The 72089-nt window shown below is 42.1% G+C and overlaps 2 protein-coding genes across 10 annotated transcripts in view; one reads left to right on the top strand and one right to left on the bottom strand.

The window, feature by feature from the left end:
* Positions 1-48603: 48603 nt before the first annotated feature.
* LOC110535246 (transmembrane protein 14C) lies at positions 48604-52283 on the bottom strand. Of its 3 annotated transcripts, none has more exons than XM_021620129.2 (5): positions 52138-52283; positions 49579-49652; positions 49328-49429; positions 49021-49108; positions 48604-48911 (listed from the first exon to the last, which is right to left on the bottom strand). In XM_021620129.2, exons 1-5 carry the CDS (start codon positions 52236-52238, stop codon positions 48851-48853), a joined length of 426 nt encoding a protein of 141 aa, XP_021475804.1. In that variant the 5' UTR covers positions 52239-52283; the 3' UTR covers positions 48604-48850. The 3 variants fall into 3 exon arrangements, with proteins under 3 accessions (XP_021475804.1, XP_021475806.1, XP_021475805.1); XM_021620131.2 differs by lacking the exon at positions 52138-52283 and adding an exon at positions 51996-52117; XM_021620130.2 differs by lacking the exon at positions 52138-52283 and adding an exon at positions 51298-51344.
* An 8082-nt stretch (positions 52284-60365) lies between these two features.
* Positions 60366-72089, top strand: part of LOC110535245 (transcription factor AP-2-alpha) — a 12622-nt gene continuing 898 nt past the window's right edge. The window contains exons 1-7 of one of the 7 annotated variants that reach the window (XM_021620122.2): positions 60366-60539; positions 64832-65266; positions 66389-66440; positions 68094-68319; positions 68888-69006; positions 70622-70763; positions 71595-72089. The exon at positions 71595-72089 is cut by the window's right edge and continues 898 nt beyond it. In XM_021620122.2, the coding sequence (XP_021475797.2) occupies positions 60453-60539; positions 64832-65266; positions 66389-66440; positions 68094-68319; positions 68888-69006; positions 70622-70763; positions 71595-71877 (1344 nt within the window). In that variant the 5' untranslated portion in view covers positions 60366-60452 and the 3' untranslated portion in view covers positions 71878-72089. Of the gene's footprint in view, positions 60540-61264; positions 62434-63174; positions 63634-63812; positions 64353-64831; positions 65267-66388; positions 66441-68093; positions 68320-68887; positions 69007-70621; positions 70764-71594 lie in introns of those variants that run through there. The other 6 variants (XM_021620123.2, XM_021620124.2, XM_021620125.2 and 3 more) reach the window with 6 other exon arrangements.

Raw genomic sequence — 72089 nt, 5'->3', positions numbered from 1 at the left:
ATTTGTGAACAGCAGTTTTCAGTTCTTTCCACAGATTCTCGATTGGATTCAGGTCTGGACTTTGACTTGGCCATTCTAACACCTGGATATGTTTATTTTTGAACCATTCCATTGTAGATTTTGCTTTATGTTTTGGATCATTTTTGTGTTGGAAGACAAATCTCCGTCCCAGTCTCAGGTCTTTTGCAGACTCCATCAGGTTTTCTTCCCGAATGGTCCTGTATTTGGCTCCATCCATCTTCCCATCAATTTTAACCATCTTCCCTGTCCCTGCTGAAGAAAAGCAGGCCCAAACCATGATGCTGCCACCACCATGTTTGACAGTGGGGATGGTGTGTTCAGGGTGATGAGCTGTGTTGCTTTTACGCCAAACATAACGTTTTGCATTGTTGCCAAAAAGTTCTTTTTTTTTTCATCTGACCAGAGCACCTTCTTCCACATGTTTGGTGTGTCTCCCAGGTGGCTTGTGGCAAACTTTAAACAACACTTTTTATGGATATCTTTAAGAAATGGCTTTCTTCTTGCCACTCTTCCATAAAGGCCAGATTTGTGCAATATACGACTGATTGTTGTCCTATGGACAGAGTCTCCCACCTCAGCTGTAGATCTCTGCAGTTCATCCAGAGTGATCATGGGCCTCTTGGCTGCATCTCTGATCAGTCTTCTCCTTGTATAAGCTGAAAGTTTAGAGGGACGGCCAGGTCTTGGTAGATTTGCAGTGGTCTGATACTCCTTCCATTTCAATATTATCGCTTGCACAGTGCTCCTTGGGATGTTTAAAGCTTGGGAAATCTTTTTGTATCCAAATCCGGCTTTAAACTTCTTTAAAACAGTATCTCGGACCTGCCTGGTGTGTTCCTTGTTCTTCATGATGCTCTCTGCGCTTTTGACGGACCTCTGAGACTATCACAGTGCAGGTGCATTTATACGGAGACTTGATTACACACAGATGGATTGTATTTATCATCATTAGTCATTTAGGTCAACATTGGATCATTCAGAGATCCTCACTGAACTTCTGGAGAGAGTTTGCTGCACTGAAAGTAAAGGGGCTGAATAATTTTGCACGCCCAATTTTTCAGTTTTTGATTTGTTAAAAAAATTTGAAATATCCAATAAATGTCGTTCCACTTCATGATTGTGTCCCACTTGTTGTTGATTCTTCACAAAAACATACAGTTTAATATCTTTATGTTTGAAGCCTGAAATGTGGCAAAAGGTCGCAAAGTTCAAGGGGGCCGAATACTTTCGCAAGGCACTGTATGTGACAACCATATTCATAAAACTACTTTATGTTTGAAACAGGAACTTGAACTGGACCTGGAACGTAAGGTTTGTGGCACACTTAAAAAACTATTTAACTAAAGGAAATCTTTGGGTAGGCAGAGGGCGTCTGGAAGGGCATCTAGGAAATGGGCTGGTTATCAAGGGGCAAAGTATTGACACTTTTTTTTTTAAATTGAGAGACGAGATTAAAGTTTTCTTTACTGACCCTCATTTTCGCTTGCATGATGAGGACAACACTCAGGTCTTTCCATCATTGCATGATTTTATCAGGAATCAGTGCAGACTGTGTGAAGAAACAATTTTTATTGTAACAGGGGCAGGTAAAATGACATTTCAAGGCAGGCAGGGGTCGATAAACAAGAGCAGAGGTCAAGGTACAGTACGGCAAGCAGGCTTAGGGTTGGGTCAGGCAGAGTTCGGTAATCCAGAGGTGGAGCAAAAGTACAGGACGGCAGGCAGGCTCAGGGTCAGAGACAGGCAGTGGTCAGGGGGGCCGGTACAGGGTCAGGACAGGCAAAGGTCAAAAACCAGGAGGACGAGAAAAAGAGGGACTAGGGAAAACCAGGAGTTGAGACAAAATGCTGGTAGGCTTGAACAAATGAACTAGCAACAGACAGAAAACACAGGTTAAAGACACAGGGGAAAATGGGGAAGATGGGTGACACCTGGAGGGGGGTGGAGACAAGCACATGAACAGGTGGAACAGATCAGGGTGTGGCAGATTTTTGTGTTCAAATGAACCCAAGCTTACGGACAATGCCAAATGTGATATAGCGGAGCACCTGAGTGAGCTGGGTGCGCAATTACGCAGGTACTTTCCCAAAACGGACGACAAAAACCACTAGATTCATTATCCATTTCATGTCCTGCCTCCACTCCACTTACCAATATCTGAACAAGAGAGCCTCATCGAAATTACAACAGGCGGTCCTGTGAAAATATAATGTATTGTATAGTGTGTGTGTGGCAGGCTTACAATGATGGCAAAACAAATATTTGTGTCAGAAGGTGAGTGTAGCTGGTGCATGAAGTCAGGCGCAGGAGAGCAGAATGAGTGAGCAACGTACTTTACTCAACAAGGCACAAGGTAACAATTACATTAAACAAGACGGTAAAGATAACGCACGGGTGAACACAGTACCCGTCAAAAACCCAGCAATCAAAATAAACCTAACTGAACATGGAATAATCCCGCACAACACCATGGGGGAAACAGAGGGTTTAAAAACAGGAAAAATAATTGTGAAATGGAAAACAGATGTGTGAAAACAAGGATAAAATCAAAGGAAAAAGAAAAGTGGATTGGCGATGGCTAGTAGACCGGCGACACCGAGCGCCGAGCGCCACCCGAACAAGGAGATTTCGGCCGAAGTCGTGACAGTACCCCCCCCTTGACGCGCGGCTCCCGCAGCGCGCCGATGCCAGCCTCGGGGACGACCCAGAGGACGAGGAGCAGGACGATCCGGATGGAGACGGTGGAACTTCCTCAGCATCGTAGGGTCCAACACGTCCTCCACCGGCACCCAGCATCTCTCCTCCGGACCGTACCCCTCCCAGTCCACGAGGTACCTCCCTTCAGGCAGGGCAGGCGGAGGGGCAGGTTTCAGGTCGAGAGCCAGACCCGGTGCGGGGCCTTGCTGCGGTGCATATGGACGGTGTCCCAGATCTCCTCCGAGCACTTAAACCATTCGTCCACCGCAGGAGCTTCGATCTGGCTCTGATGCCAAGGTGCCAGAACCGGCTGATGTCCCAGTACACACTGGAAAGGAGAGAGGTTAGTGGAGGAGTGGCGGAGTGAGTATTGGGCCATCTCTGCCCAGGGGATGAACGCCGCCCACTCCCCCGGCCGGTCCTGGAAATATGACCGCAGAAACCAACCCACATCCTGGTTTACTCTCTCCACCTGCCCGTTACTCTCGGGGTGAAAACCTGAGGTGAGGCTGACCGAGGTTCCCCAGACGTTCCATGAACGCTCTCCAGACCCTGGACGTGAACTGGGGACCCTGATCAGGCACCCCATAGTGCCGTGACGTGTGTGAACAGGGCCTCCGCAGTCTGTAGAGCCATAGGGAGACCGGGCAAAGGGAGGAGACGGTAGGACTTAGAAAACCGATCCACCACGACCAGGATGGATCCGTCAGGAAGTCCACCGACAGGTGCGACCACGGCCGCTGTGGAACGGGTAGGGGTTGTAATTTTCCTTTGGGCAGGTGCCTGGGAGCCTTGCACTGGGCGCACACTGAGCAGGAGGAAACATAAACCCTCATGTCCTTGGCCAAGGTGGACCACCAGTACATCCCACTAATGCAACGCACCGTCCAACCTATGCCAGGATGACCAGAGGAGGGTTACAGTGCCTTGCGAAAGTATTCGGCCCCCTTCAACTTTGCGACCTTTTGCCACATTTCAGGCTTCAAACATAAAGATATAAAACTGTATTTTTTTGTGAAGAATCAACAACAAGTGGGACACAATCATGAAGTGGAACAACATTTATTGGATATTTCAAATTTTTTTAACAAATCAAAAACTGAAAAATTGGGCGTGCAAAATTATTCAGCCCCTTTACTTTCAGTGCAGCAAACTCTCTCCAGAAGTTCAGTGAGGATCTCTGAATGATCCAATGTTGACCTAAATGACTAATGATTATAAATACAATCCACCTGTGTGTAATCAAGTCTCCGTATAAATGCACCTGCACTGTGATAGTCTCAGAGGTCCGTCAAAAGCGCAGAGAGCATCATGAAGAACAAGGAACACACCAGGCAGGTCTGAGATACTGTTTTAAAGAAGTTTAAAGCCGGATTTGGATACAAAAAGATTTCCCAAGCTTTAAACATCCCAAGGAGCACTGTGCAAGCGATAATATTGAAATGGAAGGAGTAACAGACCACTGCAAATCTACCAAGACCTGGCCGTCCCTCTAAACTTTCAGCTTATACAAGGAGAAGACTGATCAGAGATGCAGCCAAGAGGCCCATGATCACTCTGGATGAACTGCAGAGATCTACAGCTGAGGTGGGAGACTCTGTCCATAGGACAACAATCAGTCGTATATTGCACAAATCTGGCCTTTATGGAAGAGTGGCAAGAAGAAAGCCATTTCTTAAAGATATCCATAAAAAGTGTTGTTTAAAGTTTGCCACAAGCCACCTGGGAGACACACCAAACATGTGGAAGAAGGTGCTCTGGTCAGATGAAAAAAAAATGGAACTTTTTGGCAACAATGCAAAACGTTATGTTTGGCGTAAAAGCAACACAGCTCATCACCCTGAACACACCATCCCCACTGTCAAACATGGTGGTGGCAGCATCATGGTTTGGGCCTGCTTTTCTTCAGCAGGGACAGGGAAGATGGTTAAAATTGATGGGAAGATGGATGGAGCCAAATACAGGACCATTCTGGAAGAAAACCTGATGGAGTCTGCAAAAGACCTGAGACTGGGACGGAGATTTGTCTTCCAACACGACAATGATCCAAAACATAAAGCAAAATCTACAATGGAATGGTTCAAAAATAAACATATCCAGGTGTTAGAATGGCCAAGTCAAAGTCCAGACCTGAATCCAATCGAGAATCTGTGGAAAGAACTGAAAACTGCTGTTCACAAATGCTCTCCATCCAACCTCACTGAGCTCGAGCTGTTTTGCAAGGAGGAATGGGAAAAAATGTCAGTCTCTCGATGTGCAAAACTGATAGAGACATACCCCAAGCGACTTACAGCTGTAATCACAGCAAAAGGTGGCGCTACAAAGTATTAACTTAAGGGGGCTGAATAATTTTGCACGCCCAATTTTTCAGTTTTTGATTTGTTAAAAAAGTTTGAAATATCCAATAAATGTCGTTCCACTTCATGATTGTGTCCCACTTGTTGTTGATTCTTCACAAAAAAATACAGTTTAATATCTTTATGTTTTAAGCCTGAAATGTTGCAAAAGGTCGCAAAGTTCAAGGGGGCCAAATACTTTCGCAAGGCACTGTATGTGTGGGCCCAATAGATGAAACGGTCGTGGACAGCAGACTGAACGTACAGGCGCCCAGCTGGACACTGGGGGGGAGTGGGCTCTGTGCGTAACGCTCGATGTCCGCGTCCAGCTCCCACACCACCGGTGCCACCAGGCAAGAGGCCGGAAGTATGGTGATCCATGGACCGCTCCTCTGCCTTAGTGCCGACAGTGCCTCTGCCTTAGCGTTCTGGGAACCTGGTCTGTAGGATAGTGTGAAAACAAAAAGGGTAAAGAACATAGCCCACCTTGCCTGGTGAGGGTGCAGTCTCCTCGCCGCCCAGATGTACTCCAGATTGCGGTGGTCAGTCAAGATGAGAAAAGGGTGTTTAGCTCCCTCAAGCCAATGCCTCCACTCCTTCAGAGCCTTGACAACAGCCAACAGCTCCCGGTCCACCACATCATAGTTTCCCTCCTCCGGGCTGAGCTTCTTTGAGAAGAAAGCACAGGGGCGGAGCTTTGGTGGCGTGCCTGAGCGCTGAGAGAGCACGGCTCCTATCCCAGCCTTGGACGCGTCCACCTCCACCATGAACGCCAAAGAGGGATCCGGGGGTAGACAGAGCTTTCAGGTGACCAAAAACCGCTGCACTTCCTTTACCGTGGTGGGAGTCGGACAATTACGCACAGCTGAAATACGGTCACTCTCCATCTCCACCCCTGATGTGGAAATGCGGTACCCTAAGAAGGAGACGGACTGTTGGAAGAACAGACATTTCTCAGCCTTGAGGTACAGGTCATGCTCCAACATTCGACCAAGCACCCTGCGCACCAGGGACACATGCACGGCGTGATTAGCGGAGTATATCAGAATGTTGTCGATATACACCACTACACCATGCCCGTGCCAGTCCCGGAAAATCTCATCAACAAAGGCCTGGAAGACTGATGAAGCATTCATCAACCCGTACGGCATGACAAGGTACTCATAGTGCCCTGAGGTGGTATTAAATGCCGTCTTCCACTCATCCCCCTCCCAGTTAGCACCAGGTTGTAAGCGCTCCTGAGATCCAATTTTATGAAGAAGAGCTCCCCGTGCATTAACTCGATCGCACTGGTGATGAGAGGCAGCGGGTAGCTGTACCTCACAGTGATCTGATTGATCCCTCGATAGTCAATTCACGGGTGCAGATCCCCATCCTTCTTCTTCTTCACAAAAAATAAACTTGAGGAGGCAGGTGAAGAGGGCCGAATGTATCCCTGCCCCAGGGATTCAGACATGTGTTTCCATAGCCATGTCTCCTCCTGTGACAGAGGATACACGTGACTCCTGGGAAGTGCTGCGTCCACCAGGAGATTTATCGCACAATCCCCCTGTCGATGAGGTGGTAATTTAGTCGCCCTTTTCTTACAGAAGGCGAGAGCCAAATCGGCATATTCTGAGGGGATGCGCACGGTGGAGACCTGGTCTGGACTTTCCACCGTAGTCGCACCGATGGAAACCCACACACACCTCACTGAGCACTCTCGTGCCCACCCCTTGAGAGCCCTCTGTTGCCACGAAATAGTGGGGTCATGACTGGCCAACCAGGGTAAGCCCAGCACCATGGGAAATGCAGGAGAATCAATAAGGAAGAGACTGGTGGTGCAGGGAATGGCCCCCCCTCCGGTCGCCCTAAGTTCAGCACCTCCCTACTCCATGGGCATCGGACCTGATGTGCTGGGGGATGGAACTGACAGGTCCCGATCCGGACGTCCGTGGGCAGTCAGCAGGTTGTCCAGCCGGATGGACAGGTCCACCAGCTGGTCCAATGTGAGGGTGGTGTCTCTGCAGGCCAACTCCTGACGGACGTCCTCGCGCAGACTGCACCTGTAGTGATCAATCAGGGCCCTGTCGTTCCATCCTGCGCTGGCGGCCAGGGTCCGTAAGTCCAAGGCGAAATCCTAGGCGCTCCTCTTCCCCTGCCTCAGATGGAACAGGTGTAATGGTCCAATGCCGCGTCTCCCTCACTCCATACGGCGTTGGCCCACTCCAGGGCTTTGCCTGAGAGGCAGGGGACAAGTGCGGACACGCTCTAACGCCCCGAAGGAGCCGGGAGGACGGTCGCCAGGTAGAGCTTCAGCTGGAGTAGGAACCCCTGGCATCCGGCAGCCGTCCCATCATATTCCCTCGGGAGCGCGAGCCAAATCCAGCTGGGACGGGGTGAAGGAGGGGTGAGTAGAGGTGTCCTTGGTGGTACTGTTGGAGGCGCTGGAGGAACTCCTCTCCTCTCCCAGCATTCCAGAATCTGCAGGACGTGATCCATGGTGATGCCGAGATGTTGTATCATATCCGCCTGCTGCTGGACGCCCTCATCGACCCCAAATCCGGGGTTGTCTGCTCCTGCTGACTCCATATCTATAGTGCGGGATTCTGTCAGAAGGTGAGTGTAGCTGGTGTGTGAAGTCAGGTGCAGGAGAGTAGAATGAGTGAGCAACGTACTTTACTCAACAAGGCACAAGGTAAACAATTACCCTTGACCAAAACAAGACGGTAAAGATAACGCACGGGTGAACACAGCACAAAAACTCAGCCATCATAATAAACCTAACTGAACATGTAATAATCCCCACAACACCATGGGGGAAACAGAGGGTTTAAAAACAGAAAACATGTGTGTGAAAACAAAGACAAAACCAAAGGAAAAAGAATGACAGCGTGTGTGTGTGTGACAGGGTGTGTGTGTGTGTGACAGGGTGTGTGTGACAGGGTGTGTGTGTGTGTGTGACAGGGTGTGTGTGTGTGTGACAGGGTGTGTGTGTGTGTGTGACAGGGTGTGTGTGTGTGTGTGTGTGTGTGTGTGTGTGTGTGTGTGTGTGTGTGTGTGTGTGTGTGTGTGTGTGTGTGTGTGTGTGTGTGTGTGTGTGTGTGTGTGTGTGTGTGACAGGGTGTGTGTGACAGCGTGTGTGTGTGTGTTACAGCGTGTGTGTGTGTGTGACAGGGTGTGTGTGTGTGTGACAGGGTGTGTGTGACAGATTGTGTGTGTGTGTGTGTGACAGGGTGTGTGTGTGTGTGACAGCGTGTGTGTGTGTGTGTGTGTGACAGCGTGTGTGTGTGTTTGTGTGATGGTGTGGTGTGTGTGTGACAGCGTGTGTGTGTGTGACAGGGTGTGTGTGTGACAGCGTGTGTGTGTGTGTGACGGTGTGTGTGTGTGTGTGTATGTGACAGTGTGTGTGTGTGTGTGTGTGTGTGTGTGTGTGTGACTGCTCTCCCTGCCAAAAGCCATACTATTTACTGTGTCTACATACATCAGAGGCCCTATGAAGGTTGGCCGTCAGTGTTAGGGATGACATGTTATCACAACCAAACACAAATTAAGTGGCTGCAAGGACACAGATCAAGGATACAAATGTGCCAATTCCTCTGATAAGTAGGCCTATTCCAGTAGTGATTCTGTCTTAGCTGCCACAAGTTAGCCTGGTCCAGTTTGGCAACAACAAGATTGAAGTTGTCTAAACAGCACAAACAGACCTGGGACCAGACCTTGTGAACCCCCTCCACATCCTCAAACCAAACAGACCTGGGACCAGACCTTGTGAACCCCCTCCACATCCTCAAACCAAACAGACCTTGTGAACCCCCTCCACATCCTCAAACCAAACAGACCTGGGACCAGACCTTGTGAACCCCCTCCACATCCTCAAACCAAACATACCTGGGACCAGACCTTGTGAACCCCTCTACATCCTCAAACCAAACAGTGACATGCTGCTACCGGCCCCCTCTCCTCATAACAGCATATAAGCTCCTTGTGAACACTCGGCTGGGTGGGTGGTTGGTTGGGTCCCCCCTCTGGTCCTCCTATTGCCGGACGAAGGGTGTTGATTCCTGCCTGACCCTCTAAGAGAGCTGAACCCCAGCCAAGTCAGCAGGGACATACCTGGTGTATAACGAGAAGACCAGCAGGTGTGTAACGCTTGAGTATGAGTGTGTGTGTGTCATGCTTGTGCTTGGACACTTGTTTTTTTTCTTCACGTTAACTCGCTGGTCCCCCGTCCCCTACGTCGCCCCCATCCCCCGCCCCTAACCCCCTCTCCAAACCTCCGTTCAGACATGTTAACTCGCTGGTCCCCCGTCCCCTACGTCGCCCCCAACCCCCGCCCCTAACCCCCTCTCCAAACCTCCGTTCAGACATGTTAATCATTGCGTCCTGCTTCAGGTAGAGAGAAGAAGATTAGCCGTGTTATGTCTGTGTGTTAAAATGAAGTGCTAAGCGATTTGCGGGGACCATGGAACCCGTAGCTTCTGAGTGGGGACTGTGTCTTGTGAGGATGTTTGATGTGAGGATCTTTTTTGTTCTTTTTGATTCCTTTTATGTATGTCAAACACACCGGTAAATGAGGAGAGAAACAAAAGGGAGAGAGAGAGAGAGAGAGAGAGAGAGAGAGAGAGAGAGAGAGAGAGAGAGAGAGAGAGAGAGAGAGACCAGTTAGTTTGCCCTCTCGACAGCCTTTTGTACAAGGCATTTCGTTCCTCTTTGTTGAAGATAAAAACATCACAACTCGCCAGTGTCATCCGTAGCCACACAACACTGGGAACATTTGTGTACAGGCCACAACGGCTGGGGGAAATGAGTTGTGTGTTTAAAGAAACGAACTGAAACACAAAGCAATAGCCTCATGTCAAGAATTAGGTAACCACCCGGGCACAAAACAATGGCCTATGGTCGACAATGAGAGCTGTTTGCTTCGTGGCTCGCTTACAGTTTGTTATCATATTGCCTAATTTATTCACTGGGTCTCCAAAATCCACTGTAAGTTACGTAAAATGTCCTGTCTTTGTAACTTAATGTAAGAAGGCTTAGACTTTGAATCAAAGCATGAGGCTTATGTCAACAAACCAAAACATAAATGATAAGAAAAGGAAAAGAAAGGCTCTAAGTTGTAAGGGCAAAAGGCCTCTTAATGGCCCCCAGGACATGTACACACAACACATCTAGTTGATCTATATTTGAATCCTGGTGAAGGTGGTGAAAGGGTCTGTGTAACTTGGCGGTGCGGAAGTGTACCGCAAGCAAAGACGATGATGATGATGATGCACTACCAGAGAACAGAAAGAGGTAGAGATCAGGGAGAGACAAAGAGAGAGAAAGCAGGAAGAGAGAGAGAGAGCAGGGGGAGAGAGAGAGAGCAGGGATAGACACAGAGAGAGAGAGAGCAGGGGGAGAGAGAGAGAGAGAGAGAGGGAGAGAGAGACAGAGAGAGAGAAAGCAGCAAGAAAGAGAGAGAGAGAGACAGAGAGAGACAGAGAGAGAGACAGAGAGAGCGAGACAGAGAGAGAGAGCAGGGAGAGAGAGACAGAGAGAGAGCAGGGAGAGAGAGAGAGAGGGAGAGAGAGAGAGAGAGAGAGAGAGAGAGAGTAGGGAGAGTAGGGAGGGATGGAGGAATCAGAGCCACAGCGTAATCACCATATCAGCGGTAGCTCATGAGCAAGCGCCGCAATGCCCTTCCTCTCACCCTTCAGCCCCCTCATGGCTGACACCCAACACCCAACAGGCCAGGCAGGGGTTACACAGGGATGAGTCTGTACGCTAGTTGACATGTGGGTGGTAGGGTGGTGTAGGTTGAACGTTTCAAGCATTTACATTAGAGTCCTGCCTTTGTGTGTATTGATAGGTATGAATGATTGGTACTTTTTTCCACACACAAAGAGGCATGCGATACCAGTCATTAACGTATTGGAGCCAGTTGGATGAAGGAGACAAGTCACACAAAATTAGCACACCTGTCTAAATGATTTCACACTGTGAAGACGGAATCCGCATTAGGGGAAACCGTATCACTCTCTGCCCAAGTACCTTTGTTATTGCTTGTGTTTTTTGGAGGAAATGGAGGTGATGTGCATCGAGCAGCATATATTCTGCTGTTCTATCATGCCTACAATGACGTCAGAGGGAAAAAAAACTGTGTTGATTGTTTGTAGTAACTTTTTTGGTTTTTTTTGTTTCAAAGTTAAGTATTCCAGCTTGAATCTAATAACTGTATAGTGAGAATGGTGTGGGTAATGATACATACAGAGGCAGTGACAAGGACCTCCACTGGCCTGAATGACCTGCCAAGGCTTAATAAGGAGACGTGATGAAGAGGAATGAGGAATGTGAAGGATGGTGCTGTGACTGACCTGCAGAGGTCCACATAGACAGAGAAGGCATTTTTTTGGGGGGGGGGGGAGGGGGAATGAAACTGCTTTGAACACTTGAGTGTCCTGGTCCCTCATCAGATAGTGGATAACAAGATATAATCATCATCATCATGAATCACGTCTTGGCATTACCACTGATAACTGTCTCCAAGTTCTCAATGATGCACAGATACAAATAGTTTACAGCTATATTATCACAACATCAGTACTCTCCACAGGTTTCACAGCACTAGCATATCTCTGAGATCTTCAGCATATAAACATGATATGTAAAGTGACATCTGCAGTTAGCTTCATTGAATCACGTGGTTCAGAGAGTACCCATGTGATTTGAGTGTAGTAGGGTCAGGTGACGGTGCGTTGGGAGTGACACCTCTCTAAATGACCGCAAGAGCCAGGGAACGGATTTCAGGGACGCAAAAGCAAAGGTGGAGCCAATAGTTGAAATCTAACCAGGTGTGAAATACTCTGGCATCCAACCTGACAGCGCCTGTGTAAAACTGTGACCTCCCCATTGAACCGGGTACTCAACTTCACACATTTTCCTTTATCTTTAGATCTGAACTGAATAAGTATGACTTCACCAGTTACTACGGGCTGAACTCATACACATGTTTTCATATGCTAATTAGGGACCGCTGATTAACATTTTTTTTATGAGATTCAAATACAGTGATGAGAATAGGTACACTTATGCCAAATTTGGAGTCTGCATGATTTGGTTACACTGCCTTTGAAATCTTACAGGTTCAATGGTTTTGATATGACTAGTATTTACATGTTATCTAAGCTGTATGAAGAACTTAAGGGAGGGTTTAGGGGAGACTTTATTGAATAAAACAAAATTTACGGCAATCTCCAACTAAATATGTTGCCAGTGTATGTATGAAGTAACACATGACTGAAGAACGTAGGCTACCCTTATGTTTAAACAGATTACCTTCATAGATTTCAATTAGACGTACATCTGTACATCTGACCAATAGCAGCAAATGTTCCCCAAAAGTTGAATACATCAACTTTTCTTACGATAATTAAATACCTTTTGTAAGTTACTCTTTCTGATTGTGGATGCTTAACAAAAAAGTTCTGAATCAGATGGAATCTCTGTCCGTGCACTGGAGAAGCATACATCTCTTAACTGTCTGTTTTTCAAATGGGAGGATATCTTCCCAGATCTAAAGACGGGATAAAACCTAGGCTTGGGGCCTCCTGAGTAGCGCATCGGTCTAAGGCACTGCATCACTGCGCCACCATCAAAAATGTAATAAAAAATAAAAAACTGTCTTGGAATTCGCCAGACATGTGACACAGAGGACAATTCTGCCAAATATCTGAAATGACTAAGTGCTCTGGTGCCAAGTGGAAAAGAGTACCTTGTCTCCCCCTGTGATTGCACAATGCAATTTCTGACATGCTCTGGTAGCAGCAGTAGATGAATCATCCCAGTTAGCACCACTGTCTTGTTTATCATGATCAAACCTGGACACTGCGGCAAAGACTGGCTCCATTGCAGAGGCCCGCCAAGCCAACCTGAAAATAGTGCCAAAAACAACCTCTCCGATCCTTTTGAAATTCAAAACCATGAAGGATATGGTGCATGCAAGTCCGTGCAGGAGCACAATGGCAAATTAAGACACTGTTCCACAAAGAAAATCCAAAATGGCCCCTCCTTATTTGAAACCTTCGCTAGTTTATGTCTTGGAAAAGTTGCATTTTTTACTATCTCCAGACATCGCTGATGCATATGGCACAGATGTTGTTTAGATGATGTAGAGAAATTTATGTTTTATCAAAGCTACCAGCATGAGCTGGAGTTTTTCCCTCTCTTTTGGATCTGGTCCCACCAGTGTGAGAGACGTCTACGTGCAGCTGTTCTTCGTCTGTTGGTGTGTAAACTGGCAGTCATTATGAGGTTGACCAGGAGATCAAATATTTTCAACAGGTCTAACCTATACGGGCATCAGTAGCTCCTGCGTTCAAAATAAACATTTGTCAAACATATTGCTTCACGCACATTCTGCGTGGGATGAGTAACAACCCTCATAGCACGCCACAGATATATAAAGCGGTTCACGAACCCGTTGATGATTTTTCCAGGATGACAGCGAGGTTGACGTCAAACTTGGGAAATATTGGAAAAGTTGTATAAAAACTTTAAGAATCACTGGTACCCTGAAACTGTACCAAAAGTTATGCGTTCCATTCTCAAACAAGATATACAGTAGGTAATGGAAATTCGAACAACAAAATAAGCAAATCATTTGTAGTCTGTAGATAGTCTGCAGATAAATGCATTACTGGAATTGTTTGATTGACGGTGACACACACGGAAGCCGATGCTTTCCCAGAGATGCATGATTCAAACAACGATTTAGGTATTTACAAAAAGGCAAAGCAAACATGACATTGAATGACAGCATGACAGCCACTTGTTTCCACTGAAAGCCTGACACACAGCAAATACATTTGTACTCCTGGAACTACTGGGTCATGTTTTGGTTGGGAAATCTCCAGTGGTGCATCTCAACTGGAAAAAAATGGCTTCCTCTCCTTTGCATTGACATAGAAAGAACTGGGCAAGTCAAAGCAACTCCCTGGTAAAAAAGTGAAAGCAACTCCCTGGTAAACAAGTGAAAGCAACTCCCTGGTAAACAAGTGAAAGCAACTCCCTGGTAAACAAGTGAAAGCAACTCCCTGGTAAACAAGTGAAAGCAACTCCCTGGTAAAAACAAGTGAAAGCAACTCCCTGGTAAAAAAGTGAAGCAACTCCCTGGTAAACAAGTGAAAGCAACTCCCTGGTAAAAAAGTGAAAGCAACTCCCTGGTAAACAAGTGATAGCAACTCCCTGGTAAAAAAGTGAAAGCAACTCCCTGGTAAAAAAGTGAAAGCAACTCCCCAGTAGACAACTGAAAGCAACTCCCCAGTAGACAAGTGAAAGCAACTCCCCAGTAGACAAGTGAACGCAACTCCCCAGTAGACAAGTGAACGCAACTCCCCAGTAGACAAGTGAAAGCAACTCCCCAGTAGACAAGTGAAAGCAACTCCCTGGTAAACAAGTGAAAGCAACTCCCTGGTAAAAACAAGTGAAAGCAACTCCCTGGTAAAAAAGTGAAGCAACTCCCTGGTAAACAAGTGAAAGCAACTCATTGGTGAAAAAGTGAAAGCAACTCCCCGGTAAACAAGTGAAAGCAACTCCCTGGTAAAAAAGTGAAAGCAACTCCCTGGTAAACAAGTGAAAGCAACTCCCTGGTAAAAAAGTGAAAGCAACTCCCTGGTAAAAAAGTGATAGCAACTCCCCAGTAGACAAGTGAAAGCAACTCCCCAGTAGACAAGAGAAAGCAACTCCCCAGTAGACAAGTGAAAGCAACTCCCCAGTAGACAGGAGAAAGCAACTCCCCAGTAGACAAGTGAAAGCAACTCCCCAGTAGACAAGTGAAAGCAACTCCCCAGTAGACAAGTGAAAGCAACTCCCCAGTAGACAACTGAAAGCAACTCCAACGTAGACAACTGAAAGCAACTCCCCAGTAGACAAGTGAAAGCAACTCCCCAATAGACAAGTGAAAGCAACTCCCCAGTAGACAAGAGAAAGCAACTCCCCAGTAGACAAGTGAACGCAAATCCCCAGTAGACAAGTGAACGCAACTCCCCAGTAGACAAGAGAAAGCAACTCCCCAGTAGACAAGTGAAAGCAACTCCCCAGTAGACAAGTGAAAGCAACTCCCCAGTAGACAACTGAGAGCAACTCCAACGTAGACAACTGAAAGCAACTCCCCAGTAGACAAGTGAAAGCAACTCCCCAATAGACAAGTGAAAGCAACTCCCCAGTAGACAAGAGAAAGCAACTCCCCAGTAGACAAGTGAACACAAATCCCCAGTAGACAAGTGAACGCAACTCCCCAGTAGACAAGAGAAAGCAACTCCCCAGTAGACAAGTGAAAGCAACTCCCCAGTAGACAACTGAAAGCAACTCCCCAGTAGACAAGTGAACGCAACTCCCCAGTAGACAAGAGATTGCAACTCCCCAGTAGACAAGTGAATGCAACTCCCCAGTAGACAAGTGAAAGCATCTCCCCAGTAGACAAGTGAACGCAACGCCCCAGTAGACAACTGAAAGCAACTCACTAGTAGACAAGAGAAAGCAACTCCCCAGTAGACAAGAGAAAGCAACTCCCCAGTAGACAAGAGAAAGCAACTCCCCAGTAGACAAGAGAAAGCAATTCCCCAGTAGACAAGAGAAAGCAACTCCCCAGTAGACAAGTGAACGCAACTCCCCAGTAGACAACTGAAAGCAACTCCCCAGTAGACAACTGAAAGCAACTCCCTAGTAGACAAGAGAAAGCAACTCCCCAGTAGACAAGACAAAGCAACTCCCCAGTAGACAAGAGAAAGCAACTCCCCAGTAGACAAGAGAAAGCAACTCCCCAGTAGACAAGTGAGAGCAACCCCCCAGTAGACAAGAGAAAGCAACTCCCCAGTAGACAAGTAAACGCAACTCCCCAGTAGACAAGTAAACGCAACTCCCCAGTAGACAAGAGAAAGCAACTCTCCAGTAAGCAATAGGTAGACTATCCATCCAGCAAATTGCTTACACATATCCTGTGCTTTCAGATCAATGCTTATGAAGAAGTGGAGACGAGCAGGGGGCACATTAGACTACTGATATACACCCCTGAGAGGAGACCAGCGGCCCCCCAACTACGGAGCCTCTTCAGCACACCCTCAGTTCAGGCCACAAATTCTGAGACGGCCTGATGCAGTGTTGTGATAGGGCAGAAGAGGACACCTTTCCTTGAAAAACGTATCTGAGCAGGAAGCGAAAGCCAAAAATGTACTGTCTTCTTAAAGAGGCATGAAGCAGCTGGTTAAGCCACCGCCTCCCAGATAGACATCTTCTAGTCAGGATATTGTTCCCGATAAGCAATCTGCCAGCTGCCTTGCACCCTGGAGTCCACTAGGCTCATTGGATTTCTCCCTCTTTTTCTCCCTCTCTCTATCTCTCAGACTTCCTTCTGTTTTTGATCATCACCAAGTAGCATTAACAGGAAAACAGCCACATCTGAGACAGGCAAAGAGGAGGATGGCTTTTTCAGGAGGGAGCGCTTGACTATTTCAAAAGTGATTTATTTCCAAGGACAGAAAATAATTTGTGTGTAGAAAAAAATAGATGTTTTGATTAAGCCTTGTCACCTTTTATCCACATAGAGATGGGGAAGCTAAAACAAAAGAAACGGCAAAACAATCCCCTTGTTTTGTAATGGATCCCCTCTGACTAGATTCAAGATACAAAAGGCTGTACTGGGTGTATGGATGAGGACTGTGTGACTCATCTGGTCACAGTCCTCCAGCCATAGGGGCCATTAAGAACTCCAAGATGAAGGGAGAGCACAGATACCAGCTGTGCAGGGGGACTCCTCTGACTAACAGGCACAAATCAATTGACAATCGGAGGCAGGCATTACAAAGAAGGCCATACTGTAACTGCATGTCAATTGTAAATTCACTGAATATGTTAACACTGTGGTACATTTTCTAAGTGCACAGAGGTGTATAACTACTTTACAGGGTGTAAAATAAGTCCATTGAATAATGTTCTTTTTCCCAAACACAATCAGCCATAGAATTGAACTGGGCAAGGCTATGGTTTGTTGATTTGTGCTGTTGCTTAGATGATGTTTTCCTGCGGGGCTCTTGCACACGTCAGTCTCCACGTCAGTCTCCACGTCAGTCTCCTGCCGACCCACAGATAGCTGATTCTCAGAGATACCTTGGCTGATTTCAGCTAGAATGGACCCGTTGGGGTGGTTTCTCTTCCATTGTGATAAGCGGTAGACCGTGATCTTCTTGTTGTTGTTCATTCTGATGAAAGTGGACGTCGATGCCTGATGCACAATCAGAAGGATGAAAGCTGTCTACTGAGGACGGTAGTATGGTGGTAGGATGGACAGAGGGAGTTACAGTATACAAAGATGGTATTATAATGGACAGAGGGAGTTACATTATACAAAGTTGGTAGTAGGATGGACAGAGGGAGTTACAGTATATAAAGATGGTATTATAATGGACAGAGGTAGTTACAGTATATAAAGATGGTAGTAGGATGGACAGGAGGGAGTTACAGTATATAAAGATGGTATTATAATGGACAGAGGGAGTTACAGTATATAAAGATGATATTATACTGGACAGGGGGAGTTACAGTATATAAAGATGGTATCATAATGGACAGAGGGAGTTACAGTATATAAAGATGGTATTATAATGGACAGGAGGGAGTTACAGTATATAAAGATGGTATTATAATGGACAGAGGGAGTTACAGTATATAAAGATGGTATTATAATGGACAGAGGGAGTTACAGTATATAAAGATGGTATTATAATGGACAGGAGGGAGTTACAGTATATACAGATGGTATTATAATGGACAGAGGGAGTTAGTACATAAAGATGGTATTATAATGGACAGGAGGGAGTTATAGTATATAAAGATGGTATTATAATGGACAGGAGGGAGTTACAGTATATAAAGATGGTATTATAATGGACAGAGGTAGTTACAGTATATAAAGATGTTAGTAGGATGGACAGGAGGAGTTACAGTATATAAAGATGGTGTTATAATGGACAGAGGGAGTTACAGTATATAAATATTATATTATAATGGACAGGAGGGAGGTACAGTATATAAAGATGATATTATAATGGACAGGAGGGAGTTACAGTAAATAAAGATGGTATTATAATGGAAAGGAGGGAGTTACAGTATATAAAGATGGTATTATAATGGACAGAGGGAGTTACAGTATATAAAGATGATATTATAATGGACAGGAGGGAGTTACAGTATATAAAGATGGTATTATAATGGAAAGGAGGGAGTTACAGTATATAAAGATGGTATTATAATGGACAGAGGGAGTTACAGTATATAAAGATGGTAGTAGGATGGACAGAGGGAGTTACAGTATATAAAGATGATATTATAATGGACAGGAGGGAGTTACAGTATATAAAGATGGTATTATAATGGAAAGGAGGGAGTTACAGTATATAAAGATGGTATTATAACGGACAGAGGTAGTTACAGTATATAAAGATGTTAGTAGGATGGACAGGAGGAGTTACAGTATATAAAGATGGTGTTATAATGGACAGAGGGAGTTACAGTATATAAAGATGGTCTTATAATGGACAGAGGGAGCTACAGTATATAAAGATGATATCATAATGGAGAGGAGGGAGTTACAGTATATAAAGATGGTATTATAATGGACAGAGGGAGTTACAGTATATAAAGATGATATTATAATGGAAAGGAGGGAGTTACAGTATATAAAGATGGTATTATAATGGACAGAGGGAGTTACAGTATATAAAGATGGTAGTAGGATGGACAGGGGAGTTGTTTGTTGGCCCTGAGTGGTCAGACGGACAAGGTTCAGGTGGATTTCAAAATGGTTACAATCAAGGATGGAGGACATCCTGGCTTAACATAATGTTTCTCATCCTAACCAATGACGGATGCTGACTGACTAAATACCCAGGGTGCGAGGTTGACAGCATGACAGAATGATGATGTCAAGTTTTCGAACTACCGGCAGTTTCTTTGAGAAGATACAGTTGAAGTCGGGTGTTTACATACAGCTTAGCCAAATACATTTAAACTCAGTTTTTCACAATTCCTGACCTTTAATCCTAGAAAAATTCCCTGTTTTAGGTCAGTTAGGAGAACCACTTTATTTTAAGAATGTGAAATGTCAGAATAATAGTAGAGAGTATTATTTATTTCAGCTTTTATTTCTTTCATCACATTCCCAATGGGTCAGAAGTTTACATACACTCAATTAGTATTTGGTAGCATTGCTTTTAAATTGTTTAACTTGGGTCAAACATTTGGGTAGTTTTCCACAAGCTTCCCACAATAAGTTGGGTGAATTTTGGCCCATTCCTCCTGACAGAGCTGGTGTAACTGAGTCAGTTTTGTAGGCCTCCTTGCTCGCAAACGCTTTTTCAGTTCTGCCCACACATTTTCTATAGGATTGAGGTCATGGCTTTGTGATGACCACTCCAATACCTTGACTTTGTGGTCCTTAAGCCATTTTGCCACAACTTTGGAAGTATGCTTGGGGTCATTGTCCATTTGGAAGACCCATTTGCGACCAAGCTTTAACTTCCTGACTGATGTCTTGAGCTGTTGCTTCAATATATCCACATAATTTTCCTTCCTCGTGATGCCATCTATTTTGTGAAGTGCACCAGTCCCTCCTGCAGCAAAGCACCCCCACAATATGATGCTGCCACCCCCTTGCTTCACAGTTGGGATGGTATTCTTCGGCTTGCAATGCTCCCCTTTTTTCCTCTGAACATAACGATGGTCATTAGGGCCAAACAATTATGTTTTTGTTTCATCAGACCAGAGGACATTTCTCCAAAAAGTAGGATCTTTGTCCCAATGTGCAGTTGCAAACCGTAGTCTGGCTTTTTATGGTGGTTTTGAAGCAGTGGCTCGTTTTACTGTGGATATAGATACTTTTGTACCTGTTTACTCCAGCATCTTCACAAGGTCCTTTGCTGTTGTTTTTGGGATTGATTTGCACTTTTTGGACCAAAGTACGTTCATCTCTAGGAGACAGAACGTGTCTCCTTCCTGAGCGGTATGACGGCTGCGTGGTCCCATGGTGTTTATACTTGGTACACTTGTTTGTACAGATGAACGTGGTACCTTCAGGCATTTGGAAATTGCTCCCAAGGATGAACCAGACTTGTGGAGGTCTACAATTTTTTCTGAGGTCTTGGCTGATTTCTTTTGAATTTCCCATGATGTCAAGCAAGAAGGCACTAAGTTTGAAGGTAGGCCTTGAAATACATCCACAGATACACCTCCAATTGACTCAAATAATGTCAATTAACCTATCAGAAGCTTCTAAAGCCATGATATAATTTTCTGGAATTTTCCAAGCTGTTTAAAGGCACAGTCAACTTAGTGTATGCAAACTTCTGTCCCACTGGAATTGTGATACATTGAATTTTAAGTGAAATAATCTGTCTGTAAACAATTGTTGGAAAAATTACTTGTGTCGTGCACAAGGTAGATGTCGTAACCGACTTGCCAAAACTATAGTTTAACAAGAAATTTGTGGAGTGGTTGAAAAACGAGTTTTATTGACTCCACCCTAAGTGTATGTAAACTTTCGACTTCAACTGTATACAGTGTATCGCGATCTGTGCATTTTAACGACACCATAAATACACATATTTCACTTCTTCATGTGAAATTCTCCGACTGTTTTGAACATATTATATTATACTATTTATAATCCAACCTGTTCATACTGTTTCTATTATTTTTCAAACTGTTCATACTGTTTATACTATGAGATTATACTATTTACAACCATCAGTCAGCTCAAACGAGTGTACCATAGAGAACACAACAAGCATGCAGATAGGTGAAAACACATTATCTAACTGGGGATAGCTAGCTAACATAATGTCACAAATCATTATCTAACTGGGGATAGCTAGCTAACATAATGTCACAAAGCATTATCTAACTGGGGATAGCTAGCTAACAGAATGTCACAAAGCATTATCTAACTGGGGATAGCTAGCTAACAGAATGTCACAAATCATTATCTAACTGGGGATAGCTAGCTAACATAATGTCACAAATCATTATCTAACTGGGGATAGCTAGCTAACATAATGTCACAAAGCATTATCTAACTGGGGATAGCTTGCTAACAGAATGTCACAAAGTATTATCTAACTGGGGATAGCTAGCTAACAGAATGTCACAAAGCATTATCTAACTGGGGATAGCTAGCTAACAGAATGTCACAAAGCATTATCTAACTGGGGATAGCTAGCTAACAGAATGTCACAAAGCATTATCTAACTGGGGATAGCTAGCTAACAGAATGTCACAAATCATTATCTAACTGGGGATAGCTAGCTAACAGAATGTCAATTTAATTGCAATAGAAAGTTAGTCAAAATAGACAAGATCTTGCAACCATGGAGAGGTAAATACGTGTCTATTTATGGATATTAAAGCGTTATACTTAAATGCAGTGGTTCCCCAGTAGATTATTAAGAAAAGCTCATCCATTGATAAAACAATTAATGTTTGCCTTCATCCAGATTGCAACCTCTTATTTTCAGTTAATTGAACATAAAACCCTTTCTGAAACAAGCGATACAAAGCTGGTTACAATTTCAATTACAGGCTCCAGAAAAGACAGAACAAATGTTACAACAAATATTATGAATAAACTCAAATATATGAATTGCTAAAAATAAAAATGAAATGTACGGATATATATTTTTTAAATGGCATTATTTTTTATTCGTGATATTTGGAGTTATGTCACACATGCAGCTATCGGAACTATATGGTTATGTTTGCTCAATGCAACATTACAACCAATTGATTGCAGAATTACCACAGAATTGGAGAATATAAGTGGAAGGGGGATAAGGTTCTTTGTCTCTCCTGACTACCACAATATTGTTTTTTTGTTGTTGTTTTTTTTGCATGGCTCAAGGTTTTTTTCATAAAAGTAGCATGTCGAACAAAGTTGTTTTTATACATAAATTGTGAGACTTTTTCCAGTATTTGTATTTGTTTGTTTTTACCCCCCTAACACATTACACACACAAAAAACATAGCTAATTTGTTATTTTCCTCCTGTTTCATTACCTCTTAAAAGGACACCTTGACTCCATATCTATTTACACAAATCAAGCTGTAAAATGTTGCCCTTCCTGGGTCATACAATACACTGTCCCGACTTAAACTTGCAATGGTCATTGAGAGAAATGTCTTACAAAGACTAGAACAAGTACTACAAACACACTTACTTATAGAGACACATTTTAGTCCACAAAAGGTCTACGCGTTTAACATTCAAACAGTGTTAGACAAGCCGGATCTTAGTGTTGCGCGTAAACAAGCAAATGTGCCATTTAAGATTCGGTAACCCCTAGGTCCTCCGGCAAGTGTTTAGAGCATGGTAGTAATGAGGGAGAAAGAAAGTAAATAAGCAGTGATACCCATACAAACACGGGAGGGGAAAGTATTCAGACTAGGTGCTGATTACTGCTGAGCTCGACCAACAGACCCTAATTCTGCCCTCAGTAATGTGAGATGCACCATAAACACTGTGGGGAAAGACAGTGTCAAACACAGCAGGATCAGGCACACCTGGCCTGTCTATTGATATGCTCCTCAGCCTGTCACTTAGTACCTGGCTAACACACTCCTAGAGCTAAATGTCAATTAACTCATTCAGAAAAGGATTTTGAGTGTCATAAGACTTCAGTTATTGTACGGTAGGAAAATTATATTACATTTAGTTTGGGTGCAAAGAAAGCAGTCGTTTTCCAGATTTTTTAAACGTTTTCATTGGTGGATATAAAAGACTGTAAAAACACCGTAAAATCAGTTTCAAGTGATTTTAATATTTGTAAATCTGTTCCCAAGTATTCCCACGCATAAAAGAGAGACACAAGTGCTCGTATACAAATGTAAGCAAGGTTTGAAATGATTATGTTTAAGTCTACAAATTATTTTTAATTATGTTCCAGCCCCTACCATCTGCTTGGCCCTCGGATGAATGTAGTTGATGATCCTTGAACTAGTAGATATCATGAAGTATCTCATACCGATTTTCAGGAATACATTTTTCCCAGGTCAAAAAGCTGAATTTAATCTTCGAGTTAAAATCTGAACCAAAACAGCACTGCTTTTTGCACACAATAGCATTCTCAGTATGTTCTCACAAAACATATCTGAAATTATAGCGAGACGTACAGTATATCTGGTGTTTGATAAACAACCACTGTGTGAACCAGAGACACATACAACAGTCACAGCCATGTTAGATCTGGGAGTTATAGAGGTTAAACGAACAACGCCTCGGGATGCAGACCTAGAGCTCTCTATTCCCACAGGTGTGTCGAAAACCCACTCGGATCAGCATTTTTGGATGCAGTCTGACACACACACGCACGCACGAACACACACACACACACACACACACACACACACACACACACACTGCAAAGAAAAGTCCCACGCAGCTGTGGAAGGCCCACTACTACAGGCGGCTGGAGGAACTGGCTGATAGATCGGCATCGGGCGGGGGGCTAGTCTTCACCACTGGTGTGTGCTGCCAACTGCAAGCAGAGGCCTTTGAGCGCGGTAGAGTGTGAAGTGCTTGTCACTGAGCCCTGAGAGTGCTTCCCCTGTTGATAACAACACCTCAGGTGTTACTCTCTGCGGGGGGGATTTTTACCAACACCTTCCTCCTCAGTCAAAACCTTTATTTACTTTTTTTGGACTTTCTTTCTTTCTTCCTGTTTTGTGTTTTTCAGTGGGTGAGATTATGGGCGTGTGGCACTCCCATGATCAAAGTATTTTCAAATGCGTAGATTAAAGTGGGAGAACTATCCACTTATTCGAAACAATCACATTAATTATGTATTCGTTAAACATATATATATATATATATATATATATATATATATATATATATACACACAGTGTACATGTGTTTTTTTCAATGGCAGAGTGCACGTTTCAAGACCAACCTTGGGGAAAGTCTCTTTTGGGACACGTTTGTTATTTGTTGAATATGATCTTTGTCTCGCTGGTTATCTATCCACCATCTCTGTGAATAACCTATGTTTCTGGGGTACTGCAAGTCAAACACTTCTTATGGAATATGCCATTAGCCTATAGGCCGTAAAATGCAGACACCTTCTCACTGCATGGCGTGGTCCATTCCACACTTGAAGATGTTTAATTATTATGAACCAAACACCAAACATTGTTTGGTGCTGTGCCTTGGCTTGAAAGTCAGGTCAGTGATCACCTTGACCCGCTGGCTTTGTAGTGCTGTCGGGATCGTTCTATCTATATCCTCTCCACTGCAAGTGCAAAAATCACCTCTGTCAACACATCATTACTCTTACCGTGACAGTAAATAGATACTCCAACAGATTTCATCTAGTCTCAATTATTTACGGTAATGCATGTTGTATTTTTATATTATGAAACACAAGATGTAGGCCTAACCAATGAGATTAATCCAAAATAATTACTTTGAATTACAATTACAGACAGAAACAGACTCAAATTAGCAATATATATATATATTTTTTGTTTGTTGTGAACCTATATGTGAGTTCATCTGATCCTTTGAGCATTTGAACAAAAGGTGGAGCTGAAAGTTGCTGAGGTTAACTTGTGTGTGTGGCCCTTAAAACCCCAGTCTCATGGAGGTGCCCAGGAAAAGTATGCCCCTATGAAACCCAATCCTCACATCTGCAGGATACACCCCACCCCCCCCCCCCCCCCCCCCCACCCCCCCCCCCCCCCCACACACACACACCCCTTGACTGTAATGGTTAATGAATTCCAATGCAAAATCATATGATGTTGAACATTTCCTCGATTGATGGATTACTCCTGTATTGAAAACAAAAGCAGATCTAATATCTAATAATAATCTAATATATGTCATTAGGTACCACTAAGTAGAATTCACAGGTGTATACTTGCCAAGTCACAATGTAAAAACAATATATTTGAGAGAGAATATGGAGAAAATATTATGTTCCCCATTAACCAGTCCTTGAAATCCAGGATATATCTTGTTATTATAATGTTTAAATTCAATTACATTTTTCATATTTTGATTCAAGCATATAGCATAGAATGAATAAAGTGAATGGAAAGACTAATAAACGAATCCCCTTTATCTGAGGTGTTGTTTCATGGGGATGGATCAGGAGGGGAGTGGCTCCTAAACATATGACACATGGAAGATTTATCCTAGGGAACAATAATAACATTAGGGGATATACCATGCCAAAACAATGGAACGGCAGGCATCAACGTACTCAATAACCCTTCTGCATCTTGTGCCAATAAGAATAGATTATCAACAGTAGCCAACAATAAAGATTTTAGGTGAGGAGGACCCATGACCTTCAAGTGTTAACAATTCAAAAAGCAGTGATGGAAAAAGTACCCGATTCAAAATGACTCAAGTAAAAGGGAAATACTACTATAAACGTCTAAAAGCATTTGGTTTTAAATATACTTAAGTATTAAAAGTAAATGTAATTGCAGAAAATATACATACAGTTGAAGTTGGAAGTTTACATACACTTAGGTTGGAGTCATTAAAACTCGTTTTTCAACCACTCCACAAGTTTCTTGTTAACAAACTATAGTTTTGACAAGTCAATTAGGACATCTACTTTGTGCATGACACAAGTCATTTTTCCAACAATTGTTTACAGACAGATTATTTCACTTGTAATTCACTGTATCACAATTATAGTGGATCAGAAGTTTACATACACTAAGTTGACTGTGCCTTTATTAAACAGCTTGGAAAATTCCAGAAAATTATGTAATGGCTTTAGAAACTTCTGAGAGGCGAATCTACATCATTTGAGTCAATTGGAGGTGTACCTGTGGATGCATTTCAAGGCCTACTTTCAGTGCCTCTTTGCTTGACATCATGGGAAAATCAAAAGAAATCAGCCAAGACCTCAGAAAAAAAATTGTAGACCTCCACAAGTCGGGTTCATCCTTGGGAGCAATTTCCAAACGCCTGAAGGTAGCAAGTTCATCTGTACAAACAATCGCACGTAAGTATAAACACCATTGGACCACACAGCCGTCATACGGCTCAGTAAGGAGAAGCTTTCTGTCTCCTAAAGATGAACGTACTTTGGTGCGAAAAGTGCAAATCAATCCCAGAACAACAGCAAAGGACCATGTGAAGATGCTGCAGGAAACAGGTACAAAAGTGTCTATATCCACAGTAAAACTAGGACTAAATCGACATAACCTAAAAGGCCACTCAGCAAGGAAGAAGCCATTGCTCCATAACTGCTATAAAAAAGCCAGACTATGGTTTGCAGCTTTACATGGAGACAAAGATCGTACTTTTTGGAGAAATGTCCTCTGGTCTGATGAAACATAAATAGAACTGTTTGGCCATAATGACCATCGTTATGTTTGGAGGAAAGAAAGGGAGGCTTGCAAGCCGAAGAACACCATCCCAACCGTGAAGCACGGGGATGGCAGCATCATGTTGTGGGGGTGGCAGCATCATGTTGTGGGGGTGCTTTCCTGCAGGAGGGACAGGTGCATTTCACAAAATAAATGTAATCACGAAGAAGGAAAATGATGTGGATATATTGAAGCAACATCTCAAGACATCTCAAGACAAGTTAAGGCTTGGTCGCAATGACCCCAAGCATACTTCCAAAGTTGTGGAAAAATGGCTTAGGCCAACAAAGTCAAGGTATTGGAGTGGCCATCACAAAGCTCTGACCTCATTCCCATAGAACAATTGTGGTCAGAACTGAAAAAGCTTGTGCGAGCAAGGAGGCCTACAAACCTGACTCAGTTACACCAGCTTTGTCAGGAGGAATGGCCCAAAATGTACCCAATTTATTGTGGGAAGCTTGCAGAAGGCTACCCGAAACGTTTGACCCAAGTTAAACAATTTAAAGGCAATGCTACAAAATACTAATTGAGTGTATGAAACCCACTGGGAATGTGATGAAAGAAATAAAAGCTGAAATAAATAATTCTCTTTACTATTATTCTGACATTTCACATTCATAAAATAAAGTGGTGATCCTAATTAATTTAAGACAGGCCATTTTTACTAGGATTAAAGGTCATGAATTGTGAAAAACTGAGTTTAAATGTATTTGGCTAAGGTGTGTGTAAACTTCCGACTTCAACTCTAAGTAACAAAGTAAAACTATAAGTACAAATCAATTCAAATTCCTTATATTAAGCAAACCAGACGGCACCATTTTCTTGTTCTTTTAATTTACAGATAGCCAGGGGCACACACAGACATCATTTACAAACAAAGAAAAAAACATGTAAAAAGTACATTCTTTTCTTTAGGAATGTCGTTGAAGTAAAAGTAAAAGTTGTGGAAAATATCAATAGTAAAGTACAGATACCCCCAAAAACTACATAAGTAGTACTTTAAAGTATGTTTACTTAAGTACTTTACACCACTGTCAAAATTATCACAACACCCTCATTAAATCAACAGTATGACCTTCAGGAGCCTGTCTTCAACACCGAACCTCATTAAATCAACAGTATGACCTTCAGGAGCCTGTCTTCAACACCGAACCTCATTAAATCAACAGTATGACCTTCAGGAGCCTGTCTTCAACACCGAACCTCATTAAATCAACAGTATGACCTTCAGGAGCCTGTCTTTAACACCGAACCTCATTAAATCAACAATATGACCTTAAGGAGCCTGTCTTTAATGCCGCACCTCACAGTTGGACTGCCGACGTTGTCTACCCGAGGGAATTGTCCGGCTGGCTCCTCCGGCGCAACGTTGCCTGGGCGCCCATCTGCGGCCTGCTAGCCGTTGGCTATCTTATCGGCTGCTATCTGAATAGACAATCTTTATTTTATTTTATTTTTATTTATTTATTTATTTTTCTTCTTGGGCCTCTATAACTATATCTATTGTTTTTATTTTTGTTGTTGTTGTGTGATTTGGATTAATCCCCTCTACCACACGGAAACCCACTAATCTACTGACGGAACGCAAGAGTTGGCTAATAACAGACCTCCATTCTATGCTAGCTTGCTCCTATGCTAGCTTGCTACCGATTTAGCTGTCTAAATCGCCGTGACCCCCAACCAACCTCTCCACTCACTGGACCCTTTTGATCACTCGACTGAGCATGCCTCTCCTTAATGTTGCGATCTACTGCAAAGATAGCCTGCAGAGTTCTGTCCTACTATCCAGGTCTGTACCCAAACAATTTGAACTTCTACTTTTAAAAATCCACCTCTCTAAAAACAAGACTCTCACCGTTGCCGCCTGCTATAGACCACCCTCTGCCCCCAGCTGTGCTCTGGACACCATATGTGAACTGATTGCCCCCCATCTATCTTCAGAGCTTGTGCTGCTAGGCGACCTAAACTGGAACATGCTCAACACCCCAGCCATCCTACAATCTAAACTTGATGCCCTCAACCTCACACAAATTATCAATGAACCTACCAGGTACCTCCCCAAAGCCTTAAACACGGGCACCCTCATAGATATCATCCTAACCAACTTGCCCTTTAAATACACCTCTGCTGTTTTCAACCAAGATCTCAGCGATCACTGCCTCATTGCCTGCATCCGTAATGGGTCAGCGGTCAAACGACCTCCACTCATCACTGTAAAACGCTCCCTGAAACACTTCAGCGAGCAGGCCTTTCTAATCGACCTGGCCGGGGTATCCTGGAAGGATATTGATCTCATCCCGTCAGTAGAGGATGCCTGGATATTTTTTTTAAATGCCTTCCTAACCATCTTAAATAAACATGCCCCATTCAAGAAATGTAGAACCAGGAACAGATATAGCCCTGGATTCTCCCCAGACCTGACTGCCCTTAACAAACACAAAAACATTCTATGGCGTTCTGCATTAGCATCGAACAGCCCCCGTGATATGCAGCTGTTCAGGGAAGCTAGAAACCATTATACACAGTCAGTTAGAAAAGCCAAGGCTAGCTTTTTCAAGCAGAAATTTGCTTCCTGCAACACTAACTCAAAAAAGTTCTGGGACACTGTAAAGTCCATGGAGAATAAGAACACCTCCTCCCAGCTGCCCACTGCACTGAAGATAGGAAACACTGTCACCACTGATAAATCCACCATAATTGAGAATTTCAATAAGTGTTTTTCTACGGCTGGCCATGCTTTCCACCTGGCTACTCCTACCCCGGTCAACAGCACTGCACCCCCCACAACAACTCGCCCAAGCCTTCCCCATTTCTCCTTCTCCCAAATCTGCTCAGCTGATGTTCTGAATGATCTGCAAAATCTGGACCCCTACAAATCAGCCGGGCTAGACAATCTGGACCCTTTCTTTCTAAAATTATCTGCCAAAATTGTTGCCACCCCTATTACTAGCCTGTTCAACCTCTCTTTCGTGTCGTCTGAGATTCCCAAAGATTGGAAAGCAGCTGCGGTCATCCCCCTCTTCAAAGGGGGGGACACTCTTGACCCAAACTGCTACAGACCTATATCTATCCTACCGTGCCTTTCTAAGGTCTTCGAAAGCCAAGTCAACAAACAGATTACCGACCATTTCGAATCTCACCATACCTTCTCTGCTATGCAATCTGGTTTCAGAGCTGGTCATGGGTGCACCTCAGCCACGCTCAAGGTCCTAAACGATATCTTAACCGCCATCGATAAGAAACATTACTGTGCAGCCGTATTCATTGATCTGGCCAAGGCTTTCGACTCTGTCAATCACCACATCCTCATCGGCAGACTCGACAGCCTTGGTTTCTCAAATGATTGCCTCGCCTGGTTCACCAGCTACTTCTCTGATAGAGTTCAGTGTGTCAAATTGGAGGGTCTGCTGTCCGGACCTCTGGCAGTCTCTATGGGGGTGCCACAGGGTTCAATTCTTGGACCGACTCTCTTCTCTGTATACATCAATGAGGTCGCTCTTGCTGCTGGTGAGTCTCTGATCCACCTCTACGCAGACGACACCATTCTGTATACTTCTGGCCCTTCTTTGGACACTGTGTTAACAACCCTCCAGGCAAGCTTCAATGCCATACAACTCTCTTTCCGTGGCCTCCAATTGCTCTTAAATACAAGTAAAACTAAATGCATGCTCTTCAACCGATCGCTGCCTGTACCTACCCGCCTGTCCAACATTACTACTCTGGACGGCTCTGACTTAGAATACGTGGACAACTACAAATACTTAGGTGTCTGGTTAGACTGTAAACTCTCCTTACAGACCCATATCAAACATCTTCAATCCAAAGTTAAATCTAGAATTGGCTTCCTATTTCGCAACAAAGCATCCTTCACTCATGCTGCCAAACATTACCTTGTAAAACTGACCATCCTACCAATCCTCGACTTTGGCGATGTCATTTACAAAATAGCCTCCAATACCCTACTCAACAAATTGGATGCAGTCTATCACAGTGCAATCCGTTTTGTCACCAAAGCCCCATATACTACCCACCATTGCGACCTGTACACTCTTGTTGGCTGGCCCTCGCTTCATACTCGTCGCCAAACCCACTGGCTCCATGTCATCTACAAGACCCTGCTAGGTAAAGTCCCCCCTTATCTCAGCTCGCTGGTCACCATAGCATCTCCCACCTGTAGCACACACTCCAGCAGGTATATCTCTCTAGTCACCCCCAAAACCAATTCTTTCTTTGGCCGCCTCTCTTTCCAGTTCTCTGCTGCCAATGACTGGAACGAACTACAAAAATCTCTGAAACTGGAAACACTTATCTCCCTCACTAGCTTTAAGCACCAACTGTCAGAGCAGTTCACAGATTACTGCACCTGTACATAGCCCACCTATAATTTAGCCCAAACAACTACCTCTTTCCCTACTGTATTTTATTTATTTTGCTGCTTTGCACCCCATTATTTTTATTTCTACTTTGCACATTCTCCCATTGCAAATCTACCATTCCAGTGTTTTACTTGCTATATTGTATTTACTTTGCCACCATGGCCTTTTTGCCTTTACCTCCCTTATCTCACCTCATTTGCTCACATCGTATATAGACTTGTTTATACTGTATTATTGACTGTATGTTTGTTTTACTCCATGTGTAACTCTGTGTCGTTGTATGTGTCGAACTGCTTTGCTTTATCTTGGCCAGGTCGCAATTGTAAATGAGAACTTGTTCTCAACTTGCCTACCTGGTTAAATAAAGGTGAAATAAATAAATAAATAAAAATAAAATCAACAGTATGACCTTCAGGAGCCTGTCTTTAACACCGAACCTCATTAAATCAACAGTATGACCTTCAGGAGCCTGTCTTTAACACCAAACCTCATTAAATCAACAGTATGACCTTCAGGAGCCTGTCTTTAACACCGAACCTCATTAAATCAACAGTATGACCTTCAGGAGCCTGTCTTTAACACCAAACCTCATTAAATCAACAGTATGACCTTCAGGAGCCTGTCTTCAACACCGAACCTCATTAAATCAACAGTATGACCTTCAGGAGCCTGTCTTCAAAACCGAACCTCATTAAATCAACAGTATGACCTTCAGGAGCCTCATTAAATGTCTGTCCGTGATATATTACACACTCAGAGCCACTGAGGCGTTTCCAATGGGGAGATACGCCAACTCTTCCAATATAGAGGGGAGACTTTATGTCCACTGCACCCGAGCTCCGAGTCTTATAATAAAGGAAGATACTACATCTACAACTAGTCAAATAAAGGATGGTACTTCAATCAGTGGAGTACTGGTAGTCAGCTGGTGCTTCCATTTTGACCGGTCTGTCTGAAGTGCCTTATATCTAGGTTTGATTTCCTGTGTTACTTTGGACACTAAGTGCCTCTCAGCCTGAGTTGCTTGCTAGCACTGTCTTAGCCTTGCTACTCTGTTATACTCTGAAGCATCTCCTGAATGGGATATATTATTATTATTATTATTATTATTATTATTATTATTATTATCGTTTAAAGAAACTCAATGGGAATTGTGGGGAAATTATTTTCTATTTACATTTTAGGAATTATTACAGGAGGGTCAGCTTTGTTCATTACCACATGTTGTAACTCACTTTATTGTGTTAAATTTGGCTCCTGGATTGGAACATTTGACTGTGAATGTGTGTATCACAGAGCCCCCTTGTGGATTAAGAAACAAACAACTGGTATACATCTTCTCAGTAGAGGGAGACCAGGGAACAAATTAACAATTATAGGCTTTAGCTTGTTATGAAAATATTATTTGAGTTGGATTAATTATATTTTTATACAAACAACACACATATCTAAGCTACCATTACACACTGTAACTAAGTTTCTAGGACATACCAGTTGTTTACAATTCAACCAAAAGCGGCTAGAGTGACATTTTCTGGGTACAATCCTAGATCTATGACCAGGGGCAACTCCATTCCGGCTAAGGGGGTTCAGAGGTGGTGAAACGGGACAGTTTGGGCAGGAGAGCATCTGGTGTGCCTCATGGCGCTCGGTAACAATCCTCCTCAGTTCTGATTTGTCAGCTTTTCTCACACCTAGGACAAGAAAAAGAAAGAATAGAATGAGTAAAAAGACAGGTGACAAGGGACATATCAAGCTGGTGTGGTGTTGTGTGTGTGTGTGTGTGTGTGTGTGTGTGTGTGTGTGTGTGTGTGTGTGTGTGTGTACATGCATGCGTTTGTCTAATTACCTCACTGGAGGTCTTCATTCAAACTCAGTGTGCTCTTGGAAGAATGGGACAATGTAGGGGTTGAGAACAGCTGGCTTCCTATGGGTCACCTTGTCATACACTTTGTCAGATATTCAGGGTTCATCATCTTGGGTTGATTGGAACCTACAGAATATATGCAATATAGTTATTAAATCAATGGAGGCATTGAACAAATACAAATAAGACAGCTAGATACACCTAATGTACTTCAACCCTATATAACTAATACAACACTGTTATATGCTACGCAATACATCAAATTATTTTATGAGACTCACGATATTTTCCTTTCGTTCTGAGTTTGCATACTACTAGTAAAGTGATCAGGTTTAGCTAAAACACTAACATGGTTAGCGGGGAGAGGCTGTTGTCCGTGCCACCAGGGATCCTTGGAAAGTCCGTACCCAATTGAAGTTGACATTTTAAATGCTTAAGGTTCTGGTTAGGGTATGTGATCATGATCTGATGAGGGGGAACGTAGGGGGTGTAATAATAGGTTATTTAAAATAGTTTTGATTAGGTACCTAGCCATGCAATGTCATAAAGTAGTTAATTTCCTTATTTAGGAAGCTCATTGGATCCCATCCAGGTTGAGGTAAAGTTACTATTTTTTTCTCACAGACTATATGCACAAATTTGTTTATATCCCTGTTAGTGAGCATTTCTCTTTTGCCAAGATAATCTATCCACCTGACAGGTGTGGCATATCAACAAGCTGATTAAACAGCATGATCATTACACAGGTAAAAGGCCCCTCTAAAATGCTCTAATGGTCACACAACACAATGCCTAAGATGTCTCAAGTTTTGAGGGAGCGTGCAATTGACATTCTGACTACAGAAATGTCCACCAGAATTGCCACCTCCAAGGTCCTTTTAGGGAATTTGACAGAACATCCAACCGGCCTCACAACTGCAGACTACATGTATGGCGTCATGTGGGCAAGCGGTTTGCTGATGTCAACATTCTGAACAGAGTGCCCCATGGTGGCGGTGGGGTTATGGTATGGGTAGGAATAACCTACGGACAACAAACACAATTGCATTTTAATCAATGGCAATTTAAGTGCAGATACGGTGACGAGATCCTGAGGCCCATTGTCGTGTCATTCATCTGCCGCCATCACCTCATGTTTCAGCATGATAATGCACAGCCCCATGACGCAAGGATCTGTACACAATTCCTGGAATCTGGAAATGTTCCAGTTCTTCTATGGCCTACATACTCAGCAGACTTGTCACCCATTGAGCATGTTTGGGTTGCTCTGGATCAACGTGTATGACAGTGTGTTCCAGTTCCCGCCAATATCCAGCAACTTCTCACAGCCATTGAAGAGGAGTGGGACAACATTCCACAGGCCACAATCAACAGCCTGAACAACTCTATGCGAAGGAGATGTGTCGTGCTGCATGAGGCAAATGGTGGTCACACCTAATACGGATTGGTTTTCAGAAGCATATCTGCATTACCAGTCATGTGAAATAGATTAGGGCCTAATTACATTTATTTAAATTGACTGATTTCCTTATATGAACTATAACTCAGTAAAATCTTTGCATTTTTGCAAGTTGCGTTTATATGTGTGTTCAGTATACAACCCTTTCCACAGAGGGTTCAACATGGAAACAAAAAGGGTTCTCCTATGGGGACAGCTGAACCGTTTCCCCCCCAAATGTACAGCTAATAATAGGCTAGCTAGTAGCTACTAGCTTTGTTAAGTTTGGTTAGGGGCGAGCTGGATATTCGAAAAATGGCTGGGCACTCCCAAGTGAAAAAAAATGTCTGGGCACTCCCAAGTGAAAAATAAATGGCTGGGCACTCCCAAGTGAAAAATAAATGGCTGGGCACTCCCAAGTGAAAAATAAATGGCTGGGCACTCCCAAGTGAAAAAAATGGCTGGGCACTCCCAAGTGAAAAAAATGGAAGACCACCATGTCAAGTCCAATGATGAGCTCAGGGAGCAGCCTGATCACCAAGGTCCAGCATGTTACATCAGAGAAACGTCCAGCTTGTCCAATGATGAGCTCAGTGAGCAGCCTGATCACCAAGGTTCAGCATGTTACATCAGAGAAACGTCCAGCTTGTCCAATGATGAGCTCAGGGAGCAGCCTGATCACCAAGGTCCAGCATGTTACATCAGAGAAACGTCCAGCTTGTCCAATGATGAGCTCAGGGAGCAGCCTGATCACCAAGGTCCAGCATGTTACATCAGAGAAACGTCCAGCTTGTCCAATGATGAGCTCACAGAGCAGCCTGATCACCAAGGTTCAGCATGTTACATCAAAGAAACGCCCAGCTTGTCCAGCTGAGAGGGACCTGAAGTACATTTCACCAGGAAGAAAATGGAATCAGAAACTTCTCATGAGGTTCAACACAGCATGGAGGAGGCTGCAACTCATCTAAATGGTAAGCTACAACATTTATGTCCCTGGCAGCCTTGCCAGAATTATGAATGAATTGGTTCTCTCTCGTGTAAGCCTACTGGTTGTTTGGCAGATTTTTAAATGTAATGTATAGTTCAGGCCTTTACTTCAATACATATTTTAGATGTAATGTCATTGCTTTTTTTGCGGGTCTAATTGCTATTGATAGACATACAGCTTTGCGTTATTTGATGGGTGTAGGTACAATGACCAATGTAGCCTATAGCTTGTGCTCTGAGGTGATGCTGACAAGGGCTGTGCATTTAACGTTACCCTTTCAAATCAAATACATTTTTATTTGTCACATGCACCGAATACAACAGGTATTACTGGAAATAGCTTACTTACAAGCCCTTAAACAACAATGCAGTTAAGAAAATAGAGTTAAGAAAATATTTACTAAATAAACTAAAGTAAAAAATAAAAAAATCAATGCAAATAGTCCAAGTGGCCATTTGATTAATTATTCAACAGACTTATGGCTTGGGGGTAGAAGCTGTCAAGGAGCCTTTTGGACCTAGACTTGGCACTCTGTTACCGCTTGCCATGCGGTAGCAGAAAGAACAGTCTATGACTAGGGTGGCTGGAGTCTTTGACAATTTTTAGAGCCTTCCTCTGACACTGCCTATTATATAGGTCCTGGATGTTAGGAAGCTTGGCACCAGTGATGTAGTATGCCGTACTCACTACCCCCTGTAGCGCCATGCAGTCGGAGGCCAAGCAGTTGCCATACCAGCCGGTGATGCAACCGGTCAGGATGCTCTCGATTGTACAGCTGTAGAACTTTTTTAGGATCTTGGGACCCATGCCAAATATTTTCAGTCTCCTGAGGGGGATAAGTCGTTGGTGTGCCCTCTACATGACTTTCTTGGTGTTTTTTGTTGGTGATGTGGACACCAAGGAACTTGAAACTCTTGATCAATCAATAATCAATCATTCAAATATATTTACATCAGCCGATGTCACAAAGTGCTGTACAGAAACCCAGCCTAAAACTCCAAACAGCAAGCAATGCAGATGTAGAAGCACAGTGACTGGGAAAAACTCCCTAGAAAGGCTGGATCCTAGGAAGAAACCTAGAGAGGAACCAGGATCTGACCCATTCCACAACAGCACCGTAGATGTTCAACCTCTCTTTTTCTTGTGGTCCACAATTATCTCTTTTGTCTTGCTCAGTTTAGGGAGAAGTTGTTGTCCTGGCACCACACTGCCAGGTCTCCTATCTCCTCCCTATAGGCTGTCTCATCATTGTCGGTGATCAGGCCTACAACCGTTGTGTCGTCTGCAAACTTAATGATGGTGTTGGAGTTGTGCTTGACCACGCAGGGCTGTACAGGAAGGGACTAAGCACGGACCCCTAATGGCCCCCATGTTGAGGATCAGCATGGCAGATGTGTTGTTACCTACCCTTACCAGCTGGGTGCGGCCCGTCAGGATGTCCAGGATCGAGTTGCAGAGGGAAGTGCATCAGGATCATTAAAGAAACAATCTTCACCCAGTTTGAGGTGAGTAATTGCTGTTCTGATGTCCAGAATCTATTTTCGGTTATAAGAGACTGTAGCATCAACATTATGTACAAAATAAGTTACAAACAATGCGAGAAAAAAAAACACAAAAAATAGCACAGTTGGTTAGGAGCCCATAAAGCTGCAGCCATCCCCTTTGGCGCCATTCTTTCATTTCGCTGACTGGGGCTATCCTTCTGTCCATTTTCCAGAATCGATGGTTCTGGTGTGTGATGTTTTAATGAGCACATCTTGGGCTACCAGTCTTTGTGGGGTTTCTCTTCAACATCACGGGTTTTCTTGTGTGCTAAATTACAGTTGTGTATATGGCTGCATTTCAGATTTTTTTTACGAGAGTGCAAGGACAGAGTCAATTGTTGCTTATGTGATCTAAAAAATATAATGAAAGACTGAGTTTCAACAACTTAATAAGGAGTCACTGAAACGTGACAGAATTGTGTGTGGAATTACAAATGACCAAGTGCGAAGCAGATTACTCTGAGAACCAGATCTCCTGCTAGCTAGAGCAATAGACATTTGCCGTGCTAGTGAAGTGAGCCAGAGCCAACTGAAAATGCTTCATTATGAAGTCGAGGTACCCATTCACAAGGTGCATAAGCAAAGGAAAAGACAACACTAGACAACGACCGTGCACAGCTACTAAAAGAGAGGTTGCAGGTAGAATGTTCACGTTGTGGGTAAAAACATGAACCAAAAAAAGTGTCCAGCGTACAGTTAGATGTGCAAAGTATGTCACAGAAAAAAACAGAGAATTCACTGCACTGACAGGGAGATGACAGCAGGAAATGAGTGCATGTTCATTGGGACAATTTAAGTGAAACACAATGTGTAGCTCAGCTAGTGAACATCAATGAGAAAAACCATGAGAAAGAGCAATGGACAGAAACATTGAAAATAAACAACCACAAACTTACTGTTAATCTGGATACAGGAGCTGAGTGAAACATTTTGTCCTTGAGAGAATTGAAAACGCTGAAAGGAAAAGTTAGTGGCAGATTCCATGCAAAAATTCACCTGCAAGCTCGTGACATATTCCGGCCACCAGATAGAGCCAAAAGACAAGAAAACACTCAAATTTCAGTACAAAGAGAAAGTGTTTTAACAGGAATTTCAAGTGCTTGAATACGATGCACCTGCAATACTTGTAAGATCAGCTTGTCTATAAATTGTCTTAATACAGATAATATTCAAGCTTGAACAAAGGTCAGAGACTCACATTTACGGTGAATATAAAGATGTATACACAGGACCTGGATGTGTTCCTGGAGTTCATCACATACAAATAGACCCAGAAGTCACACCACTGGTTCACTCATGCAGAAAAGTACCTGTAGCACTGAAAGGAAAAACTGGAAATGGAACTGAACCCCGTGGAAAACATGGATGTTATCGTCAGGCAACCTGAGTTTACTGAATGGGTAAACAACTTGGTGATAATCGTGAAGCCAAACAAAAGACGGGTATGCATGGACCCACAGGATCTACACAAAGAGAGAGAGAACATTATGCCACTGAAGAGGTAGTTGCTGAAATGCCTAACGCCAAGGTATTTTCAGTAGTTGATGCAAACTAAGGATTCTGGCAAATCCAACTGGATGAAGAGAGCACCCGACTCTGCACTTTCAATACTTTGTTTGGGAGGTATTCCTTCAAGAGACTGCCGTTCGGAATTGTGTCCGATCCAGAGGTGTTCCAGGGGTACCTCTGTTCTGGAAGGTGTCGTAAACATCATGGATGACATTCTTGTCTGGGGTGATGACACAGAGCAGCACGATTGGAGACTGAGACTGCTACTAGACAGACTGAGAAGCATCAACATGAAACTGAATAAGGACAATTGAAAAATCAGAAGGACAGAAATTTGCTACATTGGACAGTTGTTAGGCCTGAAACCAGACTCGGAAAAGTATATTTATGGTGTTATTTCCAGCTTCTGTTGACTCCAAAATGGCGGATATTTCCGCCGTTCTCAGATTAAGCTTTTTCCGTATGATTTTTTTGAAATCTGACACAGCGGTTGCATTAAGGAGAAGTGTATCTTTAATTCTGTGAATACCAGTTGTATCTTTTATCAATGTTTATTATGAGTATTTCTGCAAAATCACAGGATGTTTTGGAATCAAAACATTACTGCACATCTGAACATAACGCGCCAATATAAACTGAGATTTTTGGATATAAATATGCACATTATCGAACAAAATATACATGTATTGTGTAACATGATGTCCTATGAGTGTCATCTGATGAAGATCATCAAAGGTTCGTGATTAATTTAATCTATATTTCTGCTTTTTGTGACTCCTATCTTTGGCTGGGAAAATGGCTGTGTTTTTTTGACTTGGCCATGACCTAACATAATCATATCTTGTGCTTTCGCTGTAAAGCATTTGCGAAATCGGACACAATGGGTAGATTAACAAGATGTTTATCTTTCATTTGCTGTATTGGACTTAATGTCTTAAAGTTACATATTTTTGAATTTTGCGCACTGCCGTTTCAGCCGAATGTTGTCGAGGGGTTACGCTATAGGAACGCCTGCCCTAGAAAGGTTACAAAAGATAAGACACTTGACAGAGAATAGCCAAGAACTAACGCCCGAGGAAGACTTGGGCATGTGGAAAATGAAAGGGGTGATCCTACAAGATAATGTCAGACATAAGGATAATTTACTAATCTTACCTAAGTCATTGTTTAGATATGCAGCAATATTGACACATGGGTAAAAGCTAGGGGACACTATTTTTATGTTTGGAAAAATAATGTTCCCAAAGTAAACGGCCTATTTCTCAGGACCAGATGCTAAAATATGCACATAATTGACAGATTAGGATAGAAAACACTCTAAAGTTTCCAAAACTGTCAAAATATTGTCAGTGAGTATAACAGAACTGATATTGCAGGCGAAAATCTGAGGAAAATCCAATCAGGAAGTGCCTCTTATTTTGAAACCTCTCTGTTCCTATGCATGCCTATCCTCCATTTAAAGGGATATCAACCAGATTCCTTTTTCTATGGCTTCCCTAAGGTGTCAACAGTCTTTAGACATAGTTTCAGGCTTTTATCTTGAAGAATGAGTGAGAAAGATCACATTGCGTAAGTGGATAGGTGGGGGCTCTCAGAGTGAGTTTTGCGCAACAGCATAAAGTGGCCATTGTTTCTCCCTGTCCTATTGAAAAACCTACACACCCGGTTGATATACTATCAAATATATATTTTAAAAAGAACCTGAGGATTGATTATAAAAAACGTTTGACATGTTTCTGTGGACATTATGGATATTATTTGGAATTTTCGTCTGTGTTGTCGTGACCGCTCTTTCCTGTGGATTTCTGAACATAACGCGACAAACAAACGGAGGTATTTTGGATATAGAATCACCTTAATGGAACAAAAGGAACAGTTGTTGTGTAACTGTGAGTCTCGTGAGTGAAAACATCCGAAGATCATCAAAGGTAAACAATTAATTTGATTGCTTTTCTGATTTTTGTGACCAAGCTACCTGATACTAAGTGTACTTAATGTTTTGTCATGCGATCGATAAACTTACACAAACGCTTGGATTGCTTTCTCTGAAAAACATAATTTCAAAATCTGACACGACAGGTGGATTAACAAAAGGCTAAGCTGTGTTTTGCAATATTGCACTTGTGATTTCATGAATATTAATATTTTTTAGTCATATTATTTGACTGTGGCGCTATGCTATTCAGCGGTTGCTGATGACAATTATCCTGCTTAAGGGATGGGTAGCGTCAAGAAGTTAACCTCTTGACCTCTTGGCAGCCTAGGACTTTCACCTTTTGGGGAAGATATCTGTGTAGATTCCCGTGTAACTCCTGGAATCAGGTTAAAGCTCACACAGAGAGAGAGGGCTATGTAAATCCACATTCCCAATATACAAATATATGGAGTATAGTAAAGGTCAGGGTTTTTGACTGCAATCCGGAGCGAGGGACGTATTGCATAAAGGTACAAATTACCATTAAAGGTGTGAGGAAAGAGGATCTTGGGTTATGGTATGCGGGTTTCGACCCGACCAGCATTGACACTAAGGTACCATTCCGAGTAGTAGAGGGTAGGACTGGTGATAGATCTACAGCCAGTACAAGTTAATATACAAGTTAAATCTAGAATTGGCTTCCTATTTCGCAACAAAGCATCCTTCACTCATGCTGCCAAACATACCGTTGTAAAACTGACCATCCTACCAATCCTCGACTTCGGCGATGTCATTTACAAAATAGCCTCAAATACCCTACTCAACAAATTGGATGCAGTCTATCACAGTGCAATCAGTTTTGTCACCAAAGCCTCATATACTACCCACCATTGCGACCTGTTGGCTGGCCCTCGCTTCATACTCGTCGCCAAACCCACTGGCTCCATGTCATCTACAAGACCCTGCTAGGTAAAGTCCCCCCTTATCTCAGCTCGCTGGTCACCATAGCATCACCCACCTGTAGCACGCGCTCCAGCAGGTATATCTCTCTGGTCACCCCTAAAACCAATTCTTTCTTTGGCCGCCTCTCCTTCCAGTTCTCTGCTGCCAATGACTGGAACGAACTACAAAAATCTCTGAAACTGGAAACACTTATCTCCCTCACTAGCTTTAAGCACCAACTGTCAGAGCAGCTCACTGATTACTGCACCTGTACATTAAGCTCACCTCTAATTTAGCCCAAACAACTACCTCTTTCCCTACTGTATTTATTTATTTATTTTGCTCCTTTGCACCCCATTATTTTTATTTCTACTTTGCACATTCTTCCACTGCAAATCTACCATTCCAGTGTTTTACTTGCTATATTGTATTTACTTTACCACCATGGCCTTTTTTTTGCCTTTACCTCCCTTATCTCACCTCATTTGCTCACATCGTATATAGACTTGTTTATACTGTATTATAGACTGTATGTTTGTTTTACTCCATGTGTAACTCTGTGTCATTGTATGTGTCGAACTGCTTTGCTTTATCTTGGCCAGGTCACAATTGTAAATGAGAACTTGTTCTCAACTTGCCTACCTGGTTAAATAAAGGTGAAATAAATCAAAATAAATAAACAAGCAATACCTTTGATGAAACGGACGTCATCCGTGGAGTCATCCAGGGTCAAGGACCAGTGAGGATAGTTCAAACTAAAGATCTCAAAGAAGTTATAGAGGTAGAAACAGGGTTTGTGGATACCAATTTGTGGATGGAGTGGATCCAATGTACAGCCAGGTCTATGGCTAAGGAAGAGTGCTATGCCTGTGGAACAGCTAAACACCGGGGTGGCGTGTATGGTAAAGCTTTTCATGTAAGTAGGAAAGCCTGACAATGATAGCTGTACTGCTCTACATTATTTGTATCCCTACGTGGCTATTAGATCTAGGCTTCCCCCCTTCGAAGTAGCAGGCGGAGACTATTACTGTTTGGCCCAGTACAATCCTCATGGGAGGGACGTGGGGGAGGTGACTAGATGTAACAAGACTGAGAATGTCACAACTGATGAAACTATGAGGGATTTGACCGGGTGCTTGAGCTCCGAGAACTTCAGTAAAATAAAAAGACAGAGAGCTGATGTCTGGTGGTTGTGTGGGGGAGTGGAATTATGGCCAACTCTACCTACAAATTGGTCAGGCACATGTGCTCTTGTGCAGTTAGGAATGCCTTTCACCCTCATCCAACACCATGACCTCATGCCAGTAAAGCGGGCAAGAAGGAGCTCTCCGTCTGGGTCTTTTGACGACAGAGTATATATTGACAATATTGGGGTTCCAAGGGGGGTGCCAGATGACTATAAAGCTAGAAACCAGATGTTAGCAGGGTTGGAGTCTAGAATTTTCTGGTGGTCAACTCTCAATAAGAATATAGATTGGATTGATTATATCTATTATAATCAACAGCGTTTCTTCAACTATACCAGGGATGAGATAAAAGGGTTAGCAGAACAGACAGATGCAACTAGTTTAATGACAAGGCAGAATAGAATAGCATTGGATATGTTACTGGCCGAGAAGGGTGGAGTATGTGTGATATTTGGATCAGCGTGCTGTACATACATTCCTAATAACACAGCTCCAGATGGATCAGTGACCAAGGCCCTGGCAGGTTTGACCACATTAGCTCATGAGTTAGCAGAGAACTCTGGGGTGGATACTTCCCTGACAGGGTGGTTCGAAAGCATGTTTGGGAAATGGAAAAATATTGTAAGTACTGTATTGTGGGCTGCTTTCACCTGTATGAGTGTGCTGGTGTTGTGTGGATGCTGTTTGGTCCCATGTGTGAGAGGTTTAATCACCAGAACTCTAGAGAGATCGATGACGCAACAGATGGTGAGATATGGACCGATTCCGAGCTCCGACCAGTGGGATGACGAATACAGATCTCCAGGCCTAGGAGATGGCTCCGTTTCTTTTAACCACGAGGAGCCAATGTTAGATGAGACTATCTTCAATGTTTAGATCAAACTGTTCCTTTAATGAAGATTATAATGACAATCCTATTAGGAAGAGTTATAATTGGATATAGGCCTAGAACAGTCATTGATGAGTATCGGATGTAAATACATGAATTGGTTTTGTTTGTTCTTGTATAACATTTATGATTCCATATAGCGTTTGATGTATCAGTGTGTATTATTTAGTCATGAAGGGTGGATTGCTTAAAGGTAAAGATTAAAGAATCCCACCCTGAAATGTAACTAATGTGATTCTTAGTTTATGTAGCATGTATAATGAATGATTAAAGTACTAAACATAAGTCCAATAAGGTTTGGTAGAGAAATGTGTTTGTGTATGTGCCTAAGAAAATACCGAGAACAATTCAAATGTGTTTGACCCGACCTGGCTAGAACTCTGAGAAACTTATGATAGGACAGGGAGTCCTTTCAAGGTTCCTCTAATCTCGGGGGAATGGAACTGTCGAATGGCTAGTGATAAACAGTGGTGAGAACTCTGGGGAAGGATACAACTTACCTACTGTTCGTGTGTATGTACAGTGGGGCAAAAAAGTATTTAGTCAGCCACCAATTGTGCAAGTTCTCCCACTTAAAAAGATGAGAGAGGCCTGTAATTGTAATCATAGGTACACTTCAACTATGACAGACAAAATCAGAAAAAAAATCCAGAAAATCACATTGTAGGATTTTTTATGAATTTATTTGCAAATTATGGTGGAAAATAAGTATTTGGTCACCCACAAACAAACAAGATGTCTGGCTCTCACAGACCTGTAACATCTTCTTTACGAGGCTCCTTTGTCCTCCACTCGTTACCTGTATTAATGGCACCTGTTTGAACTTGTTATCAGTATAAAAGACACCTGTCCACAACCTTAAACAGTCACACTCCAAACTTCACTATGGCAAAGACCAAAGAGCTGTCAAAGGACACCAGGAACAAAAATGTAGACCTGCACCAGGCTGGGAAGACTGAATCTGCATTAGGTAAGCAGCTTGGTTTGAAGAAATCAACTGTGGGAGCAATTATTAGGAAATGGAAGACATACAAGAACACTGATAATCTCCCTCGATCTGGGGCTCCACGCAAGATCTCACCCCGTGGGGTCAAAATGATCACAAGAACGGTGAGCAAAAATCCCAGAACCACACAGGGGGACCTAGTGAATGACCTGCAGAGAGCTGGGACCAAAGTAACAAAGCCTACCATCAGTAATACACTACGCCGCCAGGGACTCAAATCCTGCAGTGCCAGACGTGTCCCGAGGCTTAAGCCAGTACATATCCAGGCACGTGGCAGGGTCTTTCAGCATGACAATGATCCCAAACACACAGAGGAACGTATAGTCCTCTACACTGGTGGCTATCAAGAGGGTCGTATAGTCCTCTACACTGGTGGCCATCAAGAGGTATGCATAGTCCTACTCCACTTGTCAGTGGCCTGAGTGGTTTGTTTCCTAGCATGGCTTAGCCTTGTTTGTTTACTAGCATGGTTTAGCCTCATTTGTTTACTAGCATGGTTTTGTCTCGTTTGTTTACTATCAGGGTTTAGCCTTTTTTGTTTACAAGCATGGCTTTGTTCTGAGAGGCCATGGGTAAGTGTACTTCCAAGGGTGAATTTTAATGCACAAGAGTTCACTACCGTCATAAAAAAATTATGATGACTCATACACCTTCCTGTCTGGCAAAACATTAGCAATAATGAAATTAAGGTTAAGGGAAGGGTTAAAGCAGGGGCCCCCAAACTAGAGGTCGCGGCCTGATTTGAAAATGGGGTCACACAACAAAATTTGCCCTTGGTTCATAGAACCGGGGTTAAGTCAGTAACTTCCAGTTGCCGCTAGACGCATTTGTAATAAACAGAAAGGTTTCTGTTTCCTTCCTATAAATGTTGCTCTACCTTTTGAATGATTTAAGCAAAAAATATATATTATGACCTCATCCCTGAAAGATAAAACTCTCAGGATCATGTATGTCCTGTTTCCCTCTACTATGCCCACAAGCCTTTAGAACCCAGTGGACAAGACCAGGCTCTATATCACCCTGGGGAGAGGTACATCGATGATGATGTTCTTTTCTGCACAGAAGATCCATACAACATTATTGGCTGATGATCTTCTGAACTTCCCAATACCTTTCTAATGCATTTCAGTCACTTCAAACCAGACTGTCTTCAGAATGAAATACTATCAAAAATAATGACAGATCAAACTGATTTCAAATAGACTGCCATAGCCCCAATTATTATTTATTTTTTTACATTGGGCGTTGATTTCATCACTTTTTGTGGGGTCGAAATACATTTTGATATCAAAATGTGGTCGTGGGCCAAAAAAGTTTGGCAAGGTTATGCATAGGATTAACCACCATCCGGAACCATACAAAATATGCAGGCTGCATGTACACTCCGCAACTACAAACAAATGCGGCTGAAGTCTCCCTTTAGGTTTTCCCATGACTAAGGAAAGCCAGGTTACAGGTTTGTCTTTCATCATGGAGATTAGGTAGAATAATGGATGTGGCGGTGCGGGGGGGTGAGTGCCAGTTATAACTAGAGTGCCAGTTATAACAGCTTATAGCATACACCCATTTCCTTGCCAAGTCATGTATTTAAGAGTGGGAAACTGCAGGTGGCTTGTTCATTAGGCAACAAAATGGAAGTAAATTTACTGAAACAGGGAGGGACTATAAGAAATGCTTATACTCGTTTTCTGTTGCAAAACATTAACAAAAAAACGATGTTGCATTGCCTTACTAACACAACCCAGATTAGTTAGAAATTTCATATACAGACAATTCTATGAATTCTTAATTTGCAGAAACAAGTTCATCCCTGAGTCAGCGATCAGAAACATACATTTTCAGATATTACAAAGCCAATAATTTATTCATTAACATGGTAGGTCTCCCATAAGAACTACTTGACTCTCTCCTGTGACAACACCAAGGATAACTGGAGTAACAGGAGGTCGTTACCATTACCATCACTGGCACTCCCATCATTCATAGAGTTGGCTATTGTCTGTAAACACTGACAAATATTTTGGCTTTTTGTGAATTATCATATGTGGCACAACCCCATATGGTGCATTTTAAAGGGATGGTTCACTCCATTGTCTTGCGATTTAAAGGGATGGATGGTTGGTTCAAAGTTAATTTTCCTCAAAAGTGGTCTAAAGTCCTTATTCTATACTTGTTGTGTATAGATTCCACTACATTAGAATCAATCAATCACCCAAAATCCCCCAGCAGACACCCAACAGCCGCTCCAGTAGACCCCCCACCAGGCCCCCCAACAGCCCCTCAAGTTGATCCCCCCCAACAGCCCCTCCAGTAGATCCCCCCAAAAGCCCCTCCACCATGCGCCCCAACAGCCCCTCCACCATGCGCCCCAACAGCCCCTCCAGTAGACCCACCAACAGTAAGTTATGTGACAATTGTAACATTATAACACAGTATCCCTCATAAATCTAACTCAAAGAGACATGTGTATCTATTTGGATTCGGACATGACTGGACTCTTGACCTATGAAATGTCCCGTTCTGTGAGCTTGTGTGGCCCAACACTTTGCGGCTGAGCCGTTGTTGCTTCTGGACGTTTCCACTTCACAATAACAGCACTTATAGTTGACCGGGGCATATCAAGCAGGGCATAAACTCGACGAACTGACTTGTTGGAAAGGTGATATCCTGTGACGGCCCCACGTTGAAAGTCTGTCTATGGATTTTATACACCTTTCCCCAGAGCTGTGCCTCGACACAATCCTGTCTCTGAGCTCTACGGACAATTCCTTCGACCTCATGGCTTAGTTTTTGCTCTGACATGCACTGTCAACTGTGGGACCTTATATAGAAAGGTGTGTGCTTTTCCAAATCATGTCCAATCAATTGAATTTACCACAGGTGCACTCCAAACAAGTTGTACAAGCATCAAGGATGATCAATGGAAACAGGATGCACCTGAGCTAAATTTCAAGTCTCATAGTAAAGTGTCTGAATACTTACGTAAATAAGGCATTTATGTTTTTGACTTTTAATGCATTAGCAAAAATGTGCTTTGTCATTATGGGGTAGTGTGTAAATTGAGGGATTAAAAACATTATTTAAATCAATTTTAGAATAAGGCTGTAACGTAATAAAATGTGGAAAAAGTCCAGGGGTCTGAATACTTTTCGAATGCACTGTACATTAACATTCATCTACATGACGTTAAAGAGAGCCATTTTGATTCAATGAAAGTGAGTGGATGTTCTGCCACAGATGTCTGTCTCAGAGTTACTTTGAAGCTGGAAAGAACACACTAGGGGCGAATTTCCCAGGATACTGATTAAGTCTAGTCCTGGACCAAAAAGCACTTGCAACAGAAATTCCCCAATGTGCATGCTTTTCAGTGCTGGACTAGGCTGAATCTGTGTCCAGACAATTGTCCCTATAGAAGGGGTCCTGTAACTATGGTATAGTACATTCAGCACATGGATCACTCAGATCTTTTTTTATTTTCAGATTATGATGGAAGGCAGACAGGCCCCAAATGAAAAGGACAGGGCTCTGTGGAAAACCTCTAGCAACCAGACTAGAGGTCCACTTGCACAGCCAGTCCATGGGAGGGTAGACTTGGCACCCAAGTACGGAAGGGAAATCACTAGTGCACCAAGAGAAGCTATAAACCCAACCTGCAGGTTTAGCCCCAGTCTGATATGCACTAAGAAGGAAACTGTTTTGTAGCTCTGAACTTCACTGCCCTAAGTGCATGTACTTCTGAAAGGCCTCCAATGTATTATTCCAACAAAGTAACATGTACAGGGATGTCCAAGGAGTCATTTCTGTACATGTTTTTATGGCATCACTGGCATCATTTGGGTGATGTATTTGAACAAGACATATGCCAGGAGGACAGATCCCTCTAACTTCACCAGAAGAGTACCGGGACTATGTATTGTAATTGCTGATTGACAGGCTGATGCGTTAGCTCTAAAACAGGGGTTCTTATCAGCTCAAGACCCAAGAAATTGTCAATCCTCCCATGACTCAAATCGTCCTCCAACAACCCAAATTAAGAAGAAATAAATGTGTAATTATAGATGTATTCTCATCATTTTTACGACCCACCTCTCACATGCCCGGGGCCCACTTTGGGTCCGACCAATAATTTAAGAAACACTGCTGTAAAGTATCCCTCATAGACAATCACGTCCTGAAACCCGTTGGATGCCGACATCTGGCATGCCTCATGCAATTAGTTTATGATATTAGATTTTTTGTGAATTTTGTATTCTAGATTTTTATAATGTAATTGTTTCTATTATGTTTAAGAGTTTTGTTTACATTACTAAACTCAAGGGACATTTTATTAGGAAATTCTTCCTAAAACTGTAATTGTAAAGGTTTATCGCTCATATATCCCGAGTAGTAATTTACTGAATCAGTGGTTAAAGCAGCATTGACTTCAGTTATATTATGTATGATGGCAGTCTACACTTATATAAAGGTAAATAAACAAACACTGGCCATCTTATAAACCTTATACGCAACTTCACGGTTCATTTATCTCTTGTAATGTAATGACAAATCTGCGTAACAATATGAACAAAAACACATGACAGTCCTTGTTATTTCATAAATCAGTGTTCAATTATACATTTTTCCAAAATAACATTCACATATCTGACTGATATTCTTGGTGAACGATATAAGACCGTAGAAAAGCACGAGAGGATAGTGATTTTGACATCGGTGTCTGTGAACGTCTTCTTCATTTCAGTGCATTATGACTCCTGGGGCTTCTGCAGCAGCATTCCAACACCCAGCTTCCCCACCATAAGTAGACTACACAAGGTAGAGACAAAAATAACATGTTAAGTAATCTCATACTGCATCATCCCCATTTCCTAGTCCTGAAACAACAACAACAAAAATAAGGGAGTTGATTGGCTACCTTGCTGCTGCCATCATTCCAGCAGGCATCATCTTCCTGGAACCATAGAATCTCTTTCCCATCACACCTGCCAGGGCTCCTGATGTGACTGTGTGATACAGGGGGAATTGACTCAATGCCGTAGGTCTACTGTAAAACTAATCATCATGAGTAGCTAGAAGTCAGTTAGTAGTGATCAAGAGAGGTCTGGGCGACGAGACATATGTATACATACTTGGCTAGGGTGTCTAAATGTGACAGAAATTGTACTTTTAACAGAGAGATACATTCACAAAACAGTGAGGGACAACACCAAAGGTTTACTAACCTAGAGACACCCAAACATTTGTAGGATCTTGCGATATCTGGTAGGCACCAACCCCAGCTAAGCTGCCGAAGAGAAGACCTGCCGCCAAGGAGGGGACACTGCCTGGAGACACCAAAAGATGTACAGGGGAGAATGGAAACCATGTCATCAGTTCATTGTCACAAGACTGGACATATAATGCAATGCATTAGACTCAAAAACAATTGACTCTATTCAATTGAGTTAACATGACGGCACAACAATAAACCTACGTGCTTTGACATAGCCCATCACGCCTCCGGATGCAATGAGTGCTGCATACCCATATCCAACCCAATCAGTCATTCTAGAACATGTAACGATGGAAAGAGAGAGAATGTTAGGCTACTAATCGCCATTTGCCACGCCCACTGCAGAACAATTGGCAGTGGGCATGTGGCGACGATACATGTGTAGCAAGTCATTAATTAACTCACGATGTGCCCGTTTAAATATGTTAGATAGCCATGTTTGTTGTTTTGCAAAAATGTATCTCACTGCTAAACTGAGGTGTATTGATTACGCCGATTCTGTTGCAAGACGTTACGTCGCATTAGTGGAAACCCAGAGTGTTCTCAGGGCAGACCTGGTTGTGGCTAGATACCATACATTACCAAAAGTATGTGGACACCTGCATGTGTCGATAATCTCATGCCAAAATTAGATTCATATGGAGTTGGTCCCCCCCCTTTGCTGCAATAACAGCCTCCACCCCTTTGGGAAATTTTCCCACTAGATTTTGGAACATTGCTGCGGGGACTTCCTTCCATTCAGCCACAAGAGCAGTAGCAAGGTCGGGCACTGATGTTGGGAGATTAGGCCTGGCTCGCAGTCGGCGTTCCAATTAATCTCAAATTCATCCCAAACTGCAAGATGGTGAAGCATGATTCATTACTCCAGAGTCCAATGGAGTTCACTCCAGCTGATGCTTGGTATTGCACATGGTGATCTTGTGTGCGGCTGCTCAGCTATGGAAACCCATTTCATGAAGTTCCCAACAAACAGTTATTGTGCTGGCATTGCTTACAGAGGCAGTTTGGAACTCGTGGTGAGGACAGACGATTTTAACGTGCTACGCACTTCAGCACTCTGCTGTCTCGTACTGTGAGCTTGTTTGGTCTACCACTTCGCAGCTGAGCCGTTGTTTCTCCTAAACATTTCTACTACTTCACAATAAGAGTACTTACAATTGACCAGGGCAGCTCTAGTTGTGCAGAAATTTGACAAACTGACTTGATGGAAACGTGGCATCCTATGACGGTGCCACATTGAAAGTCACTGAGCTCTTCAGTAAAGCCATTCTACTGACAGTGTGTCTATGAAGATTGCTTGTGTAACAGTATAGCTTCCATCCCTTTCCTTGCCTCGAACCAGGGACCCTCTGCACACATCATCTGACACCCACGAAGCATCGTTACCCATCGCACCACAAAAGCAGAGCAAGGGGAAAAACTACTTCAAGGTCTCAGAGCGAGTGAAGTCACCGATTGAAACGCTATTAGTGCGCACCCCGCTAACTAGCTAGCCATTTCACATTGGTTACACATGGCTGTGTGCCAGATTTTATACACCTGTCTGCAACGGTTGTGGCTGAAATATCTTAATCCACTAATTTGAAGTGGCGTCCACATACACTAAATATACAAAAGTACGTTTGAGTCGAGACAATTTTAGCTTAACCTAATTATCATACCCTTCATTCACCTAACCTGTTAGGAAAAGTAATTTGTGTTAGGCAGAACCAGCAGACCTGCCCTGAGAACAGTCTTGGTTTCCACTAATCCAGAAAATGTTTTGAAACAAAAACAAGAGCTTCTATTGGACAAATTCAGGTAGGTTTCCTCCCCATTTCGGTTGCTTCAGTTTGGTGGTTCTTAAACGGTCAACGGTTTCCCTTGCAAGACATAATGGACACACCCCTGTTCACTTCGATACAATGTAGCTTGTCGTACCCTGAGCTGCACTGGGAACGGAACGCAATCATGGTTACATTAAGACACAGTGGAGCTGGCACGAGAAATGCGTCAGAAAACGTTCCTCAATGCAGGGATGGGATATACCACTGTACTCAATTTGACCTTTATCCACAATGTTCCATCGAGATGATTGAAAAACTGATAGTTCCCTTTTTGTCCTCATGCTTGCTAGCAGTAGCCACCTCCGCCGTTTTGTAATGGCAGTGTCAGCCAATCAGCTCCTTTGCTGTTCAACACCACGTTCCATAACAACTGCGGTGGCTAATGCTAGCTAACATGAGGACAAAGTGCAGTTTTCTTGGAACACTTGGAAGTATTTAAAATGTCATTATGCAGCAGTGTGGATAAAAGTACATTTTTGGAGTACAGTGGCATATCCCATCCGTTCATTTTCCAACTCCTATCTCATGCAGGCTCCACCGTGTCTTAATGTAACCATGATTGCGTCCATGACCCCAGTACAGCACAGGGTAAAAAAGCGTGACGGTAGGGTCACTATCTTCTGGTAACAGTGTAGCCTGTCCCAGCTAAATTCATCAGTGGAACACTGTAGTTAATTGCCCCAACGTTGCTACAATGTTTCCCTTTTTAAAATATATATTATATTTTCTTCAGTACATTGTAATGTATCGGTTGGGAAACACAATTGCAAGTCAGAGCGCAACATAGCATACCTAGCAGTTTAAGACAACAGTGCCCATTGAGTCAATGGAGTTGCCCATGTGTGGGATCGGCATTAATTTAAAAGGCAGATGGCTACATTGTCAAGTTTAGGAAACCTTTGGATGAATAGTAAAACACAAGCTTGTGTACAACCTTGCTCCTGTTGGCGTATCCTTCAACGCTGCTTCGTAGTGCGTATCGTAGCAATGACGCGTTGCCAAAGACCCCACGGGAAGTGAAGTTTTTCTCCACATGGCAGACAGCAGAACCTAATTTGTCTGGAACACTCTGGACCTCATATCCCATGTACCCCCAATTATAATGTTTTACGAAGTGACACTATCAAAATAATTGACAAAAGCTCTGTGTCTACAATAAATTTATAAAAACATGCAATTAAAGCACACATTAAGCTCTGTGTCTACAATAAATGTATAAGAACGTGCAATTAAAGCACACATTAAGCTCTGTGTCTACAATAAATGTATAAGAACGTGCAATTAAAGCACACATTAAGCTCTGTGTCTACAATAAATGTATAAGAACGTGCAATTAAAGCACACATACAAGGGGAAACCTAATATGTTAAAGGCCTGTAATTAATCGATGAAATACAGTACATCGCGTAGCCTATTTATTTAATTGTAATGAATTACTTTTCAGAATATTGGCCTAATGTAGAGAGTAATATCCGCAGAAAATGATGCACTTAATAATGAGTTGAATTTGAGTGTTTGTAAGGTGTTTTAGACATATGTCCAGAATGGATCGCGATGGTAACCACAAGGCCTACTGACAAAACAGAATATGGCTAATATGGCCTACCTAAGTAAGTGGAATATTTAATAAATGCCCAGTTTCTCGTTTCCCAGTTGCGATGTAACTAAAGCATAACGTTGATCGTACCAGATGCATCATTATTTACCAGACAAATTTGTGAGTGTTTCTGAAACCAACAGGTAGAGAAAACCCTGTGCAGGTAGAGTAAATATTGTATTGCCAATGGCCCTGGAACTGATCCTGTATATAGCTTGCTTACTTTCTTGTGTTCTTCTTATTTTTATTTATCGTGTTTTTGTTCTACTTTACTTTTTTTTAATGGTAATACTGATATTGATTACTGCATTGTTTGGGGGCCCTAAGTAATATTTGGTTGGGGGACCTCCCACCTCACAGCAAAACATTTTTGTGACCCTCCCCCATCAAGTTTTCTGCAATTCTACCTATTTTGCCATGGGGTAGAGAAAAGCTAATTTAAAGCTAATTTCCTGCAGTTCTAAACATTTTGTAATGACTTATGCCATGTTAATATGATATCTGAGTGACAATGACTAACAAAAATCAATGGCGACCCCCTGGGGGTTAAAGCCCCTGAGATGTGCCCTGCGTGTCCGGTCGGTATTCGGCTATGATTATTCCAAGTTTAAATACCTGGCTAGACGACCAATCTAAAAATTGTTAGCTGACATGTCTAATTGAGTGACTGTCAGTGACATCACAAGATAAAAACTGCTGATACACAACCACATTGTCACATCCACAAGTACAGTGAAATGCATTATCAATCAATCTATCAATCAAATGTATTTATGAAGCCCTTTTTACATCAGCCGATGTCACAAAGTGCTGTACAGAAACCCAGCCTAATATCCCAAACAGCAAGCAGTAAAGATGTAGAAGCACGGTGGCTAGGAAAAACTCCATAGAAAGGCCAGAACCTAGGAAGAAACCTAGAGAGGAACCAGGCTCTGAGGGGTGGTCAAGCGTCTTCTGGCTGTGCCGGGTGGAGATTATAACAGAACATGGCCAAGATGTTCAAACGTTCATAGATGACCTGCTGGGCCAGATAATAATAATCACAGTGGTTGTAGAGGGTGGAACAGGTCAGCACCTCTGGAGTAAATGTCAGTTGGCTTTTCATAGCCAATCATTCAGCAAGTCCGGGACACGGTAGCACGTCCAGTGAACAGGTCAGGGTTCCATAGCCCCAGGCAGAGCAGTTGAAACTGGAGCAGCAGCATGACCAGGTGGACTGGGGACAGTAAGGAGTCATCAGGCCAGGTAGTCCTGAGGCATGGTCCTAGGGCTCATGTTCTCCGTGAGAAAAGAGAGAGAGAGAGAGAGAGAGAGAGAGAGAAAGAGAGAGAGAGAGAGAGAGAGAGAGAGAGAGAGAGAGAGAGAGAGAGAGAGAGAGAGAATACATAGTGGGCATGTGGGCATGATGCCGAAAAACTCAGTCTGGGTCATGCCCACTAGCGGCAAGTAAAGTAATTTTCCCACTAATTGGTCTTTTGACCAATCACATAATATCTTTTCACGTTTATAGTTTCCAATTTGTAGATTCAGCTTGTTTTTATTTTATTTTATTTTCACCTTTATTTAGCCAGGTAGGCAAGTTGAGAACAAGTTGTCATTTACAATTGCGACCTGGCCAAGATAAAGCAAAGCAGTTCGACACATACAACAACACAGAGTTACACATGGAATAAACAAACATACGGTCAATAATACAGTAGAAAAATAAGTCCATATACAATGTGAGCAAATGAGGTGAGAAGGGAGGTAAAGGCAAAAAAAAGGCCATGGTGGCGAGGTAAATACAATATAGCAAGTAAAACACTGGAATGGTAGATTTGCAGTGGAAGAATGTGCAAATTAGAAATATAAATAATTGGATGCAAAGGAGCTAAATAAATAAATACAGTAGGGGAAGAGGTAGTTGTTTGGGTTAAATTATAGATGGGCTATGTACAGGTGCAGTAATCTGTGAGCTGCTCTGACAGCTGGTGCTTAAAGCTAGTGAGGGAGATAAGTGTTTCCAGTTTCAGATAATTTTGTAGTTTGTTCCAGTCATTGGGGCTTTGGTGACAAAATGGATGGCACTGTGATAGACTGCATCCAATTTTTTGAGTAGGGTATTGGAGGCTATTTTGTAAATGACATCGCCGAAGTCGAGGATCGGTAGGATGGTCAGTTTTACGAGGGTATGTTTGGCAGCATGAGTGAAGGATGCTTTGATGCGAAATAGGAAGCCAATTCTAGATTTAACTTTGGATTGGAGATGTTTGATGTGAGTCTGGAAGGAGAGTTTACAGTCTAACCAGACACCTAGGTATTTGTAGTTATCCACATATTCTAAGTCAGAACCGTCCAGAGTAGTGATGCTGGACAGGCGGGCAGGTGCAGGCAGCTATCAGTTGAAGAGCATGCATTTAGTTTTACTTGTATTTAAGAGCAGTTGGAGGCCACAGAAGGAGAATTGTATGGCATTGAAGCTTGTCTGGAGGGTTGTTAACACAGTGTCCAAAGAAGGGCCAGATGTATACAGAATGGTGTCGTATGCGTAGAGGTGGATCAGAGACTCACCAGCAGCAAGAGCGACATCATTGATGTATACAGAGAATGAGAGTCAGCCCAAGAATTAAGCCCTGTGGTACCCCCATGGAGACTGCCAGAGGCCCATACAACAGGCCCTCTGATTTGACACACTGAACTCCATCAGAGAAGTAGTTGGTGAACCAGGCGAGGCAATCATTGTTATAAAATTAAGCTTGACAAAATGTTACCAATACATATTTCAAATCAAATCAAATGTATTTATATAGCCCTTCGTACATCAGCTGATATCTCAAAATGCTGTACAGAAACCCAGCCTAAAACCCCAAACAGCAAGCAATGCAGGTGTAGAAGCACGGTGGCTAGGAAAAACTCCCTAGAAAGGCCAAAACCTTGGAAGAAACCTAGAGGGGAACCAGGCTACAGTGCCTTGCGAAAGTATTCGGCCCCCTTGAACTTTGCGACCTTTTGCCACATTTCAGGCTTCAAACATAAAGATATAAAACTGTATTTTTTTGTGAAGAATCAACAAGTGGGACACAATCATGAAGTGGAACGACATTTATTGGATATTTCAAACTTTTTTAACAAATCAAAAACTGAAAAATTGGGCGTGCAAAATTATTCAGCCCCCTTAAGTTAATACTTTGTTGCGCCACCCTTTGCTGCGATTACAGCTGTAAGTCGCTTGGGGTATGTCTCTATCAGTTTTGCACATCGAGAGACTGAAATTTTTCCCCATTCCTCCTTGCAAAACAGCTCGAGCTCAGTGAGGTTGGATGGAGAGCATTTGTGAACAGCAGTTTTCAGTTCTTTCCACAGATTCTCGATTGGATTCAGGTCTGGACTTTGACTTGGCCATTCTAACACCTGGATATGTTTATTTTTGAACCATTCCATTGTAGATTTTGCTTTATGTTTTGGATCATTGTCTTGTTGGAAGACAAATCTCTGTCCCAGTCTCAGGTCTTTTGCAGACTCCATCAGGTGTTCTTCCAGAATGGTCCTGTATTTGGCTCCATCCATCTTCCCATCAATTTTAACTATCTTCCCTGTCCCTGCTGAAGAAAAGCAGGCCCAAACCATGATGCTGCCACCACCATGTTTGACAGTGGGGATGGTGTGTTCAGCTGTGTTGCTTTTACGCCAAACATAACGTTTTGCATTGTTGCCAGAAAGTTCAATTTTGGTTTCATCTGACCAGAGCACCTTCTTCCACATGTTTGGTGTGTCTCCCAGGTGGCTTGTGGCAAACTTTAAACGACACTTTTTATGGATATCTTTAAGAAATGGCTTTCTTCTTGCCACTCTTCCATAAAGGCCAGATTTGTGCAATATACGACTGATTGTTGTCCTATGGACAGAGTCTCCCACCTCAGCTGTAGATCTCTGCAGTTCATCCAGAGTGATCATGGGCCTCTTGGCTGCATCTCTGATCAGTCTTGTATGAGCTGAAAGTTTAGAGGGACGGCCAGGTCTTAGTAGATTTGCAGTGGTCTGATACTCCTTCCATTTCAATACTATCGCTTGCACAGTGCTCCTTGGGATGTTTAAAGCTTGGGAAATATTTTTGTATCCAAATCCGGCTTTAAACTTCTTCACAACAGTATCTCGGACCTGCCTGGTGTGTTCCTTGTTCTTCATGATGCTCTCTGCGCTTTTAACGGACCTCTGAGACTATCACAGTGCAGGTGCATTTATACGGAGACTTGATTACACACAGGTGGATTGTATTTATCATCATTAGTCATTTAGGTCAACATTGGATCATTCAGAGATCCTCACTGAACTTCTGGAGAGAGTTTGCTGCACTGAAAGTAAAGGGGCTGAATAATTTTGCACGCCCAATTTTTCAGTTTTTGATTTGTTAAAAAAGTTTGAAATATCCAATAAATGTCGTTCCACTTCATGATTGTGTCCCACTTGTTGTTGATTCTTCACAGAAAAATACAGTTTAATATCTTTATGTTTGAAGCCTGAAATGTGGCAAAAGGTCGCAAAGTTCAAGGGGGCCGAATACTTTCGCAAGGCACTGTATGTGGGGTGGCCAGTCCACTTCTGGCTGTGCCGGGTGGAGATTATAACAGAACATGGCCAAGATGTTCAAATGTTCATAAATGGCCAGCATGGTCCAATAATAATAAGGCAGAACAGTTTAAACTGGAGCAGCAGCACGGCCAGGTGGACTGGGGACAGCAAGGAGTTATCATGTCAGGTAGTCCTGAGGCATGGTCCTAGGGTTCAGGTCCTCCGAGAGAGAGAAAGAAAGAGAGAAAGAAAGAATTAGAGAGAGCACACTTAAATTCACACAGGACACCGAATAGGACAGGAGAAGTACTCCAGATACAACAAACTGACCCTAGCCCCCAGACACATAAACTACTGCAGCATAAATACTGGAGGCTGAGACAGGAGGGGTCAGGAGACCCTGAATATCAGCCTACATTTCATCCTATTCATTACCCAAATGAAACATGTATCATCAATTGATAATGCCCATTAACACAAAACACTTATACATTGTTTTATAATGATATCTTGTGAGGTAAGGCAGGAAAGAAGCCTATAACGATGCACTGTTCACTGATGTGGGAAGGTTTTTAAAAGCCATGTTACTAACGCTCTGGGAAACACCTCGACTACTAAAGATGCATCATAAGATGGCTCTAACGTTGATCTTAACGCTATCAAGGGTCTGGGAAATGGCGCCTTGGTGAATCGACTACAGTAGGCCCTACAGCCAAGTGTTTTTGTTTTCATTGTACAGTAAATAGAATGCTTTTATATTGTATAATTTCTGCCAAAAGATGGCGCAAGAAGATCAATTAAGGTACCTGCCGATGTCTGTGTTCAGATTGTATCTGTCTGGGATTCATAAATAGGAATACTGGGCCAAATCTGAGATTATTATCATTATGAAGGGTTTTAGGATGAGACGAAATGGTACATAAAAAAAACATATGTTTAAGTCGAGTATAGGGAATAATTCAAGCGTATTCTTGATATAAAGGTAATTTTGTTTTATAGTCTATTTCATTAAACTAAATGATCATTGCAGTGAAGTGCTCTGCACTGACCTGGTAGGCTTTGAGCGTATTATTTCTTACTGGAATGCCCTTTGCACACAACACATTTGTTTTCAAATACCGTTGAATTGGAAACTCTGGCTTTCTGTAGTGCTCTTCTTTCTATTAGCGCTTGATGGCGCAAGACCACAATTTATTATCGTGGAGATCGTCATTTGAGAATAACGATTGTTTCATCACTCGAAACACATAGGGTAAGTACAACATCTATAACTCCAGAGTTCATAACATTATGTGAGAGTACTCTTCATAGATTTTCTTGGTTAAATTTGAAGCACATGAGGGAAGGAATATAATATTGGCTAATTTTGTGTAAATTGTTTTACACCTTGTTTATAGTGCTTCAAACCATGTTATTCTTATTTACGTAGTTATAAGGCATAGTTTCATCACGCCTTACTTGTACGATAATGAATAAAGTTATGCGCCAAGGTTTGGGTATATAAGAATTAAGCACAAAATATGTGTTAACCACATTCTATGACATGTCATGTTGTGAAGTAGATTATTTATTTAGCATTGTACTGTTCATTACGTAAACATCTGAAATACATCTAAACATCTGAAATACAACAGCTACTGATGATGATAATGATAATACAGTTGTGTTGTTATTGGCAAGACGCATTACATGCGCATTACCCTTACTAAATGGTGAGATATATCAATGCCCAAAAAGTGCAACCAGTCGTTTCAGTATCGTTGCCTATTAAGCATCTTGCACGGTTTTATGGTGCTTAACGGAAATTGTGCCGGGGGGCTCGTGGTAGGGGTGCTAGCGGTTGAAACTAAGCCTTAGACAAACAGGTTGGATATTAACATGGAAACGTATCCTGTCCAGAACTCACACAACACACTTGCAGCGTTCCTGTGCACAGTATTCCAGTACACCTTGCTGCTCTGAAATATATTTTTACATTGTTCTATTTAATCTGTACCTGTACTTCTATTCTTCTCAAATCGATTGTCTTTGAAGTAAAACTTTAATATTACCTCAAACATGTATAGAATACAAGGTTGAAGACAGTTGCCAATGACAGACTATAACACAACAGTCAAATGAAGTGTGCAAGTTAAATTAAATTAAAAATGTAATCTAAAATATTTGAGTGTTTGCGTTAAAAATTGTGTGACTGTCTATTTCAAACTGAGCTGTGTTTTCTTAGGAAAAGTATGCTCAAAAGTAAAGGCCTGTTGTTTATGCTATATGGGCCTAGCTTACTGTTGTCACTGTTGAATTTGACATACCACAATTGTTATTATTGTTTATTTATCATATGTATATCAACTTAATAACATACCATTGCTCAAGCCATATATCTTTCCATTCTGGAATTGACAGCCATATATCCTTCCCTTCTGCAATTGACAGTGCAACACCGAGCACATGTCGACTCTATCCATGTTGCGGTCAACAACATAGAGTCGACATGTGAGAAAAGACGTTTATCACCTCAGCGCGCGCACGTGTTGTTATTTTTGTTGTTGTTTGTGTTTCTGATGAAGATGAGTTCCTCCCGAGGAGTTTACATAAGTAGGAAATAAACAGATGATAAATAAACCGTGACCCCAATGCACGTAAGGGAATCCGGTAGACTGTGTGTAAGTAATGATGTTACAGTAACCATCCGATTTTCATCCTGATACAGTTTCACTTTGAATGTGAATATATATTTTACAACCAACTGACAGAGTAAACTTATTGACATGTTGTAAATCAATAAGATGTTTAATTTAGTTTACTATTTATACATGTAAACATCGTAAAACTCTAGCAAAGTTATAATGTTGACCTCGCTGAGTAGGCCTATCCACAACAGTTAGCCCATAAAAAAGTTGCTGTTGTACCCTTTTCTCTCATATGTTCAATGCAGTAAGACCCAAATGCAAATTCACATGAGACCATTACCTCTACTTCAGGTAGGATTACACACCCGGTCCATTGCGCGTGCGCCACCAGGTGGCCCACACGGTTTTTATGGCCAGGTGAGGTAATCTCGTTCAGCACAGGTAAAAGCTAAAATTGTTTTAGGGACCGAAGGCTCAATGAGATTACACGACATGCAAGCTACCATATCAGGACAGATTGAAGAAAAAATCATGTCGATAATTGGCAAAATGGGAGATTGGCAGGTATGTGTTGTTTATTTCAAGACAAAGGTGTTACTGAACGTGTGCATACTACAGGAGTTTAAGCTAATTTGTCGAATTTATGGACACAATTGGGGAAATGCATTGGCCATAAGCGATTGCCTTGTAGAATTAGTAGCGCTATCTTTAGCCTAAATATAAATAAAGTTAGATTCTATAGGTATTGTTTAAATTATTTTCACTTGTACAGTGTTAGTTTCCCTCAAACGTTAACAATGTTCCCATTTAGCCCTGATTAACATTACCGTATTGGCTGTTGTGCTAACTTTGGGAAAGTATGTTTAACCTGATGCATAGTAAGTAGGCTATACCGCTCAAGCAATTTAAGAAGATAGAAAACCGTCCCTTATAAAGAAGCAAAGAATAGCCTATATGTAATGTGTGAACAGTAAACATATATTTGAAAGAACCGTGCTCAGACATTTTGTTTTGCTTTGCTTAGTTTTTTAAAATGTAAAGTGTGAATACAAAATCAATTAAAATAGCACAGTCATACATAATATACTCCAACTTTTCATTTTATATGTTGATTCGTCTCTGCGATGGTAAATAACCAACACTTGAAATAACATATACTAAAATTATAGGTCGTCTAGGACTTGTGGTTCTTGTCATCTCAAAGTTCGAAACAAATCTATCCGATCGATGTTTTACTGTGTATGTTGCATGTTGGCCTGGTGAAAGGGTGTTTAAATAATAATTCAATGTAGATTTTAAAACAGAACGTTCTAACGCGGTGAAAATGAGGTCGGTAACACAAGCCATGGTGAGATTTAGGTTTCACTCTCCGAAAGAACACCACCTCTAAAATCAACACCGCAGCACACATCCCACAATTTCTAAGGCACTTTTACCTAGACGATAGTTGTCATTGTGAGCTCGTTTCATGAGTCATGTCTCTAATAACAACTGGTTATAAAGGTACCCCACCAAAAAATGGTAATCTAGAGTTGGCGACCTGGTTCTTGACCCGAAACCCCTGGTGCTCAACTTCGCCGGCGACGGGACTGAGACCAAATACTTTAGACCCTCATTCACATTAAACAAGCTGTTTTGTTGTGTTAATTATTTACATTCCAAAAACGGCGCTCTTCCATGTCGTCAATGGAGCTGTATAGCTGAGTGGTCCCTCTTTTACATGAAAGTGACAGAATATCTTCTCATTGTCTAAATACATCTAAAACAACAGGTTACGAAAATCAGGTATTAAGAGAATAGTAGAGAGAGTATTTGGCATAGTGTGGCACGCTCTTCAGGGCAAGTTGAAGATACAGAGAACGATTATACCATAGGTTAGGCCATGTGTCTGTGAGCTGATGTAAGTTGTTTTCATGAAGTTGTTTCATACAAAATATTCTCATCAAACAACATCTGCTAAAACGGAATATGCAAGAAAAGTAAAGCAAATTAATATAAGATATAACACGTATTATCCAAGTATTAGTTTGATCATATCCATCATAATGATGAACGTTCACACTTCTGCCTAGGTGCAGGTTTTGTTATTGTCCTTTTGTCATATTTAATGCTTACGCTCAGTTCGTGCAGTATATTGTCATTGGATGTGGGAGAAGTAAATACATGTGTCGTCTCTCTCCAGTTTTACCTGTGTTGTCCATTGGTGTTGGGCAGATGGAATCAAGCGGCTGTTGATATGCTAATGAGGGAATGCGAATGTTAGTACAGTGGTGCGCGAGCCTTTTACTTCCACCATTAGAGGGAGATCTCAGAGCGCAGACAGCCAAGTTCACCTAAAATAGTTTCAGCTAGAGCACAATTCACTGTGTAGAACAAGGAGAGGCGCTCTCAAGACCCACCATAACCCATGAAAATGCTTTGGAAATTAACTGACAATATAAAATATGAAGATTACGAGGTAAGAGGCTCATATTTGATTTATTGACATTTTCATGTCATTAATGGCGTGCAGTTTTATTTGTATTTTGTCAAAATCTGGAATTGTTTTGACATGTGTCAGGAAACATATTTAATTCTTCTGAAGGATATAAAAATGCATACTGGTTTATTTCATATGTTCGATATGTTTCTATTTTGAAATAGACTCATTACAGTTTTTAATGTGTAAAAATATACATTTTGCAGTTTCAATATTTATAACTCAAATATTGTAATAAATATCATCATCATCATAACAGTCATATTAATAATCATAATCATACATTTTCAAAGCAAGGAAGTAGATTAATACTTGTCAAACCTGATGCACAGGCAATAACAGTGACAAAAAGGTTTATATCATCTTTTACGAAATTGCGTTTAATAGGATTTATCAAAAATCATTGCTGAACAATGAGTAAAATGTAGGCCTATACATTTAATGTACGATAATGTACTTAGGGAGACATACTCAACATGCATTTTCTAACTATCATCGAAAAAAGTTTGTTTATAATAATGTGTTTAAATATAGAATAAATTATGGGATGCCTATCCCTAATATTCTTATGAAAGAAGTCGGTGCATTTCAAGCCCTTAGCTCGTGCACAGGCTGAGTGGTTGTTATTATAGCACACACAGAAAGTTTAGCAGTCATATCAGGCAGTTGTTTAGGAGCGGTGAATCCAGTTGAACATGTTTTTGCCCGGGTCTGGAGAAGGAACATAGTCTCGTCTAGAGCAGGGAAGAAACGCTGGGCTTGAATTTGTGATTATCTCAAATCCAGTTTAATTTACGGGTAACATACCTGTTTCTGTTAATAGAAATCAGTGTTAACTACACGGTGTTTTCATAAAGGGGACTCTTTCGCTGTTTTGTCAAAACGGTCGCGTGCAAATAGGTTAGTAGGGGAAAGTACATTTCATAAGCTTGTGAGGTGCGTAACCGTTTGAGAACTTTGTAAGATATTTGTTCCAAGTTAAAGTTAGCTTGGATGGCGTAGTTTGAAGTCGAATAACCGAGGATTCATTCATTTGAGATATTCGGGAAGGGCCATGGAACGCGAGGCGTCAGAATCTGAATTGGAAAACAAAGGCGAGCAGACAACCGCCCTCTGAACATTACAAATGTGCCAGCCGAGATGCCCTCAGCGTTTGCTGGATTTTCACACGAATCAGAGGTGCACATTGTTTCTTTCCATGGGTCTTCCTCTCTCTCTCTCTCTGGTCACCCCTTCATTCTGTCTTTCTTTCACTTTTGTTTGCCCTCGAACCTTTTAAACCCCTCCCCTCCTCTCTCTGATTCGTCAGACGCAAGAGAATCTCCCTCTTTTTGTCTCCCGCTCTCTCTCCCCTCCTCACTCACTCCCTCTTTCTCTCCTCATCTCTGATTAGATATACTGATTCCTCATTCAATGGACGTCATTTAGTGCAGACTCTGCCTTGAGTTGGTTCCTTGCTTCACGCTCGATTTCCGACCATTCTACCCTTATTAAGAATTCGTGTAGCCTAATATTAATAGTCATGAATATCTGCTATTAGGAGTCCAAGGGAAGAAGCAGCTCTTTGCTAATAGAGCTCAAGCGAAGGAACAACAGTGATAGAGCCAGACGGGGGAACAGGGATACAGGAAACTTTAAACATAAATCCGCAAGACCAAACACTGCATTTTAGAATCGAATGAAGGATAGTGGGAATTTAATCAAATTCTGATGGATTATCGTTCTTCGCTGATGCTTATCTGAACATTGGGCTACGTGATCTTTCAATAGTGTTGTTGCTGGCTTTATTTTGTTTGCTCGTAAATTTTCGTTGATTTGTCAACGTTTTTATTCAGAAAAATACATTTTGAATCGCTCGAAAATCTTCGCAGATGTTAGTGCACAGCTTTTCCGCGATGGTAAGTTGGACTCCTTGGCAAAGACTGAGATAGGCCTATACTTCATGCTGCATTCAGACTCCGATTGTTGCATTTATTTAATCAAATTGTTTTGCTAAGATAGCATCCAGACAATTTAAGCCAAACAAATATCTCACATTTTACATCAGTATCGAAATATTTCAACTGTAGGCCTATTCATTTATTTATTTTCCGAAAACGATCCAATACGAATGTATTATTGGCCTACAGTAATTATCACTGTTATTATTGGTATCATAAGTATTACTAGCATTATTATTAGGATATTATTCATCCGTTCAACAGAGATCTGATTTAATTCATTATTGCCCATAGTTTATTTAATGTCAACCAACAAATTTGGATACACACGCAATAGGCCTGATTGTAGGTGACAGTCCATAAAAGTCCCTGTGAAAACGGGGTAAAATGGAGGGTTGGTGTATAGGTTTAATTTCTACGATTCCTTTTTCCTGCAGGATCGTCACGACGGTACCAGCAATGGGACAGCCAGACTACCTCAGCTGGGAAGCGTGGGCCAGTCTCCGTATAGTGCTCCTCCGCTCTCCCATACCCCAAACTCCGACTTCCAGCCACCGTATTTCCCCCCACCCTACCAGCCCATCTACTCCCAGTCTCAGGACCCCTACTCGCACGTCAACGACCCCTACTCCCTCAACTCCCTGCATGCTCAGCCGCAGTCACAGCACCCTGGCTGGCCGGGCCAGAGGCAGAGTCAGGAGAGCACGTTGCTGCACCAGCACCGCGGCCTGCCCCATCAGCTCTGTAGAGAGTACCGGAGAGAAGTGCTCCTGCCGTCGGGCCACGGACTCGATACGGGACTCTCAGATTCTATCCCAATCCATGGAATACATCACTCTTTAGAAGATGTTCAGGTAATTCAGCATTATTTGGTAATTATATTATTATTACTATTACATTATTACTTTCACATTATTGATATGATAATCATAATAATTGTTGTTATTATGATTTTATAATTACGATTTATACATTATTATTACACGCTTAGCCTTCTATTAAAGTTTGCTGCTGTAAATCGGCAGCTCTGTATTAAATGTTAAGGCCTACATTAATATGACTCAATTTTATAAATGTAGAAATAGCAAAAGATTATGCCCTTAATTGAATTTAATTGACAGAGGACTTTTTGTACGAATGTATTTTATTTTACAAACGCCTTCGAGTCAAACATGTTATACAGGCCTGGATTATTCAGTCTATATTGTCTAGCTGTGTTTGCACGTTATTAGCCTTATTAGAGATAATTTGTTTACCCCCTCCCTCCACTGAAAATATATATAGTGTTATAAATAACACTTACCCTAAACTAAACAGATCTAAACTGCAGCTCTGAGGACTATAATTTGATCTCAAACCCCTCTCACAAAATGGATGGTATACCACGATTGTTGATTCATATACCCTGTCATTTTTTTTTGCCGTGATTCTGGATATCCTCCCTTCATATTTAATTTAATTGTGCTCATTGAAAAGACTCGTTCAAGTCCGGATACGAGTGGGGGTCTGTGAGCTATAATAATACAATAGTCCACTCGGGAGTTTTACACATTAACTGAGCACCATGTGTTAGATGAAGTTTCATCGCTCAGCGGGTAATACGAAGAAATGGAATGACTAAAGGGTCTATCTATAGTGAGGAATCGTTTTGTTTTATTGAAAACAATGGCCTAATCACTAATTAGCGTGCACGGCTTGTAATAACACCGTTATTCCTAATATAATTAATATTTATTCGTAAGTAGCCAATCTGTGGATGGAATCAGGTCACGATTATTGAGGCGTTATTTAAGTCTGGTGTGCACGACGCACCCTGCCCAACAGCTATATACAATAACCCTTCCCCTTTATTGAAAATAATAACAGGTAACCTATAGGCCCCCCATATTGTCTGATTGTGGGCTACACGCCAGCCTTTTGCAAACAGCATGACATGTAAGATTCATTCCATTGTATTCTTTATTAAATAGTGTTTGTGCATCTGTGTGTTGCAGCATATTGAGGATCAAGGAATTCACATCCCAGACCAGACTGTAATTAAAAAAGGTAAGCAGTTTCCTTCGAGATGCCATGCCTGTTTGCACAAGCTGAACACCACACCAGTCCACCACTCTGCTCGGGAGCTCGGTGCGGTAGCTAAAGGCTTCACTGAACCAAATGGATTAATGCGCAGTGTTTTTTAATACGTGAGCTCGAGTGCATCAAACTAACTGCACATGTTTAATCAATGAAGGCCAATGTCAGCATTTCAAAGTAGTCAGATGCGAATATGCCCTATATAGGTTATGCTGTATCCTATAGGTTTTAATGTGTTGCATCCTTTTCGCTCGATGTCATATATAGGCCTATAGGCTAAACACTGTCCACGTCATTTCAACCCAAAAAATCTATGCGATGATGTCAACGTGGAAAATTGATAATATTTGAAAAAAGTAATCAACAGAAGATGTAATCAACATAATATATATTATATATATTACATATATTACATATATTACATATATGATATGTGTATTTTTTTTTACCCAACTTTGAATCTAAATCCAATGACTTTTTTAAATGTTGATTTCACGTTGAATTCACGTTAGATGACAACGCAGCCAAATGTAAATCAAAACTAGAGTATTGAAGCGACGTCTGTGTCCAGTGAGTAGTTCTCTTTGCACCGCAGGAGCAAATGTAACATGGCAGTTGTTAATGCTGTATGTATTCAGTATCAAGATGATACCAGATCCTGCATCAAGGTGGAACAAATCTCAACCTGCAAAAATGGGCAAGGTCTCTAAACCATTTATAGAGTCCAATTCCATCAATGTTTTACATAGCTGCGGTTGTTTGTGGAATAATGCGTTCAGGGTTGCATTATATAGATGGGCCTAGCATAATTGCGTGTGGATTGAAATGTTTTCTCCTATACTATAAGACCATTTCGGGCGTCTGAGACCTACTTCATGGTCAGGTTGAATGTTACTCCTCTCGCCATGTAGAGTCTTTTGTCAAGTCAAATTAGTTGCGCTGAGGATGAATCTTGAGAGATGCTCTTTCCGCGTCAGCATGATAATTGGCTCTTATATTAGTAATCTCAAGAGTTCGTTTAGCTTCTATTGTCTCTATTAGCCTCCCCTGAGCTCTTAATGTCACAAGTGATCTATCCAAAAGGCTAGTCCCTTTGTCTCCGGTTCCTGCACACAAAACGGTAAACCCTGCAAAGAGAAATCACACGCACGAATGTATTTTTGAGGGGGACCATGAATATTTGAAAATCAGCTTCTCTCAGCGTGATGTGTGTGTGATGTGTGTGTATTGTACATTTGCGCGTGTGTCTGCAGAAATGTGCAATGTTTCAGAGGTCAAACGTAATATATAGCCCCTCCTAAACAAATATAGGGTTTATAGGCCTATAACAAAGCCTTAAAATACGATAAAATAGTTTTTAGCAATGGTTAGCCCATGCCTAATAACACCAACAAGAAAACAATACATATATTATTATTAATATTATTATTAGGTCTGTTTATGTAATGTGTTATGATTCGTGTTAATATTATCATTATGATTTGGCCTGTCATAGCCTACCCTATGCCCATTGTTTGAATTTTGTGTAGACCTCTGCACACACACTGCGTTTGATATTGATCTGATATGGTTAAGGGTCTACATTGAATGAGATTCACTGAACTTGGTCTTTGTGTTCCCTAGGTCCAGTTTCTTTATCAAAGAACAACAATGTCTCCACCATTGGGATAAATAAGGACGGTCTTTTTGGCGGTGTGGTAAACCCCAACGAAGTGTTCTGCTCTGTTCCGGGTCGATTGTCTCTGCTTAGCTCCACATCAAAGTACAAGGTCACGGTGGCGGAAGTGCAGAGACGCCTCTCGCCGCCTGAGTGCCTCAACGCGTCACTGCTGGGCGGGGTGCTGAGAAGGTGAGCCGGACTTTAATGTCTCTTCTAATTTTTTATTCCACGAATAATTTAAATCGACCAAGCGTGACACCTCCTGCTTTTAAAACAGCCTTAACGGCAGACTGTTAAATTCCATATTAACTTTACGCACACACTGAATTTGTTTTCTCGCAATGTAGCCCACAAATGAATGTAGGCCTGTTGGCCTTACCCTCAACCCTCTAACACATGTTTAAGCACATCACATAGGCCTACACCAAAAGTAAACTACTGTAATGTTCGGTCTATTGATTCTAAGCTAGACGCAAAGGCAGTATTTTGGCTGTATATTGTGTATTTACTCAAATAAATCCGTTTCAGTGAGTTGACAATGCATAGCCTATATTGACACGCAAACAGGCCTATAGACACCGATATATAGTTACAGAAGCACATGAAAGAAATACGATGCCAAATAGATAGTTATCTCTTTGATTAAATAATATTAATTCAACTCTTTTTGGATCAGATAGTGTGTCCAATTGAGTGTTGAAAAAATATTTTATAAATTAGCCTATTCATACAAGCTATTTTTACTCTCTTGTTACAGAGCCAAGTCTAAGAATGGCGGAAGGTCCCTCAGAGAGAAATTGGATAAAATTGGATTAAATCTACCTGCAGGTAGACGCAAGGCTGCAAACGTTACCCTGCTGACGTCACTAGTTGAAGGTAAATTGCATTGTAAATTATCTGAATTCCGGTTCCGGCGATAGCAGGTGCTTTGAACGGTTTCAGGGGGAACATTCGAAATCAGTACGTTAGTGTAATTTGTGCCGGCCTTGCAAACCAATAATGCATGAAGGATATCTGTGTATTTTTGAGTGAGATGATGATGATGGTAATTATTCTAGAGGCTTTACGCAACATTGGCCTGTGTATTTAGCCTACCTGTGTGCAATCCTCTCTTTGTAAAAGTGCATGGGCCTAAGGCTAGGCTACTACATTGGAGGTAGGAGTCGGTTAGCCTTGCTGGCCTAGTTTGTGCCAGATGAATTAGGCTCGCTGTTGAAGCCGGCTTATGGGCATTTGCTTATTTATTGTCTAGCGGGAGTGTGGAGCTGCTTCACCTCTGGCAGAAGTGGATCGATTGATTTATTATATTGATTTATTTTAGTGGCTTGTTATCATGATCAGTGTTATAAGGCGTTTATTATTATTAAGCTAGTACTAGTAGGCTAGTAGTAAGAGTTCTAGTAGGCCAAGGCTACTACTAGGCCACAGCTACTGGTCACCTATTATTTACACTGGGCTCGTTCTTTCTCTGTGATGGAAGTGTAACTGACCTATGGCGGAACTATATGTTGTGAGCCTATTAAATAATATAAATGAGTCATTTACGGTGTACTGTGATCATGGCATTGGCTATTGAATAAAGAAATGTTGCTTGCAAAGTTGAGCCGTTATTATTCATCGCGGTGGTATTTGGTGAGCTGTGGGTTTTAAAGGTGAAAGCATGGGATGGTTCATTGGTTCCTCTTAATCATTACAGCCGAAGAGTGAATGCAATATTCATTGTGCTTCATTGAAATTTGGTGCTGTATGGTAATGAGGCTGAACAAATGTATGATTCTTTGCGATAAGGGGGGTGGGGGGTATGAAGGCTCTCGGTTATTTAGTGAAAATACTAAGCTTTTTTCTGAAGTGCTGTTATTGTTTATGATCCGCTCCATTTTATGGAAACGACAAAAAGGAGTTTACTGGACATGAGCTTTGACGATAATTGGCGCGCATGCGTTCTTCTGGAGTTGAGATTTATGCCAGGAAGCCCCGCAGTAAAAACCCAACTGTTTCAGGAAATGAAAACCAAAATCAACAAAAAAGGCAGACCTCAATGGAATGAACCTATAATTCTCAAAACTAAAATATGTCGGAGCGAGATTTACGTATATAGCCTTTTAAAATTGCTTTCCTATGTTGCATTATCGTATGGACTTTCAATAATGTTTAGGGATGTCTAATCGATGTCATGGTGTTGTGCAATGACGCTATTTATAACATTGTTGTACTGTTTCCCTGGTAGTGAACTCTTCTCTCAAAAGGACGTATGGTGCCTGACTTGTATTATTAATAACATAGAATTTTGTTCCATAATGTGAAAGAAGGAATGCTACAGGTGCTATATAGCCTACTGCTTTGGACATGGATACGATAATAATGCCTTCTCTTTGGCCGAAGACGTTCATTAAATTCATCATCTGTTAAGTGGAAGTGTTAATTGGTCTATATTTGATGTCACCAATTCAGAGCAATATATTATACACTCAATCCATTATTTCCTTCTTAGGCGAAGCAGTGCATCTTGCCAGAGATTTTGGTTATGTATGCGAGACTGAGTTTCCAGCCAAGGCAGTAGCTGAATATACAAACCGCCAGCATTCCGACCCAAACGAACACGTCCAAAGAAAAAACATGTTATTGGCAACGAAGTAAGTGTTATGTTATCACATTTCGTATGTCCCAAAAAATGTTTTCAAGTCATTCTCATGTTTACATCGACAGTGTTTGCAAACACAAACTCAAATGGATGGTCGTTTGTTGAAGGCTTTTTGATAGGTTTCACATGGATTTCTAGTGTTACATTTTTGGCATTGATATTTGGGTTACATTGTAGTGTTCTTTTCCACGAATTAATTGCATTCTGAATGAATGTGACACATTACAACTGACAAACAAAAATTATTGGATACAAATTAATCGACTAACGTCAAAATATTTGAGCTTCTAATGCGCCGGATAAGTCATCACGTGATGTTATGGACGCGACAAAATGCTCAAATGAACAAACACTTTTGGAATTTCACCCTGTCAACTAACTGAATTTAAAATCCCAACTCTCTTTTTCATTTGATTCATGCCAAACATGTTTATCATGGTGCGTAAGCATGAAATAAAACACGTGGACGAATCGGCCTGTATTAGCCTATCCAAACTGGAGTGTACTGTCATTGGTCGGTCTATTGAGCAGGCCTCATCCACACGCAACCATTTTGTTTGCTGTGATTGCGTTTGCATTGACACATAGCTGGTTCTACGCCAACATAACCTTTCCCCACTGCATTAAAACATTTCGACACTACAGTAGGCCTATCACACGTAGCCTATAGCCTACGTCACTTTGAGCAAATATGTTGTGCTAACAACTATATAAATTCTATCAAATTAATAGGATTTTTGGACAACTCTTGTATACTGAATTTATATTAGGGGCAGACTGGCATTATGATTGTAATTAACACATATATTGTCTCCCCTTTTAGGCAAATATGCAAAGAGTTCACAGACCTGCTTTCCCAGGACCGTACTCCCTTGGGGAATTCTCGACCACAACCTATACTTGAGCCAGGGATTCAGAGTTGCTTGACCCATTTCAGTCTCATTTCTCACGGATTCGGGACCCCGGCTATGTGCGCGGCCCTCACCGCTCTCCAGAACTATCTGACGGAGGCGATTAAAGCCATGGACAAAATGTACCTGAACAACAATAGTCACTCAGACAGCGGCACTAAAGGCGGAGACAAAGACGAGAAGCACAGAAAGTGATTCTCACCTGAAAGCCCAATATAAATATTATAAATACATATAGATACTATTGATCAAGTAAACGGGCCACTTCCTGATCTCGCGATGATTTTACATGTTTGTTTTTACTATCATTCAACTTTGGATTTTCGGAAAGCGACGTGCAAGATGCCCACCGTAATTCACAGCTCCAGAGAGAGAAAGGTCTTTGCCACATGGAGGACTTTTTATGT

Source organism: Oncorhynchus mykiss, chromosome 11 (assembly GCF_013265735.2).
Source record: "Oncorhynchus mykiss isolate Arlee chromosome 11, USDA_OmykA_1.1, whole genome shotgun sequence".
Lineage (NCBI taxonomy): Eukaryota > Metazoa > Chordata > Actinopteri > Salmoniformes > Salmonidae > Oncorhynchus > Oncorhynchus mykiss.
The sequence above is the reverse complement of the archived record's forward strand: the minus strand, read 5'-3'. Positions and strand labels throughout refer to the sequence as shown.

Excerpts from the sequence above, each read along its gene's own strand:
- LOC110535246 (XM_021620129.2), bottom strand. The coding sequence starts at position 52,238 with ATGTGGAGAAAAACTTCACTTCCCGTGGGGTCTTTGGCAACGCGTCAT. Across the intron at positions 49,109-49,327 it reads AAATGTTTGGGTGTCTCTAG|TCACATCAGGAGCCCTGGCA; the intron begins GTTAGTAAACCT and ends TGTATCACACAG. Across the intron at positions 48,912-49,020 it reads GGAATGATGGCAGCAGCAAG|TCTACTTATGGTGGGGAAGC; the intron begins GTAGCCAATCAA and ends TACCTTGTGTAG.